Source organism: Clarias gariepinus, chromosome 1 (assembly GCF_024256425.1).
Source record: "Clarias gariepinus isolate MV-2021 ecotype Netherlands chromosome 1, CGAR_prim_01v2, whole genome shotgun sequence".
NCBI lineage: Eukaryota > Metazoa > Chordata > Actinopteri > Siluriformes > Clariidae > Clarias > Clarias gariepinus.
The window spans coordinates 9,604,937-9,677,025 of NC_071100.1; the positions used below are offsets into that span (position 1 = coordinate 9,604,937).

At 39.1% G+C, this 72,089-nt stretch overlaps 1 protein-coding gene across 2 annotated transcripts; it reads right to left on the reverse strand.

Annotated features, from left to right (window-relative positions):
- Positions 1-2,750: 2,750 nt before the first annotated feature.
- Positions 2,751-40,386, reverse strand: LOC128524366 (Fc receptor-like protein 5). 2 transcript variants are annotated; one of them, XM_053496911.1, is made up of 12 exons: positions 37,962-38,004; positions 37,378-37,653; positions 23,782-24,099; positions 23,242-23,517; positions 17,635-17,952; positions 17,273-17,548; positions 16,035-16,352; positions 15,457-15,732; positions 6,829-7,089; positions 6,490-6,597; positions 5,459-5,521; positions 2,751-3,370 (listed from the first exon to the last, which is right to left on the reverse strand). In XM_053496911.1, the coding sequence occupies exons 3-12, from the start codon at positions 23,852-23,854 to the stop codon at positions 3,324-3,326; spliced, it is 2,016 nt and encodes a 671-aa protein (XP_053352886.1). In that variant the 5' UTR covers positions 23,855-24,099; positions 37,378-37,653; positions 37,962-38,004; the 3' UTR covers positions 2,751-3,323. The 2 variants fall into 2 exon arrangements, with proteins under 2 accessions (XP_053352886.1, XP_053352895.1); XM_053496920.1 differs by lacking the exons at positions 37,378-37,653; positions 37,962-38,004 and adding an exon at positions 40,110-40,386 and having other exon boundaries at positions 2,752-3,370.
- Positions 40,387-72,089: the final 31,703 nt, after the last annotated feature.

Here is a 72,089-nt window from a genome sequence, read left to right on the forward strand (position 1 = left end):
GCTTAACTAATACATTGAAATTAAATAAACACAACAACAAATCACAAGAATGAAATATGGCCCTTACAAGACCATAGCAGCACAATTAACATATACATGGAGCTGAAAGTAATATTGCAATCATTGTCTGTGTGTGTGTATATGTGTGTGTCCACAATGACAAAAATATGTTTGTGCACATAACTGAAATCTCTGAATCTTTGAAAATTAAGTAAAGAACAAAATACCTCCTCAAAAACTAAATAAATTAAAAAGTCGCTTACCAGGTTCTAGCACTTTATTACAGCCACCTATAATCACTGTGTTGAAGGGAGACTTTATTTGTAACTGGCGCTTCTCCTTGACATGAGCTTCAGAGCTTTAGAGTCTTGTGTAACATCATTACTGGAGCCAATATGGTGGCGATGTAGTGGGAGTATACTTTCTGTGCTCTGTCAGGTATTTGATTGAGGTATTTGAGTAAATGGTTTAAATATTTGAAGAGTGGATAAAATTGAGCCCAGCCACTTGGTTTACCTACTTCAGCTTCATTAAAATAAAGTTTGAGATTTTATTTTGTCTATTTAATGCTTATTATAGATGTCACTTGAGAGAGAGTTAATTCTGGGCGGAGGACTCGTGCTATGGCCAGTAATATACCTAGTTGGGAGTCAAACCAAAATTAAGCACAGGCATTCTTGCACAGCCTCTTTCTGAAAAAAAAAATACATCTACCAAAAAGACAAAGAGAAAAATAGAAGGAAGGTTGACACTAATGCAGTGCTGAAAGCTATACGGGAAGTTTCTGCCAAACATGATGAGAGCTTTATTTTAAAAAAGTCTTTTTTTAAATAATTGAAAAATATTTTTATCCACCTCCAAAGCAATGTCCTAACACACGGCTACAGTTAACCAGCTTGTTATTGATGTAAGTGGTCAGAAAACTAGAATGATTTGACTAGAAGAAATAGTAAAGCAAATTAAAGTTGAAAATAAACAACTGACGATGAAAATAAGGAGAGTGCAGATATATAGCAGGTGCTGCCTTCTGTAACTACATGACTTAATGGAGGAGATCGGGGAAGCACATGACAGGTTATCTTCAATATTTTGTGGAAAGCTGCCCCTAAATTTTGGGACAATCGCACATTGCCTGGGTCCATGCAGGAATGATGAATCTGTTCAATCATTGTAATCTTTTCTATGTGCTACTACTGCGATCAGATTTAAATTGAGAGAGATCCCAAGTTCCTTCAGGACAATTATTCAGAGCGACATACAAAAAGTGCTTTAAAGTTTACACCACAAATGTTTTGTGATAGATACTTACACTGGGTTAATTAGGTTAATAAGTAAGTGCCATTAGTCCAACACAACTGGGAAGAGGGTTTATTTATTTATTTATTTATTTATTTTTTTTGGGGGGGGGGGGTTACTTGTTTTTTGTGTGTGTCTTTTTCTTCTTTTCTTTAGGTTTTTAAAGTATTGCATAGGTACATTAGACATCACTGGAAGGAAGGCAATCTTTTTGCAGTGTAAACAAATTAATTCAGATTTCCTAATATTGCAAGATACTCATTTAGTCGAAAGAGATTCAAGGTTTTAAAGATCACAGTGAGTAAATAATATTTATTTTAGTTATTGGTCCTCTTGTCGACTGACACATGGCATTTCTTTAATCTGGAGATTAAAGACTATAATTGGCACAATAAGGAACAATCTCTGAGAACTAGGCTTGATTTATTTTTTATTTATTCTATGGCTCCACAATCTATGTTCATTTTCAGTCGTTTGTATGTCGAAACTGCTTTGTATGCTGAGGCACATTTCTTGCAATTTTTTTTTCTTATGGCAAAATTTGTAAGGTGGTGTGTTCGTAAATTTTCGCTTTCCACTGTATTGTAATTATGTTTTTCAGCCATAGTAGCAAATGATTTAAATATATTCACTAATTTTATATTTTAATGGCCAAGTTCTACATTCATAAATGTAAGTTTTCTAAATCACTTAAACTATTACCTTTCCTCTGTAATATCCAAAACCTTTTGACCTCCTTAAATCTTAGACAAAACCGCAAATGTTTTGTGTTATTGTCTCGACATTCAGATTTAACCATGAAACACTTATTTTTTCCCATTTAGGTAGTAGTTTAATGTCCCAATGTTTCTTTTTCCTTTAATAATTTATTTGTTGGTTGGTTTGTTCTGTCTATTCTGTTCTGTCTATTCTTATTATTTATTTACATATAATCTTTTCTTTACTTCACTAAAATCCAGTTGAACCAATTGCCTTCAAAAGTCACCTGATTAGTAAGTCGAGTCCACCTGTGTCTAATTTGTCGTAATTATGAATATAGCTTTTCTGCAAGAGAACATTAGTGAACAATACTTTGTGATCAATACTAAATGATTATAGATCATTTTATTTATTTATTTTTGTGAACTGTTGACAGTTTACAGTTTTTACACTGGATTTTTTCTTCACTGCCACCCTTGATTGTTCAGCAAGAAAACCTGCTGGTTAATTCCAAAACGTTAACTATTTTTAATATTTTCAGTGTGATGTTAGTCTGTGAACGAGTGTGTAGTAAGAGTAATAACACTACTGTTAAATTTCTCCTTTACTCCTGAACTTTACTGCACTTTTCCTGTACTGCATGATCCAGTTATCTGTTTTGAGTAATAGAAATAAAGCACACAATGTCTTGGTTGTTATTTTTTGTATTTTATTATTAATATTATTACAAATGAAAAAAAAAATGTTTTAGTGAAAATACAAGTTTTAATAAAAATATTTTTTAAAAATTTTTAAATATTGAATATGCATTTCAAGATTATCATCAGTGAACAAAAGATGGTTGTAAGTAATATAAGATAATTTTTTTCTACTTTATTATTAATATTTGAAATGAAAAAAAAATGTTTTAGTAAAAATACAAGTTTTAATAAAATGTTTTTAAAAATTAAAAAAATGTTGGATATGCATTTCAAGATTATCATCAGTGAACAAAAGATGTTTGTAAGTAATATAAGATGAAATGTTTTGAGGTGTTATGGTGCCGATTGTAATACTGGAATTAAATCCACTTCTACAGCAAATGCATATGTATGTTACATTATCGTTTTATTATTGTTAAATTATTGTTTAGTTTCTCTCGCTTCTTTCAGTTAGCAGTATTTGCAGGCTTCAGCTAAACAAACTCAACTAAGCAGTCTATAAGATTCTGTGCTATTAAAAGCCTGACATTAAAGCAAACAATGTATTATAATAATAATTATTATACAAGCGATCGATTATCCTTAAAGAAAACACCACAACTTCCTCTTCTTACACAGTAACTCTGCTCACTCCTCCACAACTGGATTCTCAATTCCCTCTTCATCAGTTTGAGCTGTTAAAGAAAACAAATGAGCATTTTGTTGCAAGTTCATTCCAGGTGTTTATACTAGAAAGGTACCTAAACTTAATTTGACCTCATCCTAAACACAGTTCAAAGGTTAGTTTTAATGCTTATGATTGGCAGTGCTTCTGGAGAAGTTGTGTGAAAAAATAAACATCATTCATTAAGTCATCATCAGTAACTACAACTTATACTGTAGGTCAGAATTGCTTCATTAATTATTACCAACAACTTATCAGGGTGTCCTTTTGCTGCATTACATACTACCTTTGTCAACTCAGGCAGAGACTGACTCGTCCCTCAATGGGGGACGCTATTGTCACCAACTGCATGATCTCAATGTGAAATAAAATATTTACACTAAACTTTCTAAGTAAAACATTTACTTCATATGACAGTATTTAAACTGTGTTCTCTCAATAAAAACTTCCAGCTCGGTTGATATACAGCATTTTGAAACACATGGCACAGAATTTACATCCATATAGTGAATACTGACCACAAAGGGTTTATAAATGTGCATGACCAGGTGTTGTGAATTTTCTCTAATTAGCTGACTAAGGGCATTGTGTGGCAGCAGACTTTTATAAAACCTCTTTAACTGGCCTCGAAGTTGTCTGAGAAAGAAGCTATGTTAATACAATCACTGCCTTTTAAATCATTTTAATTTTTTTATACCTGTTATTATAATGGAAAATTATCATTATATATTACAGTGGAACCTCGGATTATGAGCATAATTTGTTCCAGAAGTGGGATCGTATTCCAAAACACTCATAAACCAAATTTTATTTTTCCATAAGAAATATTGGAAACTCAAATTATTCATTCCATAGCCTAAAAAAAATAAATACATGAAAATAATTTATACAAAATATTAGGTGAAAATAAAACAAATTAACCTGCACTTAACCTTTAAAAAAAAAAAAAAAAAATCCCGACAGATACATCAATACCTTTAATATGTTTCCGTTTATGTGCGCAGGCGCTGTGTATGTGTGGGTGTGTGTTTGAGCCTGTCGTTATGTGTGCGTAATTTGACACTGTGCCGATTTACAAACACATATTAAAGGTGAGAGAGAGAAAGTGTGTGTGTGTGAACTGGCATGATGTCAAATTACATGTGCGTACACTCTCTCTCTTGCGCCTTTAATGTATGTGTGTGTGTGTGCGTGTGTGTTTGTAAACCGGCATGGTGTCAAATTATGCGCGCGCGCACACATAACGACAGGCTGGTGGAGAAAATGGATTTTTACCTCTCTAATAAGACTTTCTTTTGCTTTACACGCGCGCAAACACGCGTGTTATAAGAAACAGTACACGCATGCATACAAACACAAAATAAAATGTTTTACACACACCTGGTCGCAGTGTTATAGTAAACAGTACATGCGCGCACGGATGTTGATTATGCCAATAAGAGACGCGCGCGAAGACCCAGTAGGAGAGACGATTACCCACAATTCCGCAGTGCAAAAGAGAGAAAAAACGTCGGCTCAGTTGTGATCACGTGACGATCGGCTTCAAAACAAGAAGCGCATACATGATACATGATACTCAGTACTCATAAACCAAGACTTGCTGTCAAAATGTATTAAAAATCTTTGCTCGTCTTGCGGAACACTCGCAAACTGCATTACTCGCAATCTGAGGTTTCACTGTATTCAACAATTAGTTCTCACTGAGTAACCTGATTGGATAAGAGGCATTCCATGAGTATTGATGTATGCTATAACATCCCCGTGACATCTAACTATATGTATTACTCAACTGCTTCACAGGTGTTCTAACAATCAGTTACCCCTGAACACGGGCACTACTTGGTGTGTGGGACAAGGGATACTAAATTCTACAGAGTGAATCAGCTTTCCATTTTTCATTATTAGGGATTCAACCCCAGAAGTGTTAGCTATCTTTGACTAAAATCTAAAATGGAATAAGTGGTTACATAAAGAGAAACCTGGGAGATTTACAAGACTGTCCACCACCTCCCTTATCTATTTTTCTTAAACTTTTGGTACCAGTAAGAATGTAAAAATACTTTCAGCCATAATAATAACATTAACTGTAGGTCACTACCTGTCAGTTGCCATCTCTGAGAGTTGTTGAACGTTAGTTCCACCGAGTGCTGAGGGTTATATGCTAGACAAACAAGATAATGGAAAAATAAACAAAGGAATCAAAATCTGTTGATAATAAATGTTGTTTATGGACAATAGTATACCAGAGGGCACCCGTGGCTCCATCCCCGTGAAGATCCTCACACCTGAGTGCTACTATTACCTGCTACTGGAGTGTGCGGTCGACTCGCTGCTGCTCATCTATCTGCTTTAGTGTTTTACCAGTCCTGATTTCTGCTTGCTGTATATGCTGCCTACTGTTATATTCAGTGAAGATAACCTGTGACCTGCCCAACTTATGATATAAAAGTTGGCTGTCCCAGTCGATGAAGAACACCTATGACGGAACTAACTGTACAAATAATACACTGGCAAAAGGCCAAATGTTTAATATACATGATATGAAATGATATTATATGATATGATATATGATACATTATATACCATATCATATGGACAATGGTGGATCAGTGGTAGGTGTTTCCCCTGCCATGCGGAAGGCCCAGGTTCAATTCCCAGCCAGTGCCCCAACCCCAGCCATTGGATGACTGTTTCTATCTGACCATTTTGATTCATACACATTCACATTCCATACAAACTCTTTTGATTGTGTAAAGTTGCTTTGCGACAATGACAATTGTTAAAAGCGCTATACAAATAAAATTGAATAGAATTAAATTGGATGCAGTGCTGGTCCCAAGCCTGGATGAAATGGGAGGGTTGCATCTGGAAGGACATCTGGAGTAAAACCTGTTCCAAATTTTTGATCGGATGATGCTGTGGTGACCCCTTTATTGAGAGCAGCCAAAAAACTAACAACATATATCATACCATATCATATCATATCATATCATATCATACTGTATCATATCTACAGTACATCAAATAAGTTATGTAAAAATATTGAAAGCACTTGGGGGAGGCGGGGGGGGGGGGGGTGGGCTGGTCACCTTAACTTGAGGATGTGAAACATTCTGAAAGATTTCTCACCTCGAGCTCTGTAACATTTAAACAGCAGAATGATGGTCACCAGTAGACATGAGAAGGCCGTCACTACACTACTGATCAGCATGATGGGAGGTTTTACATATGAAGGACCTGACGTTGAGTAAAAGAATAAGCATAACATTTTTTTTTTATAGATATAAACACAGTACAAACATTTTCTTTTTCACTATCGCACACACACACACACACACACATGACAGCATGTGGACACACTTCATATTTTGCAACTATATGCTTACATGTATATCAATATAAGTAATTTCATGTAAATGCACTGTGTTCAACATAGAAGTTTAGAGTTCAATTTAAATAAATATTTACCTGATTTCCCACCTCTGACTGAGACCCAGCTTTTCTCTGACTCTCCTCTCACTGAGTGATTACAGTGGTAGAAACCTTCATCTGACTTTGAGACCTTATGGATGATCATCTCTCCTGTAGTCTGTGTCTGGAGAACTGATCCATCTTTATAGAAATCAGCTTGGAGGATTGAGGACTTTGTGTTGCGATATAAACAGCGTAGGGTCAGAGGATGTCCCTCAGTCACAGGATGGACAGGACTCTCCAGGATCACATTACCATCTAGATCACAGAAGAAATATAACATGTACAGCACAAATATTTATTTATACATGCAGTGACAATGATTTAAAATAAATACTCTCAGTTTATGTTGTGTACAATAGTAGCGATTTAACATATAGCCAAGTCATATATTTCTCAAAACAAAACAAATAATTAAATTTAAAAAATGAATATATATATATATATATATATATATAATTACATAATAATATACATAATTACATGACAACCATTAAATAACCGGTAAGCCATTATATATATTATATAATGGTTGTCATGTAATTATGATCAATATTACATGCATTATTGTTCATTTTGCATTTATTATTATTATTATTATTATTATTATTATTAATAAAAGTGAAGTGTTTTTTGTTTGTTTTTTTTGTTTTTTGCCAGAATGAGTTAGTGTTCAAATGAAGTTGCATTAAGTGGACAGTTCTTTGGCTGGGACAAACATTGTAAGAATAGGGAATCCACTTGAGTACTGGAGTAGACACCAGTATCCTGGCCTTCACCAGCTGGCACTGAAACTTCTGTGTGAGATCATGTAGTTCAGGATTTTTAAGGTTGGTGAAAAACTGTCTCACCCTAACCACAGCTGTGAAGATTCTCTTAATGAATAAAATATTATTTTCTTTTAACGTACAATGTGCTACTCAGTATATGGAGCTCTGTCAAGATGCTCCTCAGTCGGACCGATAAGGTAGGTGCCAGCCAGCTGTACTGGCTTCACTTAGTCACTCGACTGCTTATCAGAATGGTGGTGTACAGTAATGAGAGGCATGTCATTATAGTGCAAACCTACTGGGTCACCAATTTGATTAAATGATGTTAGAGTTCGGCAACAGGATAATTTCAAAAAGACTTTGGCCACCATGGTGGCCAGATCTGATACCACCAGACTTCTTCGGGGTATGATCAAAGGAAAAGTCTAGTGAAACAAGCCTCTCACTGAAGAAGATCTAAAGGAAAACATCCAAAGTGAAAATTGCTGCTTTTTTCCCCTGATATCCTTGGCGATACATTCAGGAACATGAATAGTTGCACTGAAATGTGTCTGGCAGAAAATAGAGATCACTTCCAGCGTTGCACATAATGCAACTGATTACATATACAGTACACCAAGGTAGGTAGCCTTTTGTTTAGATTCAATCACAGATTGTTTAGTGAATCACTCTGTAATTAATTGAATACCAATGAATGCAAGAAGCACGGTGTGTTTAAGAACCTACATAAAACTAAAATGGGAACAGAGCATCTGGTATATTAAATATAGTAATTCAGGGACCACAATTGATTTTCGTGTGACACATATTTGAGCAATAAGGGTCACTAGTAAACCATATGCCAAATGATGCTTCAAGAATTTAACTTTTAAATATATATAATACTTTTCTTGAACCAATCAGTTGGGAAGCCTTGATGTTTCATGAAGCCTCATTTGGGCATAACTACTGGAAACTAAAAGTTAATGCTAACACAAGAAAACAGATTAAAAAAAAAAAAAAGCTAAACATATCAGGAAACAAGATAAGTTTTAATGAAAGCAGATGCAACAAGACCCAACTCAACCACAGACATTATATCGACTGATTAATTAAACTAAACAATGGGCAGGTAAATATCATTACGTTATGTGAGTAATAGGTGAGACGCAATCGTATCTGTACTTTACTTAAGTAGGTTTATTAGAGGATACTTTTTACTAGTGATGCGACGTACTGGGCCGATGCTTTGACGCGTGTGTCGAGAAATCCAAGAACTATTTATTGAAGCGCGTTTCGAGGCTTGTATTGTTTACATTGACTGACATCATGAACGTCGTTTGACGTCTCACTGCGATTGGCGGTTCAGGAAGTGGTTCGAATCTTGCCGACATGTATTGAGATACATACTGTATACAGTGGAACCTTATACAGGATATACATACTGTATACAGAGTAACGCGGTTTACGAGTGTTCCGGAAGACGAGCAAAGAGTTTTAATAAATTTTGACTTAAAAAACGAGCGTTGTCGTGGTTTACGAGCTCCGAGTGTCATGTATAACGCGTGCGCTTCTTGTTTTGACACCGAGCGTCGCGTCATCACAACTGAGCCAACGGTTTTTCTCTCTCTTGCGCTGCGGGTATTCATCTCCCCTGCTGGGTCTTAGTGCTCGTCTCTTACTGGTATAATCAACATCTGTGCACGCGTGTACTGTTTACTATAACACTGTGACTACGTGTGTAAAAAATATTTTATTATGTGTTCGGAAGCGCGTGTGTACAGCGCGTGTACTGTTTCTTATAACACACGTGTGTGCGTGCGAGTAAGGCAAAAGAAATTCTCAATACAGAGGTTAAAAATCTATTTTCTTCCTCATCGCGGTGTGTGTGTGTGTGTGTGCGCGCGAGAGCGTAATTAGACACTGTGCCGGCTGTGTGTGTGTGTGTGTGAAACCCTCATTCACAAACACACGCGCGCACAGAAATGAAGGCAAGAGACACACACTCTGCTCTTCGAAGAAACTCCGTCGCAAATCTTTTCAGAGGTACGGTGCTGGGTCATTTGTTTGTTTGTTTTACTTTACCACAGTGATTCTGTTAGTTTGCGCTCACACGAGTGTCATTAGCGATGTTTATTACTTTTTTTAAGATAAAACAGTGTAGCGGGAGGGAGACGTTGATTTATGACCTCTGTTTAGGGAAGTGTAGTCCAGTGCGGGAGATGCATTGTGGGTAATGCAGTCCGGTGTGTGTGAACGCGAATGTGAGATTTAAGTTAGGATATTGATCCTGAGTTTTGTTCTTCAGTAGTTTTTAGTTGGATTTAAGTGCAGGATCCACCCGAAAGTTTGTACTCTAACCTGACAATGTAGCAAATAAAAGAACAGGCATCGACCAGTTTATCCTTCTCATCATTACACGAGCATGAATTAACGAGCTGTTACGCTGTCGCGAGCAACATAAAAAAGCGGAGAAGCTTTGATAATTTAGAAGAGAACAACAGTCTTTCCGTTAATGTGTGTCTGAGTGTGTTTAAACAGGAGAAGAAAGTTTTAATGTGTAAGATGAGCAAGGGGAGACAGGAGGGGGTGAAAGCAAGAGTCTCCACTTACTCTAGCCTCACACACACACACACACAAGCGCACACATACACAGTGCCTGCATGCACAAAGGGAAACGCTTATCTGCCGGGATTTATTTTTAACTTTTTTGAAGGGTAACGTGCAGGATAATTTGTTTTATTTTTACTTAATATTTTGTATTAATTATTTTTATGTATTTATTTTTTTGGGCTGTAAAACAAATAATTTAAGTTTCTATTATTTCCCATGGGAAAATTAAATTTGGTTTACGAGCGTTTTGGAATACGAGCCCACTTCCGGAACGAATTATGCTCGTAATCCGAGGTTCCACTGTACTGTGTGTGTGTGTATAGGTGCTCTGAATGTTATTATGTAAATTTTCTACATTCTACAACAATACTGGGGATTTCAAAACTATAAAATAACACATATGGAATTAGGTAATTTGCAACAACAACAAAAACAACAGCTAGTTGTTAATTTAAAAAACAGAGGTCAGCCTTTCTGTAATAGTTCTTGCAAGAACAGTATTGTCAAGTGCATTTGCAAAATCTGTCAAGCACCATAATGAAACTGGCTCTCATGAAGGCCATCCCAGGAGGGCGAGACCAAAACCTACCTCTGCCGCAGACGAGAAGTTCATTTAGAGTTATCAGCCTGAAAAATGACCAATTAACAGCACCTCAGATTAGAGGCATTATAAAGTCTTTACAGAGCATAAGTAGCAGAAACATCTCACCAAAATGGAGGTTCAAAGGAGATTAATGCATTTTTTGGACGCCTTCAGCATTCCTTTACAATGTAGAAAGAAATAAAAAATATATAAAGCCAAAGGAATCTCTGCATAGTTCGAGGGTAGTATTATTTTTAAATAAAAATGAATAAAGTATCGCACCCCCACCCCACAACAACCAGTTGCACAAGCACATGCACTGCCCTTCTCTTCTTTCCTCTTCTCAGTAGCACTGCCTCAGTCTGAAAAGTTTATTCACATCCTGCCAGACTCACTCTCCAATCACTGTCCCTCCCTCTCATATGACAGAAATGATAAAATATTAATGTTATGGAGGAGGGTCACTTTTGGTATGTGTGCTACTGCCATGGAACATTGATCAAAATGTAGCAGGCACGAAAATCTTATAAACACTACAAACAGCCACAATCATGTTAATAGGGAGAGAAAACGACAAATGGTTTAAATGGGCTATTATCTTTAACTCACAATAGAATAATACATAGTTTAATGAAAATCATGTAAGTCCCATGCCCAACCTAGGGCAAGACAGCTTTGAGAGGATAAAATGCTAAAATTATATGGGTCTTCTTTAGAGAAAGTAACAAAATTTAAGTATCTAGGATTGTGGTTTGATGATAAATTAACCTGGAAGAACCATATAGAATATATATTAAAGAAAATAGTCTTTAAAGGGCATTTATGTTGGTCTTATGCGATCAGCACTAGATTATGGATGCATAGTTTATGAGGCAGCATCATCAACTTTGTTAAAGAAACTAGATGTCATGCAAGCTAAGGCATTAAGACTTATTTTAGGAGTAGTTAGAACTACATCCATTGCAGCTTTGCAAGTGGAAACATCAGAAATGCCATTATTTATAAGAAGACGGAAACTAGCTATGGCATACTGGATAAACTTACAGGGACAGTGAGATGATCATCCGGTAAGGGAAGTCTTGAATGACTGCTGGGAAATTTTAAATACAACAGGTAAAGGCTTTGCATGGGAAATAAAGGGATGGGTTAATGAAGACGGACTAGATTCAATATCATTTACCCCAATAGTGGTATTATCCCCAATTCCACCTTGGATAATAGCTCATCCTGAAATAGACTTAAAATTGCACGAGAACAGAAGGGAAATGGATGAAGCTGTTAGTTTAATTACATATGTAAACGATTATATTAAAAACTCACAGACGGGTCTAAGAATACAGATACTGGAAGGACAGGGGCTGCATTTTATGTTCCAGAATTTAAGGTGAGAAAGGCTGGAAGGATAACAGGTGGTACATCAGTATATACAGGTGAGATGACAGCAATTCTAATAGCACTAGAGTGGGTTTATGAAATTAGACCTGATAAAGTGGTAATATGATCTGACTCTATGGCAGTCCTTAGAAGTTTACAGTCAATGGAAACAAATAGAACTGATATTTTAACAGAAATCATTATCAGATTATACAGTTTACAACAAGTGGGAATTATAATTCGATTTATGTGGGTCCCAGCACACGTGGGAATTCAAGGTAATGAGGAAGCAGATAAAATAGCCAAAGAATCATTAAAAATGGAAGAACCAAATATAAACCTTTTACTTAGTAGATCAGAAGGAAAACAGTTAATTTTAAAGGCATGTAATAGGAAATGGCAGACATTTTGGGATTCATGTCATACAGGTCGGCACTTTTACAAGGTTAAAAAAACCATAAAGAAAAGCAAAATAGTTCACAACTTAAGTAGAAGAGAACAAGTTATCTTTACACGGTTACGAACTGGACATTTAAATCTAAATAATACTTTACACTTAATAGGGAAGCATAGTACAGGTTTATGTGAAGTCTGCTAGAACATGTGTTGAAGGAATGTAAGATATATGAAAAAGAAAGGAGGATTCTTAAGAAAGAATTACAAGCAGTAGGGTGCCAGGAATTCACCATAAACAGTTTTTTTTAAATGATGGTCTAAATTTTGGAAAACAAATAAATGCAGTCATGATATTTATTAAGAATAGTGGGTTATATAATAGGATTTAGGAGGAAGTAGCTTATTCTCTTCACACTCCATCACAGTAGGTGGCGGTATGCACCTTAAAGTTGGTTTGCAACCCGCCATAAAACCAAAAGAAGAAGAAACTGGGCCGAGCATTGTTATTGTCTAGTGGGCTTTTGTTTTGTTTGAAAATTGGGTTATGTTAGTACTGGCTCTGAGGGTTTGTTTTCTGTGTTTAAGGGTGATTAAGTTTATCTTTGGTTATGCCTTTATGTGTGAGTATGTAGGAGCGAACCTCATAGGAGCGTGTGTGTGTGAATGTGGCTCATAGGAGCGTAAGGGTGTGTGTGTGTGTGTGTGTGTGAGTCGCTCGTAGACGCATACCAGGTTTAAGTTTACCTCAAGGGGCTTTGGTCATATGTTTGAGTGTTGTAGCGTTTGTCTGTTTGAGTTTTCGTTATCGTGATCTGTTTAAGAGAGGCTTTGGGGCCTTTGTCACGGCACATAGCCACAGTAGTGCGCCTAACACAGAGCTTGTCTGTCAATTTGTCTAAGGTATTAGAGCCTGTATATTTGTCTAAGGTATTAGGACCTGTATGTATGTCTGTGTTAGAAAGCCTAGGTTCCAACTCTAAGCGTGTGTTAACCGTGATGGGTTTCCAGAGCCCACGTATGTTTGTTCCCAGTATCCCCGTGTGTGTGTTTTGTTTCCAGAACCCTTGTGTGTTATGTTTACTGAGCCAGTGTTTTGTTCGTTTATTTTCAGTGTGTTTAGTTGTTGTTTTTTTGTGAATAAAAGACTCTTAATTTTGAAAAGACCCTCTGCGTTTATGCCCGCCTCTTTAAGCCCACGGCTACACCATCAGCCTTTACACCTGGACTCATGACAGCATCTCTTGATAAATAACAGATTTTTTTTTTTGTTTTGTTTTGTTTTTTTAATTGGAAAGATGTTAACACAGTCTCTCTTGGAAATGGAAAAATGCACAATATTTTCAGCAAACATTGGTGCATAGTTACTTTTTATGTCATGAATTAAACAAAGTTAAAAACATTATTGTGGCACTGTACAAAAGTTTGGGCACCATACATGATCAGTACTTGCAGTAGTAACACCTCCTCTGGCAGATATCACAGCTTGCAAACGCTTTTTATAGCCAGAAAAACGTCTTTCAATCCTTGTACTTGGGATTTTTTACAGATTGTGTGAAGTTTACTTCCAGAATTTGCTGGTATTTAGTGGAATCCATTCTTCCCTCCACCCGTGCAGTGTTTCCTGTGCCACTGGCTGCAACACAACCTCAAAGCATGATCGATTCACCCCATTGTCTGTGCAAGCATGGCTGCACAGTGGAATGGATGCACCACCACTGCTGAGTCTGCTAAATCTTCCTGCAGGATTTTTTGCAGTCAAATGGGGGTTTTGATTTGTCTTTCTGACCAGCATAGGACTAGTTCTCTTCAAGAGTTTTCTTGGTCTTCCAGATCTCATCTTGACCTCCACAGTTCCCCTGAACTGCCATCTCTTAATTACATTTCTTACTGTGAAAACTGCAAGCTGACAACGCTTTGCTATCTTCTTGTAGCCTTCTCCTGCATTGTGGGCTTCAATAACTTTCATTTTCAGAATCTTACACAGCTGCTTAGACGAGTGATTGTTGAGTGTCTGCAAGTATGTGCACAAGGTTTGAAGAGTCAAAGTATTTCTAAAGCTTTGAAATTGTCATTTACTAATGACAGCTGTTGCTATGAATGAGATCTAATGGGATGATTAAGGGCTGAAACCTTGTAAAAAGAATCTGAGACTCTGAAACTCTAAGGGTGCCCAAACTTTTGTACAGTGCCATAATGTTTTTATTTTTTTTATTTTGTTCAATTTATGGCATAAGTAACTATACACAGTGCATTTTGTACATATTGTGCATTTTTTCTATTTCCAAGAGAGAATGTGTTAACATACAATTTTTTAATTACAAAAAAATCACCAAAATCAGGTATTTATTATAGGGTGCCTAAACTTTTGCATAAGACTGTACTTCAACAACTCTATATTTTGCAAAATCATTAATATTGTTCGGATATCCTATAGGTAAAATATATGTTACAGGTTCATTTGGATGAATTTTAGTTATTTTGGTGGGAGCTCAATGTTTTGGAGCAGACTGAAAACCCAAGTCTGAAAGACATTAATAACTGTTAGTAACTGTTTAAAACCAAAAGTGATAGAAAGCTGCAAAGCTTACACTTATTAGAACAACATCTATTTAATGACATTGTGAGACTCATTAGCCTTACTGTGTAGTGTTGAATTAGATGTAAACTATTTAGATAGATAGTTTTGAAGAGTTGCATTACAGCCTGATTCAGTATCTTATCTCCTCTACTGTAGCTGATTCAGCTGATGAAAGAAATTAAACTGACATTCGGTTGCTGGCTTCTGGTAATATTACAATAAAAAAACATGTTCAAAACATTCCTGCGATAAACCAGATAAGTGTCTCTAGTAGAACAGTTCCCCCAGATGGAAATGAAAAATCCTAAATATTCCATAATAAAGCAACTCACCATGCACTGTGATGTTGACAGGATTACTGTTTTCTCCAGATTCAGACTCACACCAGTAAACTCCAGTGTAGGATGTGGAGAGGGAGCTGATTTTACATGTAGATCCTATGACTGATGCACACCATGAACAAGTTGGCAATCCCCATCGGTGTGTATAATGTCTCACTGTCCATCCAGTAGAGTTACTCTGGTCTTCACAGCTCAGTGTGAGAGAGTCACCAGTAAAGTGTTGAGTTCTGTTGGGATTGATGATCAGAGAGACTGGAGGAGATTCACCTTAAACACAGATTATAATTCACGTGTTATTATGATTGTCTTTTTATGGCATAACTTCCAATGAACACATTCATACCTCATTTCATTACAAAGTGCTTTATAAATGAGAATAATCCTTTACCAGCTAAGCATTTCAACTGTCTTAAACATTCCTCACTTAGGAGTTAGAATATAAAGAGTTTTACACCAAACATTAGCACAGCTATTCTGCATATGTTAAATTAATGCTGTGCAAATGTTTAGATTTTATTTACACATCTATATTCAACACTCCAGCACACGAGTGTTTTATTTTTCCTCACCAGTGATCCATAGTAGCTGTGATTCGCTGCGATCTGTCTGAACCTGCTGTCCGTCTCTCTCAGCACTGCACATATAAACTCCTGTGTGATTACGAGTAGCAGGACTGATAGTGTAGGAGCCTCGAGATCCTCTGCTGCTGTCTGAGAGGAGTTCAACTTCATACCTGATATCTCTAAAACTGTATCTGTAGGGCACATGTCTGTACCAGCTGAATGTCCAGTCTGTAGAGGAGTCTGTAACCTCACAGTTTAGAGTCACTGAGTCTCCTTCAGTCAGCCAGGTCTGTGGAGATACACTCAGTACTGGGCGTGGTGTCACTGTTACACAGGAAATATAAAAATACACTTAATTACATACATTTACTTCATACATAATAATGATTCCATACCTCAAAGATCACATAAAAAGCAGAAAAAAAAATAATAGGAAAAAATAATACTAAATGAGGATGAGAAAATTAGAAATGTATTTATTCTAGGAACAGGTATAAGAATTTGATAAATGAAAGTTATAAGTGTAAAGAGCCATGTAGGTTTGGATTTTTTTTCTCCCTTAATAATAAAAACCATCATTTAAAAACTGCATTTTGTGTTTACTTGTGTTATCTTTGACTAATAGTTAAATGTGTTTGATGATCAGGAACATTTTGTGTGACAAACATGCAAAAGAATAAGAAATCAGGAAGGGGGCAAATAGTTTTTCACACCACTGTATATGTATAGTGATGATGTTGTTTAAAAACCCAGGTTGGAGAGACAATATCTGATGAAAATTACCTAATGCACGGCTTATTATTATTGTTTTGAATTGTCGAATAAAAATTTAAAACCAACACTGAATTAAAGCTGCAAATCTTACACTTATTTGAACAAAATCTATTTCATGGAATTGTGAGACTCATTAGTGTTACTGTGTTTAGTGATGTTAAATTGGATGTAAAATTTAGATAAGGAATGTAAAACTGGAGCTGTGTAGAGCTGCATTACAGCCTCGTTTAGTGTTTTATCTGCTCCACTGTAGCTGATTCGGCTCAAGAGAGAAACTCAACTGACATTTGGTTGCTGCCTTCAGGTAATATTACCATTACAGAACATGCAGAAATTTTATAACATTACTGCAAACTAACAGTTCAGTGTCTCTTGTTGAACAGTTCTCCCAGGGAACCTCAGAGCTGGATATTCTGTAATTAAACATTTCCCTTTTCCTTTACCAATAAACATTTAACATGAAGACTCACCATGCACTGTGATGTTGACTGGATTACTGTTTTCTCCAGATTCAGTCTCGCACCAGTAAACTCCAGTGTGTGATGTGGAAAGGGAGCTGATTGCACATGTAGATCCTGTATCTGATGCACACCATAAATAAGTTGTCCAATACCATTCATGTCTGTGTTGTCTCACTGTCCATCCAATGGAATCAGTCTGGTCCACACAGGTGATTGTGAGAGAGTGACCAGTAAAGTGTTGAGTTCTGCTGGGATTGATGATCAGAGAGACTGGAGGAGATTCACCTTAAACACAGAATATTATGATTTATATGTGTTATTATGATTGTGTTGGCATAACTTACTTACAAAGGTGTTGTCATTTTCCTCACCAGAGATCCATAGTGGCAGTAAATTGCTGTAAGATGTCTGAACCTGGTGTCCGTCTTTCTCTCCTCTGCACATATAAACTCCTGTGTGATAACGAGTGGCAGGACTGATAATGTAGGAGCCTCCACATCCTCTGTTGCTGTCTGAGAGAAGTTTCTCTTTATACCTGATACCCCCATCACTTTCTCTGTAGGGAACATGTCTGTACCAGCTGAATGTCCAGTCTGTAGAGGAGTCTGTAACCACACAGTTTAGGATCACTGAGTCTCCTTCAGTCAGCCAGCTTTGGGGAGATACACTCAGTACTGGGCGTGATGTCCCTGTTACACAGGAAATACACATTTTTGTTAATCTTTCGGCAGCTCCCATTGAGGGGTTGCCACTGCGGACTATACAATCGGCACAACAGCTTGGCACAGGATTTTTCGCCGGATTGCCCTTCCAGAAACCTACCACTGAGACATCAATGCCCATTCACAGGAAATGCACAAATATACTTTAATCTGTACATTCACTTTATACATAAAAATCACCCCAAACCTCACATATAAACAGAAACAGAAAGGAATGGTAAAAAAAAAATACTAAACGTAAGAAATTAATAAAGAAAACCTTAAAACTCAATTAAGACATGCCACCATGAAGTAGATTTGTTAACGGCTTAATGTTAGCAGCAGACGCTGATAACATACAACACTGCACATTAATATGCCTTTATCAGGGACGTGGAATTTATTTATTATCTCACAGTAATTGTGAAAGTACAAACAATTGTGAAAGTAATTGGGAAAGTCGTATTGCATGTTTATTTATACTTAGCTCAGTTTGATGTAAGACATTTCTTAGCTAGATTACCAGAAGTGAATGGGTAAAGGAAGGGAACCTGTTATGCATGTTTTTTGTTAGTTTCATTGTTTTAACAGTTAGTTATGCTTAATAGGAAAGTTTTCTTTGCTAGCTATGTAAAAGCCGGCAAGTGAAGGAAGGTAATCCGTTAACCTTTTATTGTTTAGTTTTTTCTTTCTGTAAAACCAAGCAAATGCAGTGTGTGAAGATCAACAGTTTCTTTAAACACCAAGGATCACCTGTAGGTCTGAATCTGGAAATCATTGTCTCCTTCATTCAGGACGAATAAAGCATGATTTTTTTTTTTCCAGGAAACAACACTCATGACCTTATACAGCGTATACTGTATATATATATATATATATATATATATATATATATATATATATATATATTTAGTGGAACCTCGGATTACAAGTAACCTGGTTTACGAGTGTTCCACAAGATGAGCAAATATTTTTAATAAATTTTGACTTGAAAAACGAACAAGTCTTGGTTTACGAGCACTGAGTATCATGTATCATGCATGCGCTTCTTGTTTTGACACCAAGCATCACGTGATCACAACTGAGCCATCGGTTTTTCTCTCTCTTGCACTGCAGAATTGCGGGTAATTGCCTCCCCTGCTGGGTCTTAGTGCTTGCATCTTACTGGTATAATCAACATCCGTGCACGCGTTTACTGTTTACTATAACACTGTGTCAACGTGTGTGTGTGTAAAACATATTTTATTTTGTGTTCGGAAGCGCGTGTGTACAGCACGTGTTCTGTCTCTTATAACACACGTGTGCGCATAAGTAAAGCAAAATATATTCTCAATACAAAGGTTAAAAATCCATTTTCTTCCTCTACTCATTGCTACAGTGTGTGTGTTTGTGTGAGTGTGTGTGCGCGCACGAGCGTAATTTGACCAGGTCTGTGTGTGTGTGTGTGTGTGTGTGTGAAGCACCCCCACGGTTCACAAACATACACACACGCACAGACATTAAGGCGAGGGACACACTCTCTGTTCTACACAGAAACACTGCTCTGTCGCGATTCTTTTCAGGGGTAAAGTGCGGTTCATTTGTTTGTTTGTTTGTTTGACTTTACAGCAGTGATTCCATTAGTATGCGCTCACACGAGTGTCATTAGCGATGTTCCTTGCTAATTTTTCAGATAAAACAGAGAAAGAGGTTGATTTATGACAGCTGTTTATGAAAAGGTAGTCCAGTACGGGAGATGCACTGTGGGTAATGCAGTCCAGTGTGTAAACGCGAATGCGAGATAACCCCAGTGAAAAAAAATACACTTTAGTGTATTACAAATATATTGAAATCCTCGATAGTACATTGCAAATATACTAACTAAAAATTGTACCATCAGTTGATATATAAAAAGTATACTAACATCATGCTTTTACCAAATTTTGGAACTAAATTTTAAATATTCCTAAAAATAATTGTATTATAGTACACTTTATAAAAAATATATTATTGGAAAATATACTTTAAGTGAAAGGTTTGTCTAATTTTCAAAGTATACTTATTTAAACTTGTTTTTCAATGTATTTTTGGTATATATAAAAAAAAATATGCTCGAAATAATCATTGTACAAATGTACAGAAAATATACATTAGAATAAAATTTTTAATATTCGGTAGTCTCGGTATATTATCAGTTAAATTTAAATGTACTTATATTTAGTGCACTACTCTCTCGTGCTTTTAGACTCGTTTCTGCACGCTGAATCTTTCTCTCGCGCGCACACGATGTTAAACTCGTTTTTGTGCGCTAAAAATCTTTTTTTCCTGTTCAAGATAATTTATGTTTGCACTCTCTCACTCTTCTGTGCGCTCACAAAATTAAGTGACACACTGCAGCAGTGTGATATCTTTGTATCTATTCCAGCCAACCATGGACTAGAATCGGCACCAGACCAGCCAATCAGAGATTGTAGGCGGGCAGATTCGGAAAGTCCGCTCTCTGATTGGCTCCCCAGTCCGCCACTTCTAGTTTGAATTAACGGCTGGAAGCTGCATCATCGCGTGCGTTAGTTCGTATCGTTATTATTTTATTTTCATCGGCAAAAGGTAAATTTAACGGTTTTTGTTAGGTAATTTGTAATTAAGTACATACTTTAAACTATAGAATGTATTGTATAATGTGTTGTTGCTAAATCTCATGTACTTTGCTTGTGGTATAATGGCTCCGTAGCTCTCGGCCTGTTTTCAGTTTCTGTGTAACAGAATCAACACACCAGGTTTAAACTAATACTGTACCTGTATACTCTAATACTGATGTCTGTCTGTGTCCACACACCAGGTTTAAACTAATACTGTACCTGTATACTCTAATACTAATGTCTGTCTGTGTCCACACACCAGGTTTAAACTAATACTGTACCTGTATACTCTAATACTGATGTCTGTCTGTGTCCACACACCTGGTTTAAACTAATACTGTACCTGTATACTCTAATACTAATGTCTGTCTGTGTCCACACACCAGGTTAAAACTAATACTGTACCTGTATACTCTAATACTAATGTCTGTCTGTGTCCACACACCAGGTTTGAACTAATACTGTACCTGTATACTCTAATACTGATGTCTGTCTGTGTCCACACACCAGGTTTAAACTAATACTGTACCTGTATACTCTAATACTAATGTCTGTCTGTGTCCACACACCAGGTTTAAACTAATACTGTACCTGTATACTCTAATACTGATGTCTGTCTGTGTCCACGCACCAGGTTTAAACTAATACTGTACCTGTATACTCTAATACTGATGTCTGTCTGTGTCCACGCACCAGGTTTAAACTAATACTGTACCTGTATACTCTAATACTGACGTCTGTCTGTGTCCACACACCAGGTTTAAACTAATACTGTACCTGTATACTCTAATACTGACGTCTGTCTGTGTCCACACACCAGGTTTAAACTAATACTGTACCTGTATACTCTAATACTGACGTCTGTCTGTGTCCACACACCAGGTTTAAACTAATACTGTACCTGTATACTCTAATACTGACGTCTGTCTGTGTCCACACACCAGGTTTAAACTAATACTGTACCTGTATACTCTAATACTGATGTCTGTCTGTGTCCACACACCAGGTTTAAACTAATACTGTACCTGTATACTCTAATACTGATGTCTGTCTGTGTCCACACACCAGGTTTAAACTAATACTGTACCTGTATACTCTAATACTGATGTCTGTCTGTGTTCACACACCAGGTTTAAACTAATACTGTACCTGTATACTCTAATACTGATGTCTGTCTGTGTTCAGACTACAGTTTAAATTTTAGTTTTGTAACCTTGTGCAAATTAAATCTGTTGAACTCATAAATAAAATCTCCCTCATAATTACTGTACTGATGTAATGTGTTTTAAAAACATGTTATAGTGTAGAAAATACATTCAGCATTTGTAAATTATCCTAAACACCTTTAGTGTACTGGTAATACATTTGCAATACTGTAATATAGAAGGTTTTATGTACTGTATGATACAATAAAAGTATATTTACATTAACCTCACAGTGTACTTTTTTAGTATCTGTAATTGACAAGAAGTATAACAGCTACTGCTGTAATAAAAATATATACTCATAGTATATTAATTATGTATTTGTTACACAGTAAAAATAGCTGTAATGTACTTATAATACATTAAATATATACTTTAATTGTATTAATTACTGTCAGGTATTTACGTTAGTACACACACAGGCATATACTTTAAGTGTACTAAGTATACTTAAAGTTGTTCCACTTTAGCACACAAAAGTATACTTAATAAACTTAAAATTGTACTTTTGTCCAATTTAATTACAACTTAAATACACTTAGTACAAAATGAGTTGTTCCAAAATAGCAAACTTCAAGTATACTAGTCATTAGTCTGGCTGCAAGTACATTTAAGTATGCTTTGGCATGCTAGGATTTAATATACTTAGTATACTTTTTTTTTTTTTTTACTAGGGAGGCTAGGATATAGAGCTTAAGTTTTGTTCTTAAGTAGTTTTTTTTAGTTGGATTTAAGTGCAGGATCCACCCGAAAGTTTGTACTATAACCTGACAATGGAGCAAATAAAAGAACGGGCATGCATCGACCAGTTTGTCCATCTCATCATTACACGAGCATGAATTAACAGGCTGGTACACTGTCGCGAGCAACATTAAAAATAAAGTGGAGAAGCTAACAACAGTATTTCCGTTAATGGGTGTGTGTGCTTAATTCAGACCAGGGAAGAAATTTTACTTGTAAGATGAGAAGGGGGAGACAGGAGGGGCTAAAAGCAAGAGTCTCCACTTACTCTAGCCTCTCACACACACACACACACACACACACACACACACACACACACATACACACAGCGCCTGCACGCACAAACGGAAACACTTATCTGTCTGGATTTATTTTTACTTTTTTGAAAGGTAAAGTGCAGGTTAATTAGTTTTATTTTTAGTTTATATTTTGTATTAATTATTTTTATGTATTTATTTTTTTGGGCTGTGGAACGAATCATTTAAGTTTCCATTATTTCTTATGAGAAAATTAGGTTTACGAGTGTTTTGGAATACGAGCACACTTTCAGAACAAATTAATTTAAAAACCTTACTGAAATAAACCAGTTACAGTTAGGGTCTCTTGTTGAACAGTTGTTAAAACTCCCATTTGAAAACTCATGAATCATAAATATTTCATCATAAAACATTTCCATTCGCCTTTAAACAATAAACACACTACACTAGACTCACCATACACTGTGATGTTGACAGGATTACTGTTTTCTCCAGATTCAGACTCACACCAGTAAACTCCAGTGTCGGATGTGTCGAGGTAGCTGATTTTACATGTAGATCCTGTATCTGATGCACACCATAAATAAGTTGACAAATACCATTCATGTCTGTATCGTCTCACTGTCCATCCAGTAGAGTTACTCTGGTCCTCACAGGTCATTGTGAGAGAGTGACCAGTAACGTGTTGAGTTCTGTTGGGATTGATGATCAGAGAGACTGGAGGAGATTCACCTTAAACATAAGTCACACAACTGTTTTCATTTATGGAATTAGCACTGAAGACAGCCACACACCATCTGATTAAACAGTGCTATATGAATGAGAATAATCCACTAACAGTGCTTAGGGCTTTTTAAGTGTGTACTGTATAAACAATCCTCAACAAGGAGGGAGAATATAACACACCAAACATTAGACACAGATATAATTCTGCATATGTTAAATCAATGCTGTGCAAATGTTTAGGTATTGACAGGTCCTGTCAATTTTTCTCACCAGTAATCCATAGTGGCTGTGAATTGCTGTGATCTGTCTGAACCTGCTGTTCATCTCTCTCTCCTCTGCACATATAAACTCCTGTGTGATTACGAGTAGCAGGACTGATAGTGTAGAAGCTGCAATATCCTCTGCTGCTGTCTAAGAGGAGTTCCTCTTTATACCTGATATGTCCATAAATGTCTCTGTAGGGAACCTCTCTGTACCAGCTGAATGTCCAGTCTGTAGAGGAGTCTTTAACTTCACAGCTTAGAGTCACTGAGACTCCTTCAGTCACCCAATTCTGTGGCGATACACTCAGTACTGGGCGTGGTCTATCTGTTACACAGGAAATATACAAATTCATTCACAACAATCATTTCATACTCAAAGATTACATAAAAAGCAAGTTAAAAAGTAATACTAAATGAGGATGAAAAAAAATATTTGGATAAGGCATTAGAAATGTATTTGTTCCCTTTGACCTCAATAATGGGTGATTTAATTTTTGCTGAATAAGTCAGATTGCACAGGTTTGTGTGTCACATAAGAGACTGAATCTCCCTGATAAACAACTGTTTTACTGTATATTTGACATCTCACCTTCTACAGATGACACATTATTTTCATTGAATTATAGATTTTAATTCTTATTTTAGAATTACAGAATAACAATGAACAGTTATGTAATATATTAAAAAAAATTCTTACATTATTTTAATTTACTTGAGTTGGTAAGAACAGTTTTCTCAGGTCTGAACATTTAATAAATGAAAGTTATAAGTGTAAAGATGCTCATACTCATACAAGCTAATACAAGTTCCTTTAAACACACTTAGCACTACTTTACTCCATAATATGAAGATAGAAAAGAGCAAATAAAATAAAGAATAAGCCACTGTATACAGTGGTTGGGGTTTGGGTAGGAATCAAACCCAGGCCTTACACATGGCAGGTGAGAAACCTCCCACTGTCATTATTCACGCCCTGTCTGCCTTCTTTTTTTCCCCACGCTGTCGCTATTCCTCACGTGTTTAGGTTTTCCCTAGCCCGTCATGTGTATTTTCCATGCTCATGTTTCCGCCCCGTCTGCACACCGGTTTCTAATTTTTCCAGTGATTACTCCAGCATTTAAGCACACGCTGTGCGTGGTTTAAACTGCTGGATTATTGTGTGTTTCATACCTAAGTTTTCTTGTGTTTTTTTTCTTTTTGTATCATGTTGCCAAGTTTGCTTTGTTTCTCGTTTTTCGCTTTCTGTCTCTCGTCTCGAATTTAACGGCCTGCTCTCTGATCTCCCGGTTATTGAATCTCCGCTCTCCCTTTTGACTATGACTCCCGTCTTTCGTTTTTGCTCTGACAATTTGCTGACTGTTTTTTTTGGTTCCAACCCCACTTCCACACCTCGACCACACCCCATAAGTCTGCCATCATCTTTCCGCGTTTGGATCCATCTCTCTCCGCACCACCTTGTGACACCCACTGAGCTACCAATGCCCCAATAGTCAAAGTCACAGTCAACTTTATTGTCAATACGACCATGCAAACAGAATTTACACATCGGATCGAAATTTCGTTCTTCAGACTCCATATGTGCACAAAAGGATAAAAAAAAAAGTAGTGCAAATAACTCACATATAACAAACGGACACAACAAGTAAGAGGGGTGCACACAGGTTATGACAGTGAGACAGTAAACATAACATGGGACATTTACAGTGTTGCGGATTACCACTTAAATATTACAGTGTCACAGAAAAATGCAGTATGGTGGTTGAAATGAATTGAGTGCAATAAATATACGTGATGTAAAGTGCAAATGCAACTAGTAGTATGGAGATATATGATTATATTGTGCGTATTTATGTTTGTGCTGTTTTTGTTATGCTAAATGTAAACATGTCCATGTTATCTTTTGAGGGAGTTGATAAGTCTGATAGCTTGAGGAAAAAAAAGCTGTTGCTTAGTCTGGTGGTCTTGCTGCGGTAGCGCTTGCCGGATGGTAAAAGTGTAAACAAGTCATGAGCTGGGTGGGTGGGATTTCTGATGATGTTGATGGCCCCCTTGCTACAGCGGGACGAATATAAATCTTTAATGGCCAGTTGGGGTGATTTGGTGATCTTCTCGGCTGTCCTTAGCACCCTCTGCAGGGCCTTCTGGTCAGCAGCAGTGCAGTTCCCGTACCAGACTGAGAGGCTGCTGGCGAGGATGCTTTCAATAGCGCATCTGTAGAAGGTGGTGAGTGCCGGGGGTGAAAGGTCAGCTTTTCTCATCCTTCGGAGGAAGTGGAGGCGTTGCTGTGCCTTCTTAACTTTGGTGGAGGTGGTGTTGGTGTTCCATGTCAGATCATCTGTGATGTGTGATACCTTCTCTCTGTAGTGAGACAGGCATAGATGAAGTGCTGTTGATATGGCATCATCAGTGGAGCGCTTAGGATGGTTTGCAAACTGGTAGGGGTCGAATGTGGTTGGAAGACTGGATGTTATGTGGGCCTTGACTAACCTTTCGATGCACTTCATCATGATGAGCGTGAGTGCTATGGGCCGGTAGTCATTTAGTGTTGTGGCTGGGGATTTCTTTGGTAGCGGTTTAATCGTGGTGGCTTTGAAACATGTTGGCTTGGCTCAGAGAGGTGTTGAAAGTATCAGTGAGGACGTCTGTAAGAGAGTCAGCATAGTCTCTAAGCACACGCCCTGGTATGTTGTCAGGGCTTGCAGCTTTCCTGGGGTTTATCTTATGTAGGGTCTTCCTCACATCAACTGGATCCAGCTGAAGTGTTACGCTGTCTGGGGGGGGATGGACGTTTTTTGGTGTGGTGGTATTTTCATCTTTAAACCGGCTGAAGAAGGTGTTAAGTGAGTTCAGAAAGTCTATATTGTCCTCACACAGTGGTGGCGTCGGTCTGTAGTCTGTGATTGACCGGATGCCTTGCCATAGGCATCTGGGGTCTTTTTCGTCTGTAAAATGTGCTTGTATTTTTTGACCATAGGCACGTTTGACTGTTCTCACACCCCGGTTTAGGTTTGCTCTGGTGGATCTGTGGGCATCTTTGTCACCGGACTTGAAGGCATTGTTCCTTGCTCTCACAAGCTCACGTACCTCCCTAGTAAACCAGGGTTTTTCATTTACTCTTGTGGTGATGTTTTTTATAATGGTTACGTCTTCCATGCATGTGGATATGTATCCCATCTCAAACTCAGTGTATTCTGAGAGGTTTACCTGTTGGTTGGTGGTGGCAGCCTCACTAAAAACAGTCCAATCTGTGCTCTCAAAACAGTCCTGGAGAGCTGAGGTAGCTCCCTCTGGCCATGTCCTGATTTGCTTTACAGAAGGCCTGCTCCTGGTAAACAATGGTCTATATTCAGGAATTAGCCTGATTAGCCCTCCGAGTTTCCTAGGTGGGTGTGCAGAACAGCTCTGTATGCTTGTTTGATGTTGATGGAGACCTGGTCAAGAGTGTTCTCTCCCCTGGTAGCAAAATTCACAAGTTTATGATAATGTGGTAGCACAGTCCTTAGTTTGGCCTGATTGAAATCGCCAGTGATTATGTAAACAGAGTCCGGGTTAAAGTTTTGTATTGAGCTCGCAAACTGGTACAATGTGGCCAATGCATCCTTATTGTTTGCACTGGGTGGAATATAGATAGCTGTGATGATGATAGCTGTAAATTCTCTGGGCAGGTAGAATGGTCTGCATTTAAGTGTTAAATATTCAATGTCCTCAGACGAATGTTGTTAGACCGTCCACCTGAATGGCATTATCTGGAACATTACGATTAAGCCATGTCTCTGTGAGGATGATGGCACTGCAGTCTCTCACCTCTCTTTGTGTGGTTAAATCCAGTCTGAGGTAATCCATTTTGTTTTCCAGTGAACGGACGTTTGATAGAAGGAAGTGCCGGTCTATAAAGGTTAGCTTTTAGCCTGGCGCTAATACCTGCTCGCCGGCCCCGCTTCCTAGGTCTCGCACACAGCTTACGATGCATCTTATGTCAGTTCGTGGTGGGGGGAGTGTCCGCTGCTTTGCAGGCCCTTCGGTCCTCCCTGCGTAGAACGCCGAGCTCGTTGAGAGTTTAAATTTCCAATTTAAATGAATGGAGTTTCGTAGCGTGAGTAATGAGCTGCTGTCGTAGATTATTTTAGTGCCTGATTGTCACGGTACAGACAAAACATTTAACATAAAACGCACATCGCTAACGGGAGCTGAAGTGGCCGCTGGCGAGCAGGGCACCGCCATCTTGGTTCAATAACACAGTGAATTACAAATATAATAAATTAAATACTGTAATTTTAATAAAGTATTTGTATTTACATTTTCTAAATAAAAGATTTCCCCTAAGCATCTTCTTCGTTATTCATTACAGTTTTAGTTAATGATATAATGCCTGTCTTCTATGGAAGCAAAATAATCTCATTAATAATTCACACAAAAGACACAATGCACACATGCGTATCCCAATTTACATGCGTGAAACCCAATTCACGTGCACGAAAAAAAATTATATTTACACAAAAAAAATTATATATAGTGTGTGTGTATATATATATATATATATATATATATATATATATATATATATATATATATATATATATATATATATATATACAGTGGGGGAAATAAGTATTTGATCCCCTACAGATTTTCTAAGTTTGTCCACTTACAAAGAAATGAAGGGTCTATAATTTTTATCATGGGTTTATGGTAAAGGATTGAGACAGAATATCAACCAAAAATCCAGAAAAAGCACATGATACAAATGTTATGAATTAAGTTGCATTTCAATGAGGGAAATAAGTATTTGATCCTCTACCAACCAACAATAATTCTGCCTCTCACAGACTGGTTATGTGCTCTTGTGGTACACATATTAATTTAAGAAGATGCTCCTAATAACAATGTGGTATGTGTAAAAAAAGCCACCTGTCCACAAAATCTCTATTTTTCATTCAAACCTCACCACCACTGGCAAGACCAAAGAGCTGTTAAAGCAAGTCAAGTAAAAATTATAGAAAAAAAAATTATAGACCATTTATTTTTTTGTAAGTGGGCAAACTTAGAAAATCTGTAGGGGATCAAATACTTATTTTCCCCAAATGCAAAACACAATTCATGGATGTACAACTTAAATATAGCACCCACCCCGCTCCTCCCTAACTCCAAGCCAGGCATAACATAAAAAGAGAGAAACAAAAAAAAGAACCTGGAGCTGGAAGTTTTTTGGTTCTGCGTACAAAAAAAAGAGAAAAAAAAGGTAAGAGAAAACAAACAATTAAATAAGAAGGGAATCAAACTATAAATGTATATGAAAAAAGCGAAGGAAGGGCCCCCACACCTGTTGAAATTTTAAGTCTGAATAACAGATTGAGTAGTGGATCTTCTCCAGGGACAAACAGGACATAATATCTCTGAGCCACTGGGCGTGAGTGAGTGACGTGGCATCCTTCCACTTGAATAAAAGAGAATGCCTGGCCAGGAGTGTCGCAAAAGATAATGAGCGCTGTTTTGCAGGAGTTAGATGCTTGTCTTCCTCTCCAATGATACCAAAAAGAGCAATCAGAGGGTCTGGTTTAAGGTTGCATTTCAATATGTACGACAAGGTTTTAAAAACATCCTTCCAGAATTTTTCTAAATTCAGGCATGTCCAGTACATATGAATAAGGGACACATCTCCGCTTTTACATTTATCACAACAAGGATGAACGTCTGAGTAGAAACAGGAAAGTTTAAGTTTGGAGAAATGAGCCCTGTGTACAACCTTAAACTGTAATAAGGAGTGGCAAGCTTATAAGGAGGTTGAGTTGACAAGTTTAGGCATTGAATTCCAAGTATCATCTCACAGTGACAAATTTAAATCTTTCTCCCAAGCAGTTTTAATTTTACTGTGTGACTCAAACCCAACAATCCACTATATAATAGTGGATATTAGGCCTTTACACAGCGGGGACAAACCAAGGAGATTATTTAGAATATTTGCAGCAGGAGCCTCAGGAAAATTTGGTATTAAAGAGCGAATTAAGTGTCTTACTTGCAGATATTTAAAAAAAATTAGAATTGGGTAGGTTAAACCTTTCAGAAAGCTGTTCAAACAATGGAAACCTATGGTCAACAAACAGATCTTTGCAAAGCTTGATGCCCTTATTGTACCATTCCCGAAACAGTGAATCATGTAAAAGAGGTTGGAAGAGATGGTTAGAGACGATAGGACTGGAAAGAGAAAAGCCCAGAAGACCGCTGTGCTTTCTGAACTGAGCCCATACTCTCAAGGTATGCCTTATAACAGATTTATTGATTGATTTAATTGAGGAGATGGGGAGTGCAGATCCAAGGAGTGCAGACACAGAAAGATTTTTGACAGACTTTATCTCAATTTCCACCCAGGCAGGCCATTTAGGTTGGTTATGAAAATATGCCCAAAAGATGACAGATCGAATGTTTGCTGCCCAGTAGTAAAAACGAAAATTAGGTAGAGCCATGCCACCATCTCTTTTAAATCTTTGAAGAAGGGACTTATTCAAACGAGGATGTTTACCTTTTCAAAGGTAAGAGGATATAATTGAGTCTAAAGCTCCAAAGTAAGATTTGGGAATAAAAACAGGTACAGACTGAAAAAGATATAAAAATTTAGAAAGAACACAATGGCATTAATGCGGCCCACCAGGGACATGGACAATGGTGACCACTGTCCCAAGTCCTTTTTTGTTTGGTTCAACAAACCTAATAAAATTTTATTTAAAAAGGTGTTTATGTTTCCTAGTAATTGTAATACCAGGTATTAGGTTAGGTAACCTGATTTCTAAAGCCTTAGATAAATACTTCAGTTCCACACAATCAAAAGCCTTTTCAGCATCCAAAGAAAGGACACACTCAGGGATCCCCTCTGATGGTGTGTACAGGACATCCATAAGGCGTCGAATGTTAAAGTAAGAAAAAGGATTTTTGACAAAACCGGTCTGGTCCTCAGATATAATTGAGGGTAGAACATTCTCTAATATACGAGCCAAGACTTTAGCAAGGATTTTAACATCCACATTAAGAAGAGAGATTGGTCTATATGAAGTGCACTCTGTTGGGTCTTTATCCCTCTTTGCTATAAGGGTGATGCGAGCCTCATTAAATTTGGCGGGCAGCTTACCTTGCTTAAAAGATTTAGATAAAACCAAAAGCTAGTTGTGGTGCAAGGTATGAGGAGAATGATTTAAAAAACTTTTCAGGGAACCCGCCAGGACCGGGGGACTTACCAGATTGCAATGATGAGATAGCTGAATTTATTTCCTCTTGTGATATGGGCTCTTATAAAGCATACTGCTGGTCAATTTCTTTAATTTGGTTGGTCAAATCTTTTTGTGCTTTATATGCCGTCCTTTTCATATTCACACTGTATGAAATTACCCTGAGGTAGGCTTTCAGAGCATCCCAAAAAATTTAATGTGACACTTCAGGTGTTTCATTCGTGTTTAAGAAAAAAACTATCTGGTCTTCTATGAATTTAGTAAAATCATCCTCTATTAGTAGGCTAATGATGATTTAAAGCACCAATGTTTTTTAATTTGAGGGAGATCAGGGAGCTTTATAGACATAACAACTGCACTGAAAAAAGTGAAACTGCTGTGTAATTAATACAAAGTATGTTTCTACATTGATCTGTTGGAAATTTTTGATTTCCTATACGAAACTGATATTTTTATGTTGCTTAAAAGCAAACATCGAAGCCCTTGTTTAAACTTAAATGTATCCGTTCACTCAAAGGACATTTGTGCTTCAAACCAAAAGTTTGCCGTGTCACGTGACCTCATGACGTAGTATTATCACGGACTGAATCACGTTCTGCTGGCGGCCATAGTTTTTCAAAGAAAACAACAGGTAAGAAAGCAAACTCATGTCATTTCTATGTTAAATGTATCTCTTCCATGAGCAAATTTGTGATTTATGTTAGGAACAACTACTTTGTAGATTGCATTTTGTGTCCGTGTCCCTATATAACCTACAGTAGCATTAGTGAACTAACGCGGTTATTTTCACGCTAAGTCAGTTGTGCCGAATAAAATGTAATTAATTATATTTAAGTACCATAAAAAATTTATAGGAAAGTGACCTAAACACAGAACAAGCCAGTTTGGAGTGAGTGCTGTTTGTAGTGTTCTTATAGTTATGTCTTCTGGACTTGCTAACGTGTAAGTAATGTAATATGACTAAAACTATATTCCCTCAAATGAAACGGGGCATTAGTGTAAGGGACCACCACCAGAGGTCGCTGTTTTTTCAGTTGTAGTTTTTGTTGGCTGACTCAGTTTCCCAGAAGGCACCTTGGTTAGGTGACGCGAGTGCACATATAACTATAAATAGCTGTTTAGTCTGGGAAACTGGGTCGAGCATTATTAGTTATACTACTGTCATTTGTGTGGGCATTTTGTGTTTAGTTCTTTTAGTTTATATTTTGATTTAAGTTCTGTTGAACTTGGGCTCTCATATTGGCAATGTTTCTGTATATGTTCTGTGTGTCTGTGTTTTTGGAGCCAATGCAGTCATGTCCTGTCCGGTGTGAGTATTGTGGTTTTGTCCCCCTGTTTCTTGTGTTTAGCTAGAGCCAGGTAAGTAGCTAGGTGTTTGTTTGGCTAGGAGTGTGTGTAGCTAAAATCTATGTTGAGCTAACTAGCATGCTTCTAGCCATAGCCCCTTTGTGTCTCTAGCTGTGCTGTGTTTTCTGCCTCCCTAGTGTTCCAGTGAGCCTAGCCTTTGAGTGTCCCCTAGCCTAGCCTTTGAGTGTCCCCTAGCCTAGCCACTTGGTATCCTCCGTCTCTGTGTTTCTGTGCCCCAATTCCCTAGTGTGTGTTGAGCTATTAGGTAAGTGTAGCTTGTTGCATGTTGGAGCTAAAGACATGCTTAGCTAGGTGAATGTGTAGCTGACTGCCATGGTTAAGTACCGCTTAACTATGTTTAGCTAAAAGCCATGCCTAGCTGATTGCCATGTCTTTAGCCCTAGTCCTGTCTCTCTCTTTGTCTCTCATCTCTCCTAGCCTCTACGTGTCTCTCCTAGTCTCTACGTGTCTTCCCTAGTCTCTATGTGTCTCCCATCTCATCGGGTGTCTTGTCTTGTGTCCAGTTTTAGCTCCACATGTAGTTTGTGTCCTGTTACGTGTTAGTCGTCCTTCTGCCTGTGTCTTGCCACAGGATGTATGTTAGTCGTCCTTCTGCCTGTGTCTCGCCACAGGATGTATGTTAGTCGTCCTTCTGCCTGTGTCTCGCCACAGGATGTATGTTAGTCGTCCTTCTGTCTGTGTTTCACCACAGGACGTGGTGTTAGGCACCCTTTAGCCTGTGTTTCACTACCAATCCCAAACGTAGTGTAACAGGGATTAGTGCCTGGTAGTGTCCCTTTGTCCGTGTCCTGCCAGAGAGCCCATGCTTAACCCCATTCTATTAAGTATTGAGTTTGTTTGTGCCTTTGTTTGCTTTATGTATTTATTATTTCTGTGACAACTCCGTTCGTGACAATTTGCACATGTTCCTGACATACTGGTAACACTTTATGACACGTTTTTAAGTTTATCAGTATATAAACACTGGCAGCAATTTGACATGTTGATTTAACGTTACTACAAGTACAACAGGCCAACCGATTAAATTAACCATGTAAATTAAATGTGAAATAAAACTCAAAACAGTTAATTATTTATATATACAATTATATAAAAACTTCCAGTTTGCTTGGTAGTATTAAGTTGGATTAATGGGCGGAGCACTGTCCCACTTTCAGCTAGTGTTTACACAGACCAACAAACTGAGGTTAGCCATTACTGTGTCATGAAGTTTTCAAGTAAACATGAAATCTTTAACTTTTGTGTTTACAGGTCTGTTAGCTTTTCTGAAAGGGCGTTACTTTACCCATACTGCAGAAATTAAGTCCTAAAATGCACAAATAAAAACATTATGTGGATAAATTTTGAAATGGAAATGATATAATAGTTGAATGGAAGGAAGAAAAATGTGCACAAGCAACAAGGATAACCACAGCCTTAAGAGGATTGTAAAAAAAATAAAAAAAAAGCCCATTCACAAGGAGCGGACTGCAGCTGGACTCAGTGCTATAAGAGCCACCACAACACAGACATATCCAGGACGTGGGCTACAACTGTCGCATTATTTGTGTCCAAGCCATTCCTTGAACCAGAGACAACGTCAGAGGCGTCTTACCTGGGCTAAGGACAAAAAGGACTGGACTGTTGCTCAGCGGGCCAAAGTCCTCTTTTCAGATGAATGTCAATTTTGCATTTCATTCAAAAATCAGGGTCCTTGTGTCCGTGAATTTAGTAAATGTCAGTGTAATCTAAATATCCTAAAATGAACTCCCTGAAAATGACGAAGCACTGAAAATTGGTAGTTGAATTATCTGATAATATCACAGAATAATTTCAATTACCCTGCGAAACTGAATTATGTTCATGGGTTTATTGTATTATCAGTAGTGAGCACAAAGCAACAGAATGCAGTTATTTTAAAGGTGTGTGTGTGGGGGGGATTCTTTCTATACATACTGTAATTAAGATTTGCTAAGAATTTTTTTTTTTGTTCAGTTTTTTTTTTTTTTTTTTTTTTAAATCAGTAATGAGTTTCTGAGAATTATAACTGCTCTGCTTCAAACAAGATTGCTGGTTTCCTCGAACAAGCAACACTACAAACTCATTGAGATCATCAGAAACAAGGGAGGAATGGTCAGAGAGAAGACCAAAGAAATAATCTTCAAGTTCTTGATCTGGTATGTACTTGCTCAAGAAAGCAGAAATTAGTTTAACTTGTTTACAGGTTAGTGTATGCTGTCTGAATACAGGTTTCAATGTCTGCCATGTTCATTTTATCACGCTTCACAAGCCTAACATAACCAACAATACTATGTTTGTTTTTACATGCCTAGAGCCTGGAGGTGAATGTATGTAGAGAGTATCTCCTGAAATGTCTTATGGTATATTTAGTGGAAGATGTGGACCAACTGTTTAAACACTGGTAAGCATTTTTTCATAAGGTATTTCAACTTAGAACTGAAAAATATTACTGAATTGATAAATTAGCCTTGCTCTAAGGTCCAGGTGGCAGCTTTGGTGGTGCTCAGGTTTGAACCTGTGAGCTTCCAATCAGTATACTTTTTACAATCAGTAGTTTTTTTGCACTTATATGGAGCATTAATTTATTTTTACATGCATACATCAGACACTGTTTTGCCAAGTAGAGCAACTTGTTTAACAAATGTCCTTTCTTTTATTAGGTTGTTCAGAAAGATGACGCTCAGGCAGAAATAACCCTGTTTGTCCTCAGGGAGGAAGAAGACTGTCTTCAGCCACCACATGAAATCGGGATTGTGACTTACTGAGTTTCTGCATTGTTTAATTTATTTTATTTTTGTTTTCTGTCTTTTAATTGAAGAAATAATATTACAACAAAAAGAAAAGGTAATGTATCGTTTCAAGGATGGTAATAAATGTTTTTGGAGGGGAACTTGTGTTCATTATCTTCATTTTTAAACATTTTTTTTAAAGGTTGCTTACTTCATTTATAGATGTAACTTCTCTACATAAATGAACTTTTTTGGTTTAGAGAATTTTTTTTTTTTTCAGAAAAAGACTATATATTGTATAATTCATAAAATTAAGTTTGTACGTAATCATACTTTTAACTTGAGAATAATGAAAAAGATTACTACTATAACTTATTCCTATAACCTTATACTACATGAATGTAAGTTGTTTCTTTCAAAGTAAACACTAAACTTAAATATAATGCTAAATCTTAGGTTTTTCTAAAGTAATTTAATCACAATAATTATAATCAACAAAAATTAGTTTTACTGGCTTAAGGCGTTGTAACAACTTTTGTTTTTGATTTGGATGGATGGATTGATTTGCTTTGGGGAAACTTAAAAAATATATTAATATCAAATAAAAATTAAACCTTAAATAAACATGTCATTTTTTTAAGTTGATCCAAAGTGTCATTTTTTTCAGTGTGGAGCATGATCTGATATCACAATGCTCTGATAAGCACAATAATTAACCATTGGGATCAGTTGGTTATTTATAAAGATATAATCAATTCTGGAGAAAGTATGATGAACATGTGGGAAAAAGGAGTATTCTCTCTTTTTTGGATTAAAGAAGCGCCATATGTCAGAGATACCAAAGCTGCAAAGATAGAACTGAAGTAGCGTGGCGGATTTACTCAGAGGTATAGGATTGGGAGATGACCTGTCAAGTGATGGATCAAGACAGCAGTTGAAGTCTCCCCCCAATATGAGAGAATATGAGCTCAGATCTGGTAGAGCAGAAAAGAAATGTTCAAAGAAGGAAACATCATAATTAGGGGAATATAAATTAGCCAACACTACATTAGTAATAAATAATATCCCTGGAACAATGATATAATGACCATGTAAAACCGCAATAACATTATGATGCTCAAAAGAGATGTTTGGATTAATGAGAATTGAGACACCCCTAGCTTTAGCCTGAAAGGTCAAGTGGTAGTGCTGCCCTCCCCAACGCGACATATGGTGAGAATTGTCAGAACTGAAAATGTGAGTTTCTTGTAAAAATCTGTTTGCAGTATTAAATTGTTTAAGGTGTGCGAGCACCTTCCTTCTCTTGACCGGATGGTTTAAACCCTTAACATTTCAGCTCACAAAGTTAAAAAAAAAACTATTCATTCTCTTTTGGAAAGTGTGCAGGTAGATAAACATAAATAATTCTGATATGCCTAGCGTCAGCCTTAAAATAAAAGTGTAAAACAAAGAGCAACATATTAAAGATACACCGTGTACACAGAACTAACATAATACTGGCTTTGGAGATCTTTAGGAGAAATTAGAAATTTCAAGAACAACTCGCTAGGGAGTCCACCTTTAGTGTTTTCCGGGAGACCTAGGACACGCAGATTTTGTCTCCTGCTCCGGCCTTCTAGGTCTACGACTTTTTAAGACCGGAGCAGATGTTTTTCAACTTACTCGCACGCTGGCTCAGGTCATCCGTAGCGAGCTCTAATGATGGTAAGCGCTGTCCATGGTCCTCTACCTGGGCTTAAAGTTTAGAGCCCTTACTGGAAAGTTTACTTTCCAGTAAACTAAATGAGGATTTAAACTCAGCCGCTAACGCTTCGCTGTGTTTGTCTAACAGCGCCGAAATAGCCTCGACCATTAGAGCGGTCGCAGAGTCATCCTTTTTCCCGGTTTTCACATTCGTGGTAGCCATTATAAATGAAAAATAGATAACCGTGCGGAAAGGGCCAAGTTGTTGTATCCTAAAGATTTAATATAACATTTAGAGACGGATAAGGGAATAAAGAAATTCGAATTTGTCAGAGCACCTAACTAACACGTCTACTCAATGTGTACTCTTCTAATAAGGAGTGTAAAGTAGAGATGTATAGCTCATAAGAGAAACTCAACTGACATACGGCTAATTGCTAATTGGAAAATATTACAATTAAAGGACATGTTCAAAACATTTTCGAGATGAACCAGCTAAGTGTCTCTTATTAAACGGTTGCCCCAGTAAAAAACTGAGTTTTTAATACTCTCTAATGAAACATTTCCCATTCCTTTTAACAGTAAACACACTAGATGAAGACTCACCATGCACTGTGATGTTGACAGGATTACTGTTTTCTCCAGATTCAGACTCACACCAGTAAACGTCAGTGTGGTATGTGTCGAGGGAGCTGATATTACATGTAGATCCTGTAACTGATTCCCACCATGAACAATCTGACACTCTCTGACCAGGTGTGTGTCGTCTCACTGTCCATCCAGTAGAGTTACTCTGGTCCTCACAGCTCAGTGTGAGAGAGTCACCAGTCAAGTGTTGAGTTCTGTTGGGATTGATGATCAGAGAGACTGGAGGAGATTCACCTTAAACACACAACATTATAATTTATATGTGTTATTATGATTGTGTTTTTATGGCATAACTTCCAATGAACACATTCATACCTCATTTCATTACAAAGTGCTTTATAAATGAGAATAATCCTTTACCAAATAAGCATTTCAACTGTCTTAAACATTCCTCACTCAGGAGTTAGAATATAAAGAGTTTTACACCAAACATTAGCACAGCTATTCTGCATATGTTAAATCAATGCTGTGTAAATGTTTAGTTTTTATTTACACATCTATATTCAACACTCCAGCACACGGGTGTTGTCATTTTTCCTCACCAGTGATCCATAGTGTTTTTGGATAACTGCTATATGTCTGAACCTTCTGTCTATTTATCTCTCCTCTGCAGATATAAACTCCTGTGTGATTACGAGCAGCAGGACTGATACTGTAGGAGCCTCGAGATCCTCTACTGCTGTCTGAGAGGAGTTCCACTTTATACCACATATATCCATGATTGTCTATGTAGGGAACATATCTGTACCAGCTGAATGTCCAGTCTGTAGAGGAGTCTGTAACCTCACAGCTTAGAGTCACTGAGTCTCCTTCAGTCAGCCAGCTCTGTGGAGATACACTCAGTACTGCCCATGGTATCTCTGTTACACAAGGAAAAATAATACACCTAATTCTATACATTTACTTCATACACAATGATGATTCCATACTTTAAATATCACATAAAAAGCAAGGAATAGTAAAAAATAATACTAAATGAACATGAAAAAAGTATTTAAAGAAGACATTAGAAATGTATTTGTTCTCCTTCACCTAATTTGTTTTTGCTGAATAAGTCAGATCACCTGTATGCACTGGTCTGTGTGTCACAAATGAGAGGGAATATAACTGATAAACACATGACTGTTTTACATTTGACATCTTGCCTTCTACAGATGTCAAATTATTTTCATTGAATTATATATTATATGCCTTGTTTTAAAATGACAAATAAATGAAAGTTGTAAGTGTAAAGACGCTCATACTCATACAAGCTAATACAAGTTCCTTTAAACACACTTAGCACTACTTTACTTTATAATATGCAGATAGAAAAGAGCAAAAAAAATAAAGAATAAGCCACTGTATCCAGTGGTTAGGGTTTGGATGGGAATCAAACCTGGGCCTTAAACATGGCAGGTGAGAAACCTACTGAGCCACCAATACCCCAATAATACAGTGTAGTACGGATATATCAAAATTATAATTAAATACTGTAATTGTAATGAAGTATTACACTGTACACTGATACATTCTTCCCAAGCATCTTTGTTATTCATTACAGATTCAGTTGGTGATATAATGCCTGTCTTCTGCCAAACACCAAGCTCAGAAGGTCTGTGTCATCATCACATGATAATCAACGAGAAGTGATGCCACCATTATAAGTACCTGCTGCAGGTTCTAGTGCTGATGTTACAACTCCATTAAGCGATGTCACCATGGAGTAGATCTGTTAACGACTTTGTAATGTTAGCAGCAGAGCCTGATAACATACAACACTGCACATTACTATTCCTTTATCAGGGACATAGAGTTTATTTACAATCTCACAGTAATTGTGATGAATTGACACATGCTTTTGTTATGTAGTTTGTTTTTATACTTAGTTATATTTGATAAAAGACTTTTCTTTGCTAGCTAACAAGAAGTGGACACGTAAAGGAATAAAATCTGTTAGTCTGATATTGTTTTTATTGTTTGTTTTTTTGTTTGTTTCTCTTTTTCGTTTTTGCTTTTTTGCTTTAAATTCCATAGAGTGTTTGATGATCAACAGTATCTAAAATATTTTTTTTTAAAAGCTGTTTGATTTAAACACAAAGGATCACCTGTAGGATCATGTCAGTGCCAGCTTATATATCATCAACAAGACTGCATATTTTGCAAAATTATTAATATTGTCCAGATGTCTGATGTTCAAAATATCTTTGTGATTTAGGTGGATGGATTTAGGTTTGTTTGGATGGAGCTCACAGTTTAGGAACACACTGAAAACCTGAGTCTGAAAGACAGAGTTAATAATTGTTTAAATCCAATACTGACTGAAACCTGAACATCTTACACTTATTTGAACAAAATCTAATTTATGACACTGAGACAATAATTACTGTGACTGTGTTTATTGGTGTTGAATTGGACATAGACTCTTTAGATAAGCGATGTAAAACTAGAGCTGTGTAAATCTCCAATACAGCCTCATTCGGTGTTTTACCTGCTGTACAAAATCAGCGCATGAGAAAACCTCAACTGTGACGTTCGGTTGCTGACTTCAGGTAATATTACAATTACAGACATTTAGACCTTTGAACATTACTGTATGATAGACCAGTTAAATGTCTCCTATTAAACAGTTCTCCCGGTTGGAAACTCAGCATGTTTAATATTCTGTAATGAAACATTTATAACAATAAACATGCTACATGAAGACTCACCATACACTGTGATGTTGACAGGATTACTGTTTTCTCCAGATTCAGACTCACACCAGTAAACTCCAGTGTAGAATGTGTCGAGGGAGCTGATATTACATGTAGATCCTGTAACTGATCCCCACCATGAGTGTGAACAATCTGACACTCCAGAACTGTGTGTGTATCGTCTCACTGTCCATCCAGTAGAGTTACTCTGGTCCTCACAGCTCAGTGTGAGAGAGTCACCAGTAAAGTGTTGAGTTCTGTTGGGATTGATGATCAGAGACACTGGAGGAGATTCACCTTAAACACACAACATTATAACCCACGTGTTATTATGATTGTGTTTTTATGGCATAACTTCCAATGAACACATTCATACCTCATTTCATTACAAAGTGCTTTATAAATGAAAATAATCCTTTACCAAATAAGCATTTCAACTGTCTTAAACATTCCTCACTCAGGAGGGAGAATATAAAGAGTTTTAAATGAAACATTAGCACAGATATGATTCTGCATATGTTAAATCAATGCTGTGCAAAAGTTTAATTTTATTTACACATCTATATTCAACACTCCAGCACACGGGTGTTGTCATTTTTCCTCACCAGTGATCCATAGTGGCTGTGGAGGACTGCGATCTGTCTGAACCTGCTGTCCGTCTCTCTCAGCACTGCACATATAAACTCCTGTGTGATTACGAGTGGCAGGACTGATAGTGTAGGAGCCTCGAGATCCTCTGCTGCTGTCTGAGAGAAGTTCCTCTTTATACCTAATATGTCCATAACTGTCTCTGTAGGGAACCTCTCTGTACCAGCTGAATGTCCAGTCTGTAGAGGAGTATTTAACCTCACAGCTTAGAGTCACTGAGTCTCCTTCAGTCACCCAGCTCTGTGGAGATACACTCAGTACTGCATATGGTGTCACTGTTACACAAGGAAAAATAATACACCTAATTCTATACATTTACTTCATACACAATGATGATTCCATACTTGAAATATCACATAAAAAGCAAGGAATAGTAAAAAAAAAATAATACTAAATGAACATGAAAAAAAGTATTTGAATAAAACATTAGAAATGTATTTGTTCTCCTTGACCTCATTAATGTGTGATTTATTTTTGCTGAATAAGTCAGATCACCTGTATGCACTGGTCTGTGTGTCACAAATAAGAGGGAATCTCCCTGATAAACACACGACTGTTTAAATTTGACATCTCACTTTCTATAGATTAAGTCGAATTATTTCCATTGAATTATATAATCTAGGGGGATTGGAAGGTGAATGAGGATACTCATTTACAAGACAAAAAGACGGTCAGAGCTGTGAATGTGCATCTCCGCTTTGCTCTTCGGTGTGTGTGTGTGTGTATGTGTGTGTTTCCATGTATTAGGTTCCTAGGGGTGCATCATTAAATTCAGTCTGTCTGAATCTTTATAAACGCCAAGTTGGGAAAATCATCTCTGAGAAAACGACAACAATTATTAACCACTTGATTATTTGCCTCTGTGCTATTTGGTGCTTAAGTGACCCAAAATATTTGTTTTCTAGTTTTCTTAGAACTTCTTTAAAAGACAAACTTAGGAGGAGTGGAATGTAAGAAAGGTAAGGTGAGAAATCTCAATGAAGAATGTACTGACTCCGCCCACTACTGACTGTTACTTGGTGCTAAGACGGGTTCTTTCGTCCTGCCGGCACGCAAATGTGTTTGTGTTAAAGCCGGCTCAGACAAACCTGGCGAATGCAGGGGCACAAACACACACACACACACACACACACACACACACACACACACACACCGGTGGCCGTTAGTGCTTCATCGTTGTCTTGTAAATAGCTGATTAAACCTATGAACACAGCTGTTTAAAAGAAATACTAAACAGACACATGGTTTATTTTGTCCGCAAGTGAAATACATCAATACATTAATAATTTACACCACGATAACATTAGTGCTGAAGGATCTGAAGAGACTTGTTTTCATTACATCATGACTTAAAATTAACCAAAGACTGAGAAGCCCCGTAAACTTGACCCTAAACCTGAACGGGCTGACTTAAACAATAATAGTCGATAATAATTTTGTATATATTTTTAAATGTTCACATGAACGTTTCAGAGTATATCATTTGTCGTGTCATCTGTTTACAGCGTTGGCTGATTTTGTGATTGAGACCCATGGGTTACATTGAAATGTGTTTTATTAGTAGTATTGAGCCAGGCTTTAGTAACCTTGGATAAATCACACACACACACACACACACACACACACACATAAATAACACATGAAATTGCCTGAAATCAAATGAAACTATGGCAAAACTATATAAGCAGTAAAATTACAGTAGTATCCTGTAGGTGATCCCTGTCCTGATAACAGGCGCTGACCCTCTGGAACTGTTTAGTTCTGTTAGTATCGTTTTCAAGTGTGAATGTTTATGGGGATTTAATCTGTCTCTGCTGCTGCATCTATTCACCGTAGTGATAAGTGATTAATGTCCCATCAGATCTTTGATGGGGAAACGTTATGCTGGTTAAATGACTAAAGACAGACTGATCCGTATGGGCAGATATTTGTTCCAGATATTATGCGTTATTAATCGATTTGTTTAGCCAATTTTTGACTATCAGTGAAAACATCAGAAATATAACGAAAACAAACCCAAGCAAAAGTTACATTTTAAGCTTTACTTTGCATCAAAATATTATCTACCAATGTATTAAACGGAAATAAATAAAATACACCGTAATGTAAAATACTGTACATAGCCCGCATTTGTATTCCGTACCTACAACGACTGGTATAGATAAATTACAGATGAATGAATGAATGAATGATTTAATTAATTAATTAAAAAGAGCATAAGCATCATGCGTTGTGTATTGAGTGATTTAAATCTGTTTTATTAATCGTTTTTTTTTTTCTTTTTTACCACATCATCTATTTATGAAACTATGTTGACGTAAGTTATGTTATTTATTGAATATAGTAACCGGCTGCTTGGACACTGCAGTTAACTGAAGCAGTCAATGCTCCATCTGGCGGAATTATACAGCATTGCAACCATCTTTTTAGAAAGTGCTTGAGGGTGTTTATGGGGCAGGGCATCGTTAACTGCATCATCACGGGGTGCATGGTCCTGTCATGGACCTGTCATGCTCCAGGCAGCTGTTTAACGTGGCTCCCACTGTATGTGTATGTTTTTTCCTTATAAGTGTGCTTTTTCCTTTGGAAATGTATGCTTTTTCCCATGTAAGTGTATGATTCTTTCCCATTTGTGCGCAACTACTTTTTCCCGTGTGAGAACTCACTTTCTCACTTTTTTAGCTTTTTTGCAAGCTAAAAGATAAAGCTAATGTGCAAAGGACTATGGGACTGAGGTCAAAACGCAACTGAACACAGAATCTTGCTGGTGTTATGCGCTAAAATGCCACCCCTGCCATGGGTTGTAAACCCTACATAATCTCTATCAAATATTATATTAGAACGTAAACTGTTAGGTTTATGATTTACAAATCACAAATTACACCCAGCGAAATTTAATTATAAAATAGGAAAAATATAAATACGATATAAAAATCTGTGGCTGGGGGTTGGGGGCATTTTAGCCCATAACCCTGGCATGATTTGGAGTGTTCACTTTGTCCGTGGGGCCTCAAATTCCCATAGTGCCTTGCACATTAGCTTTAGCGTTTAGCTTACAACTTAAATGAGAAAGAAAGTTCTTGCACACGGGAGAGATGCTTTGTCTTTCTCTAGCATTGTTTTTCCCTTGTAAGTGTATAATTTTTCCCTTATGAATGTATTATTTTTACCTTTTCCATTCACAGCAAATATATATATATATATATATATATATATATATATATATATATATATATATATATATATATATATATAAGTTGCTACTATTCATAAGCCTACATGTTTTTAAATAGTTGGTGTTTTTATGTAACCCATTGCATTAAGCTCTTAAACATGACACCCTGGTTATGTTTGCAGATCACACTTGAAGCATTCAGCTTGTAAATTTATCCCAGATTTCAGCTCATCTTTCCCATGAAACCTAAGGTCAGGTGAGATGGCTGGCCAATCAAGCAACATCATGGTCAGTGAAATAGTTGGTGGTGAAGTTTGGCCTTAGGGGGCTTACACTCCTTCTGGAAGGTGTAGATAATCATCTTCTGGACAACTTGTTAGGTTAGCTGTCTTCCCCATGATATATTCTAATATTTTGACATACTATATTTTTGATTTTCATGGAGGTGTAAGCAGTAATAATTTAAATGAAAACAAAAAGGCCATGGGCTTTATGGGTAATGAATCTAAAATGCGAGTTTTACTTTTTGAATAACATAAAAAAGTTTTGTAAATGCACTATAAGTAAATATATGCAGAGGTGTTTGTTTTACAGTTGAAGGAGTCCTTTGCTGTAAAACGTTTAAAAACCTCTGTTTTAACTGCTGAACATATGGGATTAATGTATTCATAAATATTATGGAATATGTTGTTCGGACTGAAACAGAGATGTCACTAATATCTCCAAGGCAGCATGCTTTAGTTAGCAGAAAAACATTATTGATGCGAAAATCACATACTGTATATAAGCCTGTACCCTCACACAGAGTGGAGTAACATCTGATTCTATTTAATGTCCTTTGCAGCAATGCTTTACATGCACTTTAACTGTTTTGCTAAATAATAAGCAAACTAGAAATAAATACTCAACTATAAATTATATTAAAGACTTTATTTACAAATTAATAAAATACATGTATGTATTGGTGGTGCAAGAAGGCAGAGCATCAAGGGTCCGTCCTCTCCACCACAATCTACAACAGGGAAAAAATAAAGACATGTTAATATAAGTGTCTAGTAAAAAGACTTCATGATGTTACTATGCAGTTTGACACGCATGCAGGCAGGCACGCACACACAAAATTTCATACATTTTATAGAATGCAAGCTTTTAGTAATGCTGTGTACAATTATTGGGTTTTGCCATTAAGGATTGCTGCACCATTCATTAACACACATCATGTCTATGAAGAGACAGACGTGTGTGTCCCTGTCCCCTGATTAAGATGTGCTCAGTGGTGTTCTTGAAAAGAGAGGTAAATACTTCTGAGCACTCACCTTCTGCTCAGGATGTAAAGCTGGTGTAGAAATCAGCTGATACACAGGCAGTTGATGATTTACACACAGTTCACTGTGAGAAGAAAAATACACAATCATAAATATTATAAGGAGTATAAACATATATTTAATGACTTTATAATAGAATAGATAGAACCTGAACAAAAGCCCCTTTGACTGTTACATACATTGTGTAAGCACATAACTAACTATTCAGAAGATCTCTAGCTATGATAAAACCACTACATTATACAGCAGTATACATTATATGGCACTCAGGAGCTCCAATAAACTACATACAACAATTCATTAACCATCTGTAACATTTAGCACATAGCAGGAGCAGCTCAGGGATAATTAGCAATAGTTGATAGGCAACAGTTAATAGTCTGCTAACTTAGCTCTTTAGTAAGCTAGCACTTAGCATAGTGATATTAGCTTGCTTATAGATCCATATTTGGACAGGCATTTTACAGAAACAATGGAGCTAACTGTTTACATCACCTATATGTGTCCAAATACACGATTAAACTAATATATATTACTGAACAAGCTAGTTTCCCCATGCTAATCGTTAGCGGTTAGCATAGTGATATTAGCTTGCTTATAGATTCATATTTGGACAGGCATTTTACAGAAACAATGGAGCTAACTGTTTACATCACCTATATGTGTCCAAATACACGATTAAACTAATATATATTAATGAACAAGCTAGATTCCCCATGCTAAGTGCTAGCGGTTAGCATAGTGATATTAGCTTGCTTATAGATCCATATGTGGATGTATATTACAGAGATGCCATGGAGCTGATGGTTTACATCAGTGTTTAATGGTCTAAATGAGATGATATTCCTTTTAATCACTGTCATTTACACTCGGCTCGGCATTTCCCCCAAACACTCCAATAGTATTAACACTGCTACAAAGTTATCATTAGTGCCCAAAACAGTAACATCTGATTAATTTTATATATTAAACATTACCTGGTAAGTGTGTGCAGTTGAAAATGTAGTGAATATTATAACTTTATCACGCTATAATTCACTGTATACTCCATGATGTTGAGTCCCGATGATATCCGGAAAGGTTCCGTGTTCAGTTGTGTTTTGACCTCAGTGCTACATATAGTCCTTTGTGCATTAGCATTTAGCTTGCAAAATACGGGAAAAAGCAGTTGCACACAAACGGGAAAAACCATACACTTACACGGGAAAAAACATACACACATGCAGAAAAGATGATTTGCCCTTTTGGATCACCGTAGGAAGGAAATCTGTTGGTCTGATATTGTTTTGTTTGTTTGTTTGTTTGTTTCCCTTTCTTACTTTCTTTTTCTCTCTCTCTCTCTCTCTCTTTCTTTTTTTCCTTCTTGCTTTAAATCCCAGAGAGTGTTTAATGATCAACAGTGTCAATCATGCAAAGACTGCAAATTTTGCAAAATCATTAATATTGTAGCGGTTTTCACCGCTAAGCAGGCACTTGGAGAGACGGGTGAGCTTCCTTGCTGCCCAATGCAAATGGCTGGGAGTAATTTATTTTGTAGTAGCACAAAATCACAATACTGGCACATTTAATCTCCTTACAAACACACATCTAACACACACACACACCCCTGGCCGAAGCCACTAACCCAAACACCTTTTCCCAACAGGGTGAACACAAAACAATCCCTCCCGCAAAGCATGATGGTAGCCAATCAAAACCCCGCCCACGCCACACTGCCCCCACCCGAGCTGTGACCGTCCCCGGTCATCATGGCGAACTCAGTGTAGGAGGCGTGCCGGCGGTCTGCGCTGGCGTTGTGAACGCCGGAGTCTCTTTGCGGAGGAAGGAGGGGTGCAACCGTCCTCCTGAGGCGGCCCGGCCTCTACAGAGTTCGATGTCTCGCTGGCGTTGGGCTGATAGGGAGCAAGACGGTCCCGGTGGAGCACGACCACTCGCGACCGCCCCGTCAACCGCACCCGGTAGACTACATCGCAATTTGCGACCGAACATTAACGCCGCTGGCGTCAGCTGTGAGGACTCCTGCACTGCTGTGTGATAGGCCCACAGCACGAGGGGCAAATGTTCATCCCAATCCTTCTGCCGGGCGCTGGTAAGCACGGCGAGCTGGGTGGTGAGTGTCCGTTTGAAACGCTCCAGGAGGCCGTCGCTCTGCGGGTGGAGGGGCGTGGTGCGGGTCTTTTTCACCCCGAGGCGCTCGCACACCGCCGCAAACACGGGTGGTTTTGGTTGCTCCAAAACGGCTGAACACCTCATCCACCTGCACTCGAGCCGTGTTGGAAGCGCTCTGGTCAGGAACAGCACTTGGTGAAGTAGTCCATGGCCATCAGCACATACCGGTTCCCGCGATCGGAAATGGGAAATGGCCCGAGAATGTCCACGCCCATACGCTCCATTGGTGCCCCCACCCGAAAATCTTGCAGGGGTGCTCGCGAGCACTGGTTAGGGCCCTTCTTTGCTGTGCAGACGTCGCATCTGTGCACAAAGAGTTCGTTATCAGTGTGACAGCCCGGCCAATAGAAACGAACGCGCAGTCGCCAAAGTTTTCGTTACACCGAAGTGTCCCGCGCCCGCGTGCCCATGGACCATCCCTAACACACGTGCCCGCAAAGTCCACGGCACCATTCCCAGTGGCGCCGTTCCCAGTGGCGATAGAGTAGGCCCCCCCGCAACGATAGTCTGTCGAACTGCGAATGGAGCGCTTTTACGCAAGTTGGTATGAGTGCACTTGCGCTCGTCTACCGCCAAAATATCTGCGAACTCGAACATAAGGGATTTCACGGCATCGGTCTGTGTCGGACTTAGCCCCACACTGCTACGCTCTATCAGCTCGGCCATTATCCTCGCTCGGTCGGCTACCGGATGTTTACCTGGCGCGTCCACCAGATGTTCCGCCCCCCTGGTGCGTGCTACTAACACGTCTGGCTGCGCTTTGGGCACTAGCAACCTAGCTAACCCGAAGTTACCGCGCAGAGTCCCGTCCGCGAGATTCAGTACCGCACCCCACCTTTGCAAAATGTCTAACCCCAAGATACAATCATCCTCGATGTCTGCCACAAAGAATGGATGAGAAAGAATGATTGCACCTACTTTTTTTCGCACTGTGCGACAGGCCCGTATCTTCAGATAACTTCCCGAAACGGTGCGAATGTTCAAAGCCAATAATCCAATAATCCCCAGCGCAGCGGCGAAACTGTAGAGCTGGTGTCCACGAGCGCCCGCAGCGAAACGTCGTCCAGGCCACAGTTCACGTACACACCCGCGCGATTTCCTAAACGTCCCGACCGGAAGTTAAATCCAGCAGTTGGGTCAGCAGCAACTCCAGCAGCAGAGGCTGGGTCGAGGCCTAGCCGCGACGGGTAGCCCTGTCCCCGGCTAGGTTCACCTACCCAGCGGCCCCAAGCCGCGGGAGATCGCTCGGCTGTTCCGCCGTGGTGTTCAGCCATGATGGGCTCGGCGCGCTCGGCCTCACGCAATGCCTCAGAGAGGGAAGCCGGTGCCGCTAACCGGATGTGCTCGCGCAGCCGCAACGGCCGGATTCCCCGAAGGAACGCGCGACGAGCTAGCTCTTCCTGCTGGGCGTGCTCAAATTCCGGGTAGCCCCGGCGCGTGAGAGATCTCAAGTCCATAGCAACCGCCCCAGTGGCTCGGAGGCGCGCCGCTCGCGAGTCGCTAGCTCTTCGCACGCGGCCTCCTTACGGTCACCCGTGCCGAACTGGAAGTGGAGCGACTCGCGCATGCCCCGTCAGGGAGGGTTTTCTTCCTTCTCAGCCGCTCTGCTACTCGGCGGCTTACCTGGATCCTCCGGATTTCCTCCGGGGTGCGCTTCAACCCACTTCTCTCCATCCCACTTCTGACACTAAATGTAGCGTTTTTCACCGCTAAGCAGGCACTTGGAGAGACGGGTGAGCTTCCTTGCTGCCCAATGCAAATGGCTGGGAGTAGTTTATTTTGTAGTAGCACGAAATCACAATACTGGCACATTCAATCTCCTTAAAAACACACATCTAACACACACACACACCCCTGGCCGAAGCCACTAACCCAAACACCTTTTCCCAACAGGCTGAACACAAAACAATCCCTCCCGCAAAGCATGATGGTAGCCAATCAAAACCCCGCCCACGCCACACTATTGTCCAGATGTCTGATGTTCAAAATATCTTTGTGATTTAGGTGGATGGATTTAGGTTTGTTTGGATGGAGCTTACAGTTTAGGAACACACTAAAAAAACCTGAGTCTGAAAGACAGAGTTAATAATTGTTTAAATCCAATACTGACTGAAACCTGAACATCTTACACTTATTTGAACAAAATCTATTTCATGACACTGAGACAATAATTACTGTGACTGTGTTTATTGGTGTTGAATTGGACATAGACTCTTTAGATAAGGGATGTAAAACTAGAGCTGTGTAAATCTCCAATACAGCCTCATTCTGTGTTTTACCTGCTGTACAAAATCAGCGCATGAGAAAACCTCAACTGTGACGTTCGGTTGCTGACTTCAGGTAATATTACAATTACAGACATTTAGACCTTTGAACATTACTGTATGATAGACCAGTTAAATGTCTCTTATTGAACAGTTCTCCCAGTTGGAAACTCAGCATGTTTAATATTCTGTAATGAAACATTTATAACAATAAACACGCTACATGAAGACTCACCATACACTGTGATGTTGACAGGATTACTGTTTTCTCCAGATTCAGACTCACACCAGTAAACTCCAGTGTAGAATGTGGAGAAGAAACTGATTTTAAATGTAGATCCTGTAACTGATTTCAACTGTGAACAATCAGACACTCCCTCATCATGTCTGTAATGTCTCAGTGTCCATCCAGTAGAGTGTCTCTGGTCCTCACAGCTCAGTGTGAAAGAGTCACCAAAAAAGTGTTGAGTTCTGCTGGGATTGATGATCAGAGAAACTGGAGGAGATTCACCTTAAACACAACATTATAATTCATGTGCTATTATGATTGTGTTTTTATGGCATAATTTACTCTGAACACATTCATACCTCATTTAATTAAACGGTGCTATATGAATGAGAATAATCAGCTACCAGCTCAGCATTTCAACTGCCTTAAACATTCCCCACTCAGGAGGGAGAATATAAAGAGTTTTACACCAAACATTAGCACAGCTATTCTGCATATGTTAAATCAATGCTGTGCAAAAGTTTTTATTAGTTTTTATTTACGCATCTACATTGAACACTCCAGCACACGGGTGTTTAATTTTTCCTCACCAGTGATCCATAGTGGCTGTGGATAACTGCTATATGTCTGAACCTTCTGTCTATTTATCTCTCCTCTGCAGATATAAACTCCTGTGTGATTACGAGCAGCAGGACTGATAGTGTAGGAGCCTCGAGATCCTCTGCTGCTGTCTGAGAGGAGTACCTCTTCATACCACATATATCCATGATTGTCTATGTAGGGAACATATCTGTACCAGCTGAATGTCCATTTTTTAGAGGAGTCTGTAACCTCACAGCTTAGGATCACTGAGTCTCCTTCAGTCACCCAGCTCTGTGGAGATACACTCAGTACTGGGCGTGGTCTCCCTGTTACACAGGAAATACACAAATATACTTGAAGCCATACATTTCCATTTATATACACAATAATCATTCCATACCTCAAAGATCACAAAAAAAAAAACAGAAATAGTAAGAAAAAATACTAAATAGGATGAAATAAAGGCATTAGAAATGTATTTGTTTTCCTTGACCTCATTAATGGGTGGTTTATTTTTGCTGAATTACTCAGATCACCTGTATACACTGGTCTGTGTGTCACACATGGGAGACTGAATCTCCCTGATAAACACACAACTGTTAAAATTTGACATCTCACTTTCTACAGATCAAGTCAAATTATTTTGTTTGAATTTTATATATTATAATCCTTATTTTAGAATTACAGAAGCAGAATGTACAGTCATGTTATATATTCATTAAGAATCCTCACATTATTTTAATTTACTTCAGTTGTTACTAACAGTTTTCCCAGGTCTGAACATTAAATAAATGAACGTTATAAGTGTAAAGACGCTCATACTCATACAAGCTAATACAAGTTCCTTTAAACACACTTAGCACTACTTTACTCTATAATATGCAGATAGAAAAGAGCAAATAAAATAAAGAATAAGCCACTGTATCCAGTGGTTAGGGTTTGGATGGGAATCAAACCTGGGCCTTAAACATGGCAGGTGAGAAACCTACTGAGCCACCAATACCCCAATAATACAGTGTAGTACGGATATATCAAAATTATAATTAAATACTGTAATTGTAATGAAGTATTACACTGTACACTGATACATTCTTCCCAAGCATCTTTGTTATTAATTACAGTTTCAGTTGGTGATATAATGCCTGTCTTCTGCCAAACACCAAGCTCAGAAGGTCTGTGTCATCATCACATGATAATCAACGAGAAGTGATGCCACCATTATAAGAACCTGCTGCAGGCTTTGCTGCTGACGTTACAACTCCATTAAGCGATGTCACCATGGAGTAGATCTGTTAACGGCTTTGTAATGTTAGCAGCAGAGCCTGATAACATACAACACTGCACATTACTATTCCTTTATCAGGGATGTGGAGTCTATTTAGAATAAAACATTATAAAGTTTACATACAAAATTAAACATATAAAGATTATATGTTTGATGATGCTCATACACAACTTACTTTAAACACAACTACTTTACTCTATAGTATGCAGTTAGAAAGGAGTACATTAAATACAGTGGAACCTTGGTTCATGAATGCCCTGGAGTATGAACAAATCAGTTTACGATCCAAAAATTTGATTAAAATTTGTCCCTGTTCACAAACACGACCCAGAACCCATCATCCAGAGCTACCACATTCATCTCAACAAAGGCATACGGGCATCGTCCAGCATCAATTTGCTCAATTTGTGTTCTTAGATCGTGCACATAATGAAAGAATTTGGGGAAAGCAGAAAAAAAAAAATAATAATTTTGATGCAGCGCAGAAAAAAAAAAAAAAAAACTCTCCGGATAGATTTTTTGTGAAAACTGCTGCCACACACAAACCAGAGATCAAGAAATAATTTAAAATCTTTTTGTGATGTAAACAAAACAAGCGAAACGTTAAATATAATTCATACAGTAGCAACAGAGAATGAATTTGATGAGTTTGCAACCTAATTCAGGTGAGAAACACAATTTAGGAACGAATTATGTTCGTGAACTGATGTTCCACTGTAATAATTATATAAATTAAAGGTAAAAAAGCCAACTCTTTTGTGAGTTTAGTTCTTATGAAGTTTTCTTCTTCAAGGTTGTTTCAGAGAATTTCTCCTTTCCACCCTCTACCGTCATTGGCTCAGATTTCTTAAATAAAATAAAATAAAATAAAATAAAATAAAATTAAATTAAATTAAATTAAATTAAATTAAATTAAATTAAATTAAATTAAATTAAATTAATATTTTAGGGGTACTCTGGTTTCCTCCCTCAGTCCAAAGACATGTAGCTTTGGCTGATTGGCGTTCCCAAATTGCCCATAGTGTGTTAATGAGCATGTGAGTGTATGTACGTGTGTGCAGCGCGATGGATTGGCACCCAGTGAGTAATATGTTATGCCCAGATTTAAGTAAAGCTTTGCTGTGACTAAGTTCATTGCTAAAAGTAGTTAGCAAATAAAATTTAATTAAAACAGTTTGTGAGGTTACAGAGATACACATTGTAGTTTGACACAACACTGTAATGTTTAAATGCGTGTAACCAAACTCACTTTTTTCTTGTTTTTTATATCATAGTTTTATTGCTAAAAGGTATCATTAGTAATTTTTTATTACTATTAGTACTATTTATTTTGACTCACTTGCTTACAGGAAAGCAGCAGCCACACAATGTGTGAGTGTCAGAGTTTTCAACAAATGGTAACATGAGAAACCATAGTTTGAGAGAAAATATAAAAAAAAATAACTTAGTTAAAGTGTCTTTCTTTCTTTATACTTAAAAATATACATATTAAACAAATGGACCAACTTTAAATAATAATGTACAAACATTGCGTCAGCTCGCATTTAAATCAAATATGCACCTATTAATAAAGAAATAAATATAAAATGAAACTATATAATTACCTTGAGCATGTTTTCCCGGAAGAAGAAAAATCAGCACTAAAACAGAACAGAAACAGAGAACATGATGTAAATGTATGAGGTTAAATGGTTGAAGCACATTAGATACGCTGAACGCATTTGTAAGGAAAACAATATACTAAGCTGAATCATATAATGTACAATTGTAAACCAACTGGACATGGTCTGCAAAGTGTTTCTAGAGAATGTATGGGACTCTACTGTCAAATATAGTGATGATGAGAGTGGTAGAAAATCATTTCCAAAACATTTAATTTACCATGGAACACTTTTAATAATAGTTTATTCATCTTCTATACTTTTTATTCTGTACAGGGTCATAGGGGGCTTAGAGCCTTTGGGCACGAGGCAGGGTACACCCTGGCCAGGGTGCCAATCTATCTCAGGGCACACACACTTTTACACACTACAAGTAATTCGGGAATTGAATCATTGAAGAAAATGTAAACATAAATATGCATTCTTTTTAACAGCAAATAGTGCAGGTGATGTGTACTCTGCAGCATTCTTGGTCATTTATGGGCAATTGGCAGCAGTTCAAAGGGGAATTGTGCAAAGATTTACACAGTGTGTTTATGTGTGTGTGTGTGTGTGTGTGTGTGTGTGTGTGTGTTGGTTACACAGTCTTATTGTGTAGACCCAAATGGTTTGGGCTTTATACAGATGGGAGGGTGAAGGGTGTATAAGTGGTTTGTTGATTGATTGACCCACAATGCTAGTGGGTTTTCAGATGCAACATGTGGCAGTGATCATTTTGATAATAAGTGAGAATAAAAGGTGGGAGATGAGCTTTTCTCAGCTTTTTTAGAAAGTACAATCAGCTCTCCTTATGCCAACAACCATCTGTTTTGTTCTGTCCATGCTCAGATAAAGGTTGTTGGTTCTGCACCCTTTAGTATCCCCTCTGTATGCTGACTCACGCGTCTTGTTGATGAGACCCACCGTAATCACATTTTTGGTAAACTTGATGATGTGAGGTCCTCGGTTCGATTCAGACTGACTTATATCTCCTAGTCAGGAAGTCTAGAATTTACAGTATATGCAGTGGAAGTCAATTAAGCCCAGCAGGCTCAGCCTTCTAATCAGGTCCTGAGGAATGATTGTGATGAACACTGAACTAGACTATGCCCAGAATTGGAACGTATGTGTCCATATTGTGCAGTTGTGTGAGTGCCAAATGGATGATGATGACAATGACATTGTCTGTTGAGCAGTTGGAATGATATGCAAGCTGCAGGTCCACTAAAGGGGCAGCACGGTGCCTCATGATGTGCCTCTCAAAGTGTTTCATAAAAAATAATGTGAGTGTAATGGAATGGTAGTCATGGAGGAAGGACACAGGAGGGTTTTTAGTACAGGGCTGATGGTGGTGGCTTTGAAGCAAGTGGGTACAATGGTGCTGTTCAGAGAGATATTGCAGAAGTCAGTAATAACATTTACAAGTTGGTCAGTTGGTCAGAATGTTGTCTAGTCCAGCAGCTTTCCAAATACTGACTCTGGGTAGTTTTCCTCACATCAGCACCTCTGTGGTTATCCATGGTTTCTGTTTGGGCCTTGTGGTGTTTGTCTTGGAGACAGTGATCTCATCAATGCAATTGCTGATTAACCTGGTCACAAATGCACTTTATCCCTCCATGTTGGGGATGGTGATCGGACTGGTTGCAGGCTCCCTGAACATGTGTTTGTCTGCTCAAAACAGTCCTGTAGTGCAGAGATGGTTTCTGCTGGCCAGGTTTTCATTTGCCTCAGAACCAGTTTGGAGCACTAGGTATGTGGGCTGGGAAGCTATGATGGCGTGGGTCTCCATAGTGTATGCAATGGAAATGTTTGAACAAGATCTAGCACATTCCGTTCACTCCTCATGTTACATTCCTCTTGTAGTCCACATGTTTATGAAATTTAAAGAGCAATATTAGCACTGGGTGGAATATATACCACAGAAATCTATCGCTGAGCCACATCTCAGTGAAAATAAAGACGCAGCAGTCTCTAGACTCATGATGAGTAGGGCGCTGCAGTCAGATGTAGTCCGCGAAAGTTTCGTGTTTGTATCAGCGTTTAAATTACATAGATTTTTCATTTGTACAATAATAACATTAATAGCAACTAGTTTTTACATCGTCATACTATTTGGCTTCGCCTTTTTCTGCGCTTTTTGGAGAACGCGCAAGTTTCTTCGTCCTAAAACAACAAATGGAATTTAGCTCCAAACAACTAAACTCCGACTCAGGTACGATATCATGGATAATATTCAGCTTGTTCAGTGTGTAGAGTGCAGGATGTTTAGACATTCTTCCTCCGTCGTTAGTGGTCATTTTATTTGTAATAGGTGTGTGTTAGTGAGCACTCTGACGGAGAAGATATCAGTGTTAGAGGAGCGCATCCAGACTTTAGAGAGGGTTAGAGAGTGTGAGAGCTGCGTTATTCCTGTAGCGGACAGTCTGGGTGCCACAGGCGGAGATAACCAGCCCCCGACTCCGGCATTAGAGCCCTCACAGTGGGGCGAGTCGGTGACGACTCGGCGGCATACTCGTTCAGCCAAAGCTAACGCTAAGGCTAGCCCACCGGAGCACACCTCTTCTGCGCTTCACGTGTCCAAAAGGTTTGCTCTCCTCAGTGATGCACCCACTGAGAAACCTGAAAGAGCTCTGGTTATAGGAGACTCTATACTGAGACATGTGAAATTAGCCAGGCCTTTAGGGGCGCCAGCGGCAGTGGTTAGGTGTATCCTGGGAGCCAGAGCACCGGACATAGCAGGTAATCTTAGGGATCTAGGACAGCACAGGTTCTCTAAGATAGTGGTACATGCTGGAGCTAACGATATACGCCTTCGTCAGTCAGAGGTTTGTAAGAATAACTTTTTAGAGGTGTTTAAACTAGCGAAGGCGATGTCTGATGAAGTAGTATGCTCCCATCCCAATGAGACGTGGTGACATAGCTTACAGCAGGTTATGGTCGCTGAACTGCTGGATGTCCAGGTGGTGCTCTGAAAACAATGTGGGCTTCATAGACAATTGGAAGACCTTTGAGGGTAAAACTGGCCTGTTAGGGCGGGACAGTGTCCATTCCACTCGGGAAGGTGCTGCTCTCATTTCCTGTAGTATAGTTCATAGTCTCAGAAGAGGCCTAGTTAATCGGTGACAATCCAGAGCCCAGGCCAGGGAGCAGACAAACAGGCTAAACCAACCGTCTGCTAGTTGCATAGAGTAGTCACTCAGGGTTCACTGTATAAAGACTGTGTCTGTTCCCCGAGCTAAGCAAAATGTAGAAAGACCCAGAAAGTCTGTTTTAATAACTTAATTAACATAAAGACCACAAACTCGGATCATACTGAATGCACAGCCGGCACCTCTGATCTGAAGCTAGGACTGTTAAATATTAGATCTCTCGCATCTAAAGCAGTTATAGTTAATGAAATTATCACAGATCAGGAGTTTGATATACTCTGTTTAACTGAAACCTGGATTAAACAGGACGAGTATGAAGCAATAAATGAAGCTAGTCCTCCTGGATATAGCTACATACACCAGCCTCGGTTAACTGGTAGAGGAGGAGCACAGTATATTCACATCAACTACCACACAGAGTTTTATCAGTAATCTCCCAGAGTTCCCAACTTCGATTAGATCACCGTCTGACCTCACAGAACTCGATCAGGCGACTGAATATTTAGAGTCGACATTTCGCTATACCTTAGATAATGTAGCTCCAGTTAAAAGAAAAATTATTAGAGATAAGAAACTTGCTCCCTGGTATAACGATCACACACGCACTTTAAAACAGACCGCTCGGAAATTAGAACGTAAATGGCGTCAAACTAAATTGTTAGTATTTAAAATAGCATGGAACGAGAGCATCTTGAACTATAGAAAAGCTCTTAGTGTAGCTAGATCAACATATATTTCCACTCTTATAGAAAATAACAAAAATAGCCCTAGATTTTTATTTAATGTTGTAGCCAAATTAACCAGAAATAAGACCACTGCAGAAATCTCCACAACAACATCATGCAATAGTGAGGACTTCATGACCTTTTTTAATAATAAAATTGTAAATATTATGCATAAAATTGAGGCTTTGAAACCGAACAATGTAATTGATGCAGATGTTAATCTAGCCATGTCAGATCGGAACCTAGAACACTTTACTCCCCTTGAAGAGAATGAACTAATTTCACTCATCTTTTCTGCAAATTTATCAACCTGTATATTAGATCCGATACTATTACATTTCTTTAACAGATAGTACCAGCAATAACAGAACCCCTGTTGAGAATAATTAATTCCTCACTCAGCATTGGTTATGTTCCAAAATCTTTTAAATTAGCAGTTATCAACGCCAAAAAAAACTAAGCGTGGTCGGTAGCAAAGAGTCAAGGCATGAAACAAACACTGGAGAATTGGGCTATGGAAGGCACACAATAATCTAGCGATCAGGTGGTGTTAGTGTGTGGTTTAAATGTGTAAATGTAATGATCACAGATGGCGCACAGGTGTGTGGAGGGAGGAAGGTGAGGTGGTGAGATGTAAGGAGAGGTTGGGAACGTGAAACAGGAGTGTTTATAAAATCATGGTGGAGCTGTGGCTTGGCGGGTCGTGACAAAAACAGCTTACTAAAGTTGAGCAATGTGTGCAGGACATAAGAAATTGGATGCTAATTAACTTCCTTCTGCTTAATCCAGATAGGACAGAAGTTCTAGTCATAGGACCGCATACAGCTACTAAAATGTTTGATCACACCGTAACTTTAGATGGCCTTTCTGTTCAATCAAGTGCAACAGTAAAAGACCTCGGTGTAATTATAGATTACAGCCTTTGAAGCTCATGTAGATAATATTACCAGGATAGCATTCTTTCACCTCAGAAATATTGCCAAGATAAGAAATATATTGTCGCTAAACGATGCAGAAAAACTAGTTCATGCTTTTATCACCTCTAGGTTGGCCTTACTGTCTGGTTGTTCAGGTAGGTGCATAAACAAGCTTCAGCTAGTCTAGAATGCAGCAGCGAGAGTCCTCACTAGAACCAGAAGATATGAGCACATCACCCCTATCTTATCTTCGCTGCATTGGCTCCCTGTGAAATTTCGCATTGATTTTAAAATACTACTCTTGACATATAAAGCATTAAATGGTCTTGTGCCGCAGTACCTACAGTAAGTGAACTGCTAGTGTCTTACAATCCGCCACGCCTACTTCGATCAAATGCAGGCTGCTTGTCAATACCACATATTATGAAAAATACAGCTGGGGGCAGAGCTTTTTCTTACAAAGCCCCAAAATTATGAAATAGTCTTCCAAATAGTGTTCGGGACTCAGACACAGTCTCAGTGTTTAAGTCCAGGCTAAAAACCTATTTATTTAGCCAAGCATTTTTATAAATAGATTTGCCTTAGGTAAAGGAGCAGATCTAGGGGGACTCATGGACGTAGAGTATTATGGTGAACTGGTATGTTTAGATGCTGTCTTCCTCACTCGCATTGATCACTCAGGTTTGTTGACGGTGAGGTGATTGTTTGCTTTACATATCAGGAAGCCCTCATGTTTGTGTTTCCTTCTGGCTCTCCCTTTTAGTTATGCTGTCATAGTTAGTCCTGCCGGAGTCTCTGCTTGCACTCTACAGTTAATATACATTCACATTATACATTGTGTGACTGTGACCATACCTAACTGCCATCTCTCCTCTTCTTCTCTTTCTTCCCCTCTTTCTCTTTCCTCTCTCCTCCTGTCTCCCGCTTTCACTCTTTCTCTCCCTCTGTTAAGCTACACATGCCGTTCCTGAGCTGCCAGTGATCCAGACTCCCTCTGCTCTCCGGACCTGTCTGACCCATCCTGGTGCCCCGCTTCTGGTTGGAGATCTCGTCACATGGATGCCCCGTGTGTCTCTTTGGGATGCGTCTGGTGTCTGGGGATGGTTCTCGCTGCCTAGAAGATGGTTCTGGCCTCAACTGGTGTTGGCAACTGTTTCTCTGGGGACTTGACTGTTCAATAGTTCAGGACTGGAACTTCCTACAAGTCTACCTGAGTATTCAATAACTACCTGGACTCCATATTAACATCAATTAACATCAACTATTATAGCTGAACTGCCTACCACCTTACACACTGTATAAATGCAGATCATTTCCTGCTTTCTGTTTCACCCAAATGAGGATGGGTTCTCTGTTGAGTCTGGTTCCTCTCAAGGTTTCTTCCTATTACCATCTCAGGGAGTTTTTCCTTGCAACTGTTGCTCTCGGCTTGCTCACCAGGGACAAACTGACCATTTTGATTCATACACATTCACATTCCATACAAACTTAAATAATTCTTTTGATTGTGTAAAGCTGCTTTGCGACAATGACAATTGCTAAAAGCGCTATACAAATAAAAATGAATTGAATTGAATTGAATAGTCCAGTTTATTTTCAGGGGAGCAGACATTGGAGACCATGATGATTGGGAAAGCTGGTTGGCTAGCATAAAAAATATTGTGCCCGACTGGGTTCATTTAATTCCATTATAAATCCACAATAATACATATATTATGACTTACAGTAGGAGCCACCTTAAATGGCCAAGGCCATGTGAATAGCATGCGAATGGCATGTGGCTGCCCTTTGAATGGCGTGATCCCACCTCCCTCTACTGACAGAAGGCGTGTCAAGATTTCACAGTGAACACGCCCATTCAAGCCCTATGTATTAATTTACCAGGTGCCACCACAAGAAGGCGCTTTGTTTTCAAGAACACGTTAACACAAGCCAGCAATTTAGCTGCTCTGAGTTGCAATCACGTGATTTTAACAACCCACCTCACCCCCGCCTAACTAACACTATCAAACTGCACTACAGAGATAAAGATACTATCTTAACACTAGAAGCACAGAGTACTGGTCATTTAACCGCAATGAAAATTTGACCGCAAAAAATACTTCACACTCGATCAAATTTCAGGACCCTCCTTTTATGACTTTTCTTAGATCTATGAGCCTAATCACCCAGCATGCTTACATTTTCAAAATTGCATTAGTAAAAGCCAGTATAAATCTATTTTGCTCTTATTTACATGAAATTTCTGACAGCTGTGAGCTGGTCATGCCGTTTCCTGCTTTTTCCGACCTGCAATTCTCATTTCTCTCAGCAGATGGTGCAAGGGACCGCGCATAGTAGCTATGTACGTTTGGACATACCTTCTTACCTATCTGTCAATGTGTTTGCTTTATTTTCATGACCATTTACGTTGGTAGATTCCCACTGAAGGCATTAAAACTATAAATGAACACATGTGGAGTTATGTACTTAACAAAAAAAGATCTCCATAGTCACTGGATCTGAACCCAATCGAGATGGTTTGGGGTGAGCTAGACCGCAGAGTGAGAGCAAAGGGGCCAACAAGTGCTAAACACCTCTGGGAACTCCTTCAAGACTGTTGGAAACCATTTCAGGTGACTACCTCTTTAAGTTCAAGTTCAAGTAGGCTTTATTGTCACTTCAACCATATACATTTAGTACACAGTAAAAGGAAACAATGTTCCTCCAGGACCAAGGTGCTACATGCAACATAAACTTACAACATAAATTAATAGAGAAGCTAAACTAGCTAACTAAGAGGCCTAGTTAGCTGGCTAGCAGAGACAAGACAGAGAGTCCTAACATAAATTACAACATAAATTAACAAAAACTAACCAAAACTAACTAACTAAGGAAGACTATCTACAGGTTTTACAGACAACAGACAACATAAAGTGCACGTGCAAATGTGCAAACAAGCAACAACAAAATATATGTATATGTAATATATATATAAATATATATAAAATGTGCTCTTGAAGCTCATTCGAGAGAATGCCAAGAGTGTGCAAAGCAGGATTCAGAGCAAAGTGGCTATTTTCAAGAAACGAGAATAGAATATAAAACCGCATATATGCAAACCGACTATGCAATCTCAGGTCCAAGATGGCGCCGGTGAGGTCGGCTGCCGTCACGACTGCTCCGACCACCTTTTCTTTGTTTTGGTTTTTTAAGTCCGTTTTCAGCATTTTTAAATCGGCAAAATTACCACCGTTAAGTACATTAGGTATGATAGAGACACTCTTATTTTTATTGGTATACAATGTACTCACAATTAGAATTTTCTAACTCTAACTTTCTAACGGATCTGAGCTGGCCGAGTGAGATCCTGAGGGAGAACAATGGACACGACGCAAAGCGGCGGCCACGAGGGAAACGAGCCGGCGTCAGGAACAGGCTGAGAGCCTGTGCACACCGCACACCTCTGCCTAGCATCCTGCTCGCCAACGCCCAGTCACTGGAGAACAAGCTCGATGACTCAGGGCCAGGATAAAGTTCCAGAGAGACATTCGGGACTGCAATCTCCTCTGCTTCACCAAGACATGGCTGAACCCAGCGGTGCCAGACCACGCCATCCAGCCGGCTGAGTTCTTCTCGGTTCACCACATGGACAGGACGCGAGACTCGGGGAAGTCAAGGGGAGGCGGCGTGTGTTTAATGGTGAACAGCAGCTGGTGCAACAGCACGAGCGTTGTTCCTCTCACATGCTCCTGCACACCAAACCTGGAACTACTGTCCATCATGTGTCGTCCTTTTTATCTACCTCGGGAGTTCACATCGGTCATAATCAGCACCGTTTATATTTCACCACAGGCGGACACGGACATTGCCTTATGCGAGCTGCATGAGGCACTCACACAGCACCAGACACAACACCGGGACGCTGCGCTTATTGTGGCGGGGGACTTTAACAGTGCCAACCTCAAACGCGCAGCGCCGAACTTTTATCAGCATATCACCTGCCCCATCAGGGGCGAAAGGACACTAGATCATGGTTATACAACGGTCAAGGATGGCTACAAGGCACAATCTCGCCCTCCGTTTGGCAAATCTGACCACGCCGCCATCTTCCTCATGCCAAAATACAAACAAAGGCTAAAACAGGAAGTTCCGGTTCAGGGGGAGGTCGCGCGCTGGACGGACCAATCGGTGGCCGCGTTACAGGACGCACTCGATGACGCAGACTGGGACATGTTCCGAAACAGCTCCGATGGTGACGTCAGCGTGTTTACGGAAGCGGTTGTGGGATTCTTTGGGAAACTAGCGGATGATATCGTGGAGAAAAAAACTATTAGAACGTTTCCTAACCAGAAGCCATGGGTGGATAAAACCATCCGCGACGCTCTGAGATCTCGCGACGCTCTGAGATCTCGCACCGCTGCCTACAACACGAGACTCACGTCGAGGGACATGGAACCATACAAGGCTGCGTCATACAGCGTCTGGAAGGCGGTGAAAGAGGCGAAGCAGCGCTACGGGAGAAAACTAGAGTCACAGCTCCAACAGGGTGACTCTAGGAGCCTGTGGCAGGGACTAAGGACAATAACAGATTATAAAACACCAACATCTGGTATGACGAAAGCGGACGCGACTCTGGCAGACGAGCTGAACATTTTCTATGCTCACTTTGAGGCTGCAGCTAAAGATGCTAGCGATGCTAATGTTAGCTGCGCTAACGGCTGCAGACAGGAAGACAATGCCAGCACAGAAAACGCCTTCATCATCTCAGAGCATGACGTGAGGAGAGCCTTCAAGAGAGTGAACACCAGGAAAGCAGCAGGACCAGACGGCATCTCAGGCCGTATTCTCAGAGCCTGTGCAGACCAGCTAGCACCTGTGTTCACAGAGATATTTAACATCTCTTTATCTCAGTCGGTGATCCCAACATGCTTCAAAGAGTCCATCATTGTTCCTGTCCCGAAGAAACCTCATCCTGCTTCTCTTAATGACTATTGCCCTGTAGCCCTCACCTCAGTAGTGATGAAGTGCTTTGAACGCATGGTCAGAGACTTCATCATTTCTTCACTACCAGACACACTGGACCCACTACAGTTCGCTTACCGTCCAAATCGTTTCACAGACGATGCCATCTCTCATCTACTCCACACATCACTTACTCACTTGGACACTAGAAGAGGGAATTATGTTAAAATGCTCTTCATCGACTACAGCTCTGCATTTAATACCATAATTCCCTCCACACTCACCACCAAGCTGGAGCACCTGGGACTCAGCTTATCTATGTGTCAGTGGATCTCCAACTTCCTAACTGGCAGACCACAGGCAGTAAGGATGGGCGGACATGTCTCAGCCTACATCACTCTCAGCACTGGAGCTCCCCAGGGGTGTGTTCTGAGCCCCCTGCTGTACTCTTTGTACACATATGACTGTGTGTCCACTACCAGCTCCACCACCATCATTAAGTTTGCTGACGACACCGTCGTGGTGGGCCTGATCTTTGATAACAATGAGACGGCCTACCTAAAGGAGATTAGGAATCTGGAAAACTGGTGCCAGAGGAACAACCTCCTTCTAAACGTCAGTAAGACAAAGGAGTTGATAGTGGACTTTAGCACTAAGCAGGAGAGGAACTACCAGACCCCCGTCATCAACGAGAGCCCAGTGGAGAGAGTGGACAGCTTCAAATACCTCAGTGTTCACATCACGCAGGACCTGTCATGGTCCTGTCATGGTCCTGTCACATCAACACCGTGGTAAAAAAGGCCCAGGAACTGTGCTCAGGAACTTTTACTCCTGCACCATAGAGAGCATCCTGACGGGAAACATCTCAACCTGGTTCGGGAACAGCACCATGTAGGACAGACGAGCTCTACAGAGGGTTGAGCGATCAGCTGAGCGCACCATCCGCACCGAGCTCGCTGACCTGCACTCAATCCACAGCAGGCGGTGCTGGACCAAGGCCAGGAAGATTGTGAAGGACCTCAGCCATCCCAACAATGGACTGTTCTCTCTGTTGAGGTCAGGAAAGCGATTCCGCTCCCTGAAGGCCAACACAGAAAGACTGAGGAGGAGCTTCTTCCCACAGGCGATACGGTCTCTCAATCACACCACCACACAGTACTGACCCACGCATATGGTTTTTACACACACACTGGACATTCTGGACACTCGTTTACACTAGTGGCCACTGCACAACTACACTTTGTTGACATATCACTCTGTCACAAGTCACTTTAAATAAATCACTTTTAAGCATATTTGCACTGCACAAGACACTTTAAATATGCGGATTGCACAAACGCTGGGCATTACCATTCTTTCCTTATCATTTATTCTAACTCCATTACACACAAAAATTACATAAATATATACCTACCCGTTCAGCTGCTCTTATTGTTCTATATTTCTTCATACATTTTTCAAATATTTTCTATATTGTGTATTTTTGTTGTACAGTTATTTTATTTTATTTTTTTACTTTATTTTTTTTTATATTTTATTTCATTCTTTCCTAGTTTTATTTACCCTTTATTTTAATTGTCATATTTATTTCCTATTACTATTCATAGTTTTCTTTTTTAGGTCACGAGCAGTTGTCTAAGCATTTCACTGCATATTGTACTGTGTATGACTGTGTTTGTGACATATAAAAATTTGAATTTGATTTGATTTGATTTGATTTGATATGCTTAATCATTCCTTTTTGTTTATGGACAGGTGTATTATGTTTGATCTGCATTATTGCGAGAGGCGATGACTTTCTGGTGGAATATGTCTGCATTTTATCGATAAATTGCACGCGTTTATCAGCCTATTGATAAAAACGCTGCCTTTTGTAAAGTGAAATTACGAGCCACGGGTTCACGCACAACAATGAACAGCTTTATTTCATAAATTTCATTTCATTTATTTTCATTTATTTCATGTGATTTACAATCACATTCTAGCTATTCCAGTGACCATTTGCCATATACTGTCTGCAATATTCTATATTTAATAAAACTGTATTGAAACAAAATTGTGTATTTTCCATATTTAATATCGCTCCCGGAACATTGTTATCCAAACGTTGTATGTATATGGAAAACAGTGAAACCTAAACACAAACAGAAAGGATGAATAAAGGAATGTACGAAACATTAACACTTTTACCATGTTCAAATGAATAAATAGTTACTGCATTATGTTTTAAGACATCCTTAATTTGCATTTTTCTCCTAATTATATTGTTACGTGGTGCGGTGTGGAGATCCGCACCACGAGATGATTTACTTATTATAATAGCCCTGACACAGGGCTTTAGAGGGGGTCAGTGAAAAAGGAGTTGTAGGAGAGCTTATAACAGGCACGGAAAGACCTTTCTGTTTGGAAATAGCGTGGGATTATTAATTAAGAAACTTAAAAGAAAACTTAAAACACAAAATAAGCAGAGCTCCGCCGTCTACGTGAGAACGGATGGAATTCTCACGTAACTACTGTAAAACAAAAAACTAAAGATCCCTTATGTCCTTACCGAGTATTTATAGGAAGAGAGAGAGTAGAGTTTGTGCGTTATAACCCCAAACTTTTGCGATATAACCCAAAAAGCAAAAGATTTGGGTTATATACCAAAAGTTTTGGGTTATAGTGCAAAACATGACTTTTTTTTTTCTCCCGTTTTTTTGGCTCTTCCTTTGTCCCCTTAGAGACTCTGTAGTAGGTTTTCTCAGTTAAATGTGAAAAAAAATATCACTGATTATCAACGTGGGAATGAATGGCGCGTTGTCCAAATGCAAGTTGATCTTGTAGCTAAACTATTTTGCTTTGGGTAAAAGCGCCATCTAGCAATCATTGTGTCAACGACACTTACCAATTTAAAACAATAGGCAGTCAAATGACCGGTGAATCGTGTTAAAAGTAGGTGACACTGGTGCGGTGCTTCTAGTGTTAAATGAACCTTATTCGAGGTAAGTGGTGACTTTTTAAATAAATTTGTTTCTTTGTAGTTTACAGTTTCGTTTTTTATTGGTTGTTTTGAAAATCACTGGCAGCACCAGCAGCGGTCAGACGTGACTTTAGATAATTTTTTACCTGTTTACCAAGTCTGGAGTTGTATTCGATTTTTTTGTCAACTTTAGCTCTTCTTGTTACATTACATGTTTTGAACTTGCATTTGCTGTGTTTGGCTTCCAGGCCTCATTTACCTGAACTCGTATTACTCATTTTTGTAGGAAGAAAAAAACATTATATAGTTATTATTTTGACAATAACAAATACTAAACTGAATTATTTATCACAGCATATTTCACTGAAATGTTTACCAAAGTCACTTTTTTGAAACCAGTTAAATTTTCTAAACAAAATAACTTTTCTGTTCCTGGTCACACTTGACCAGTAGGATTTATTTATTGAAAACAAATGCCCAAATGTATCGTAATTTTTTTTTTTACTACGTATAATACAAACGTAATGCTTGAATTATACACTGTATAAACACATTTCCAATTTTCTCATGTTGTGTCCTTGTAGCCTTTCTGTAATTTCTAGGATCACCCTCTTCCCCTGATTTATCTCAGGAACACCAGAAGCCTGTTTGCCAGTTTGTTTCTATTTACCCGTGTACCTGTTGTATATTTCAGGTATAACATGTGTGTGCCTGCTCAAAGACACCTGTGTATTGGCTGTTTATACACTAATTGTAGTCTTACTCACTCATTTCCAGTGCCCAGGAATGCCATGGATGTATACAAGTTGTATACAACACATTTGTTTATAAAAAAAATAATAACAATTTAAATTTAAATCATGGAACCTCATGACAAACACGTGAAATTTACAGCAATTTCTTAGAGAGTAAACTTTAGGTCAGAATTGATGAGAATATAACAGGATAACTAGAGTTGTGTGTTTTTTGTGGGGTTTGAACCTGGGATCTTCTGAACTGTAGTCCAATACCTTACCCACTGAGCTACCCCTGGCCCTCACTAGCTACCTAAGACATCTAATTAGCTGACTAAGAGGAAGCAAACTGACACAATAAATTGACAAAAACGATCTAAATAATATTGTAAACAAAACACAACATGACAACATAATGATTGATAAAAACAGTAAATGTTTGTTGTAAGAAACAGGAAAGAGTACTCAAAAAACAGCTAATAATATATTTATTGTTTAAAATTTCAGGTTGGTGTGTAAAATTGCTAGATGGTTGTAGTGTATTGTTGGTTTAGTGTGTGTGTGTGTCAGTCCAGTCCTTTCTTGTTGAGGAGACGGATGGCACATGGGAAGAAGTCTGAATGTGAGTGCCCAAATGCTTCAGTACCTTTTTCCAGATTGTAGGAGGGTGAAGAGTGAATGTGATGGTGTGTCCAATCATCCACAATGATGGCTTTGCGGATGCAGCGTGTGGTATAGATGTCTGTGATAGAGAGGAGAGAGACCCCAATGATCTTCTCGGCTGTTCTCAATATCTGCTGTAGGGTCTTGCGGTCCAAAATGGCACAATTCCCAAACCAAACAATAATGTAGCTGCTCAGGATGCTCTAGATAGTTCCTCTATAGGAAGAAAAAATGCCGCTGGGCTTTTTTGTGCAAAGAGCTTGTGTTGAGAGACCAGGTGAGATTCTTCTTCAGGCAAATACCAAGGAATTTAGTGCTGTTGACAATCTCCAAAGAGGAGCCATTAATGTTCAGTGGAGAGTCGTTGCTCCATGTTCTCCTGACGTCAACAACAATTTTGTTAGTTTTATCAACGTTTAGAGACAGGTTGTTGTCTTTTGTTGTCCGTCCATTAGCCTCTGTACTTCCTCTCTGTATTCTGACTCATTATTTTTGATGATAAGACCAGTTGGGTCATCAGCAAACTTAACAATGTGGTTGATTCTGTCTGTCTGTCTGTCTGTCTGTCTGTCTGTATGTCTGAATCATCACTCAAAAATGGCTGGACAAAATTTAATGAAATTTTGCTGGTCCTTTGGTAATTGCTTGCAGTTAAGTCTGCGCCATAAATTCAATCAAAATGTTGAGTAGAAGGGATGGTTTCAGCAGTTTTGTGCCAGATTATCTCATGGCAGCCATCTTTTTTAGACAGATATAGTGCTTTTCCCCTCGAGGTGAGCATGTCTATACGAGTCACTCAACAGAACCAATCAACGCAACAGTTAACTATAAATACACGGAGTATGCAGAACACACAGAATCTACTGTAATGCATGTACAATGCACCCAAATCCTCATGAAACAAAAACAAACCCTCGACACAGCGTATCTGACTCCAAATGCATGCAACTTTTGAAAACTGAATCTTCACATGAACAGATAATTGTATGTTTAGTCTTCTTGTGGGAAGTTTAAACCCAATTTGTCTCATATGTTCCAAATTGTGGTGCTAATTAAAATAGTAATGTTAAGGGCCATGATGAGTTAAAACACAGGTTGTTAGAGGAAACATCACTACAGCAGTCTGAGGTACAGCAAGAGCATGTAAAATACCTGAACTGACATTGTTATAATCAAAATGTTGAGTAAAAGTGATGAACAGTAAAGTGCCGGATTTAATAATTTATCTTAAACAGTGCAACTTAGTGTAAATAAAACATAAGATACTCAACCTTACAAATTATTTTGTTATTTTTTTAGTTAGGAAGAGAGTTCCCTTTCAAAAGCTATACTCGATGCTGCGTGAAAACGCTATGGGAATGTTTCCTCGTGACTGTTTGTAAAGCACGTGTGTGACAAACACGCCAAATATTTTGGCTTATATAACCTCGGTCAGATGACGTCAACCGATGAGGTTATAAATAGGGGGGAAACCGGAAACATCCTCAGATCTTTTTGTCTTCAGGATCTGTTTTGTGTGTGTGCAAGCATTTCAGCAAAGTAGTAAGTTATTACTCACCATGGCTGAGCGTAATAGGAAATGCTTCTATCCGTGTGAAAGGAGTCTTGCGAAGGGGGATTTTCACACTTATTGAGTTGGGTGATTGGGGGAAGAGCACGCTGTCCTCGGGCTTGAGGGAGAATGTGAGCATTGCGATCTCCTCCCTATAAAAGTCCTTTGCGCCCGGCTCGCCTTCTTTAAAACGGAATTGCGAGCCGCAGCACATTCCTGGGGCTTGCGTGCTGATCTGGCAGAAGCGCAAGAGACGGACTTTGCCCTTTCACTCACTCTTTCGCCGAATCGTGAGCCATTTCCGCCTACTTCTCAAGCGCGCTCCGGCGCTCTATGTGAAGCAGCGGAAGAAATTTACTCTCTCGCTTCCGCGGACATGAAAACTGTCGCTTCGGAGTAAGTTGTAATACGCACGCATGAGCGCCTACACCTCGAATGGCCATGGGAGCAAAACTCCCCCAAGCGCTCGAAACTAGATGACAGGTTTTTTGTCAGGTGGTCGGAGGGAGGAGCCTCATCTGTGCTCCCTCCCCTTTTTTGGTGATCTCCACGACGAATTAACCCATTCATGGAAGAGACCATATTCATCTCGTGTTTTTGTGCCAATGACATGGATTTATTCTAATGTTGTGAAAGGCAAAAACACGAGGTTACATGATGATACCCCAAATAAAAGAGATGCTTGTGGGCTATCTCTCTCCGGGGACAGCATCCTCCCTGGAAAAGCCCACACTCCCCTCCAAGCCGTGCAGACTAACATCTTCGCTGGTGGGGAAGGCTTTTTAGGCAGCAGGTCAAGCTGGTTCTGCTCTGCACACTATGGCTGTTTTACAGGGATATCAGGCTGACTTGATAAATGACCTCAGCACCGGCGGGGTGACCAATGAAGCGGCGTTTTTGGAGTTACGCCAAGCCACAGACCTGTCTCTCAGGGCAACCAAGCAGACAGCCCGTGCTATTGGCTGCTCCATGGCTGCCATGGTGCCTACAAAGAGACATCGGGACTCAGACACAGTCTCAGTGTTTAGGCTAAAAACCTATTTATTTAGCCAAGCATTTTTGTAAATAAATTAGCCTTAGGTAAAGGAGCAGATCTGGGGGACTCATGGATGTAGAGTATTAGGTGAACTAGTGTGTTTAGATGCTGTCTTCCCCACTCTCATTAATTACTCAGGTTTGTTGACGGTAAGGTGATTGGTTGCTTTCCATCTCTGGAAGCCCTCATGTCTGTGTTTCCTTCTGGCTCTCCCTTTTTAGTTATGCTGTCATAGTTAGTCTTGCCGGAGTCCCTACTTGCACTCTGCACTAAATACACATTCACCTTATACATTGTTCGACTGTGACCATACCTAACTCTCTCTCCCTCCGTCTCTCCTTTTTCCTCTACCTATCTCTCTGTCGAGCTATACATGTACATGCTCCTGAGCTGCCCGTGATCCAGATCTCCTCTGCCCTCTGGACCTGTCTTACTCATCCTGGAGTCTTGCTTCTGGTTGGAGATCTCATCACATGGATGCCCTGTGTGGACTGCCTGGAATGCGTGTGGTGACTGAGGATTGTTCCACTTTTTCATGAAGGTGGTCCTGTCGTCGACTGATGCAGACAGTTGTTCTCTGAGGACCTATGACTTTAGTCGCTCAATAGTTCAGGACTGGAATTTCTTACAGTCTACCAGGAACAAACTGGACTTTAATCTTACACATCTCCTCTTATACTAAACTTCCAGTCTCGCATATTATTATGCACATCAATCCCTGCTATCTGTTTTTACCCAGATGAGGATGGGTTCCCTGTTGAGTCTGGTTCCTTTCCAGGTTTCTTCCTAATACCATCTCAGGGAGTTTTTTCTTGCCACTGTCGCCGTCGTCCTCGGCTTGCTCATCAGGGACAATCATATCATTTTAATTCATACACATTCACATTTCATACAAACTTAATTCTTTTGATTGTGTAAAGCTGCTTTGTGACGATGTAAATTGTTAAAAGCGCTATACAAATAAAATTGAAGAGAATTGAATTGAATCCATGGCTTAATCTTACGAGCATCAAGGATAGGGACCGTGTTCTCCTCCTTGACCTTGGCTGAGAAGCAATAAGGGTTACGCATCGAAAGCTTCGTACCCTCTCTATGGAGCTAGTGCCTCGGAATCAACATGTCGTCCTAGCTCACCTTGTTTTCTTTAGAATGGAGTCTTAACACCATGGAAAGCATTCTCTTTCCTACACAGAGTATGACATTAAGTGTCATGTGGGATCTGACCGCAATGCGGGCACAGCTGTCTCCTGCGCCCGTCGAATCCATTTTAAACACTCTAAAGTAGTTCAAGCTAGGCCAGAAAGTAACTCTCAGAACGTACATAGCCGCTTTTTGGCCTACGTCCTGACTTATGGGGTTTGTGGAAAGCACCACTTAGTTGCCGGCTTATTTGTGGGCCTCATTAGCCTTTTTAGCGTGCTTAAGGCTTTGCCAATTGGCTAGCTAAAGCTATTCTGCATCCTCACCCAACTATCTTCCGTAGTTGGATGTCAGGCTCACGGGTCCTCAAGTCAGCATCCCAAAATTATGTCTAAGCCTCCTTGGGGGAAATGTGCGCACACTACACAACCCTGGGGGTCCAGACACTTGCAGTGGGTATTCTCGTTCCCATAGCGTTTTCACGCAGCATCGAGTGTAGCTTTTGAAAGGGAACGTCTCGGGTTACTTTGCTTTAACCCTGTTCACTAAAAAAGTGGAAACGAGATGCTGCTCTCCAATGCCGCACTGCGGACGTGACTGGACATCCTTCAGACAAGATTGACCTGAGGATGTTTCCGGTTTACTCCTATTTATAACCTGCAGGTGCACCTCATCGGTTGACGTCACCTGACCGAGGTTATATAAGCCAAAATATTTGGCGTGTTTGACACACACGTGCTTCACAACTGGTCACAAGGAAACGTTCTTATAGCTTTTTCACTCGTTCCTGCTTTTTTCAGGGAACAGGGTTACAAGAAAGTTACTCAATACGTTCTGCTGTACAGAAAGACTGGTT

Bases quoted from the DNA above. Each gene is read 5' to 3' on its own strand.
- LOC128524366 (XM_053496911.1), bottom strand. From the start codon at position 23,854: ATGTGCAGAGGAGAGAGAGATGAACAGCAGGTTCAGACAGATCACAGC. The intron at 17,549-17,634 runs GTGAGGAAAATG...TCTGTGTTTAAG, and splicing joins ACTGCCACTATGGATCTCTG to GTGAATCTCCTCCAGTCTCT. The intron at 7,090-15,456 runs GTGAGTTGCTTT...TCTGTGATCTAG, and splicing joins TGTCAACATCACAGTGCATG to ATGGTAATGTGATCCTGGAG.